The 72089-nt window shown below is 37.1% G+C and overlaps 3 protein-coding genes across 3 annotated transcripts; all 3 read right to left on the bottom strand.

The window, feature by feature from the left end:
- Positions 1–1085: 1085 nt before the first annotated feature.
- LOC141907873 (U-actitoxin-Bgr3a-like) lies at positions 1086–1808 on the bottom strand. Its single transcript, XM_074797626.1, has 3 exons — positions 1753–1808; positions 1573–1643; positions 1086–1242 (listed from the first exon to the last, which is right to left on the bottom strand). The coding sequence occupies exons 2-3, from the start codon at positions 1640–1642 to the stop codon at positions 1118–1120; spliced, it is 195 nt and encodes a 64-aa protein (XP_074653727.1). The 5' UTR covers position 1643; positions 1753–1808; the 3' UTR covers positions 1086–1117.
- Positions 1809–21060: 19252 nt separating this feature from the next.
- Positions 21061–23775, bottom strand: LOC141907805 (uncharacterized). Its single transcript, XM_074797546.1, has one exon. The coding sequence runs from the start codon at positions 23773–23775 to the stop codon at positions 21202–21204; it is 2574 nt and encodes an 857-aa protein (XP_074653647.1). The 3' UTR covers positions 21061–21201.
- Positions 23776–28817: 5042 nt separating this feature from the next.
- On the bottom strand, positions 28818–31984 carry LOC141907682 (allene oxide synthase-lipoxygenase protein-like). The gene is made up of 6 exons (XM_074797407.1): positions 31927–31984; positions 31676–31781; positions 30895–30986; positions 30303–30476; positions 29515–29678; positions 28818–28998 (listed from the first exon to the last, which is right to left on the bottom strand). Exons 4-6 carry the CDS (start codon positions 30405–30407, stop codon positions 28884–28886), a joined length of 384 nt encoding a protein of 127 aa, XP_074653508.1. The 5' UTR covers positions 30408–30476; positions 30895–30986; positions 31676–31781; positions 31927–31984; the 3' UTR covers positions 28818–28883.
- Positions 31985–72089: the final 40105 nt, after the last annotated feature.

Raw genomic sequence — 72089 nt, 5'->3', positions numbered from 1 at the left:
GGATCAATAAATACTATGAGAAATTAATTTACTGGGAAATTTAAAAAAAATTGTGGTTTTTCCAGTTATCGAAGAAATATCTTTAATACGAATCGCACAAATGATTTATGAGTTTTTTTTCTACTCCACTGGTACAGCGACGGTTCCGGAAACGATCTCAGTCTTAGATACCTTCGCCTGGATTCTAGGGATGATGAGTTGTGTGATTATCATATCTAATCAAAGAACTCATGAGTTCTATGATGTAATGCGTGTTGACATCGTTTCATTTGACGCATTTAAAAAAAAAATTTCCGGGATAATTTCTTGGTTCAAGTGGAGACAGGCTTCTAACTGCTTGAAGCACGGGTGACCACTCCGAGATTCCGCCAGAACACCACGTTGAAAAAGGTGTGTTTTCATCGTTCATCTATAATTTTGAAAAAAAGCAATCTCTGACTTGATATTTCCATTTAATTCGAGTTTCTGCAAAAAAGTCATGGGAATGATTTAAAAGCCTGCTCGTCGATCATCCGAAGTATGAAATTGATTGAAGCCCAGGTCTTTGAGATCTTTTATAATTTGTGAAGCAACCAGGTCAAGCCCCATGGGGCTCTCGTTTAAATCGAGTTTGATTATTTGGTAGTTTCGAAAATGACGCGCATGACTGATATATATTTCCGGGTGGATATTGCAAACATTCATGTTTTAGCAAATAGAGCCAGGTTTAATAATTTCGTTTGTTCGGGAGTTGTGATACGTCTCGTTGCAGATTCCATTGCGCCCTCTTGTTAAAAAATGATAATGGCATGATGATCAACATCCAGCATCGTTTGTTCCCGCTTATGCAAAACTCATACCGACTAGGATCAAACGCGCCGCAACTCAGGCCGTTTATCCTCCATTTGTCATTGGTACAACTCGGAAAATCAGAGGACTCGAACCCGAGACATCCTTTTGAATTCGTGTTTGCAATGACTGATACACCACTGCGTTGTTGGCAGAAAAACGCAAGAAAAAAAAAACACGCAGCATATGCAGTATTCAACCATGCAGGTTGACTGATTCTTTTCAACTCTTTGGATTTCACAAACATAACGTGTTTATTCAATATCTGCACATCTCCCCAGCTCCTGTGTTAATGGCAACATGCCCCATGCCACTGCCCACAACAATTTGACGGAGATGGGTTACCGAGCCAGTAATATACACCCTTTATTTTACCGCACCAACACGGGGTTCCTCTCTTCACCTTTCGCACACCTGTAAATAAGCTCGGATTTATTAGAAACATCCGGGCCCGAAACCAAGCAGGTTTCGAATCCAGCGAGTTTCGGCCTTATATACTGCATTCGTGAACATGACAGCGCGTCATCGTGCCCGACATAAGTGCAAGCAGCAATCCGCAAGTACAAAGTAACGGTCGACTGCTGTAAGACGGACGAAATATCGTTTGCGAACAACACGTGGACTGAATGGGTAAGATCTTAACTATTGTCCTGTGCCAATTCAGGCTTCATAGCATTAACCTAAGTTTTTGTGGAATTAGAAAAGCATATTTAGTAGCAATTAAATCGAGTTATTAAAGCCTACCTTCAGTTGCCGCGACAATTCCAATGACCATAAACAAGGCCAACGCGATGAAAAGAGTTTTAGTAAACATTCTGAAATAGATGATTCATTCAGATTGACTGAGCTGCATCTCTTCGAAGTTACATCTACATGTTACTATGCAATGAAATATTTGAGCACGTCGTCTATAGCTTCACTTACCTCGTTACCAGTGAGGATACACTCGAACAGAGTTCTTCGTTTGACGTGTGTTGACACGAAATTATACAATATCGTTCTCCTTTTATGGTCGTTTTGGAAACACATGTTAGCGACTTTTAGAAATAAATATCTATTAAATTTCGATCCTGGTTCGGTAACCGGCTTTTTCAATATCATCTGTGAATTAAATCTTTGATGTATCATTAATATTCAATGTACAATATAGACTAATATAGACTAATGACTTCTGTTAGGATGTGTCACGTGTCAAACCTTGGCCCTGTTCGGGAGGGGCTCATGTGGATTTCTGAATTTTTACAAACGGCCTTAAATGTCTTTTTTAAGATAGTAATATCTGCCGTAGACCTCGAGAAAATTTGCTTTTCGTCTGTTTTTGTTTGAAAAAGCGCTTGGCCTATGCAAACCATTTTCTAAAAAAAGAAATAGATTACATATTTAGCCTTTAGATTGTGGTGTTGATACTGGATATAGCGAAATTTAGCTCTGCTATATCGTGAAATATTGTTGATGCTTCTCATTATTTGAATGATATGTATGTTAATGTGTTGACAATGATTTATTCAATATCTAGGTTAAAGTTGATCTCGCGCAGTCAATTTATCACGCGAGCCTTACAGGTGTTTTAAGTACAGCTTACAACTTAATCATGGAATTAATTCATAAATCCTACAACAGCTTCAATCGATTCCAGACAGTCATATTTTAACCTGAGCAAAATGCTCACCCCGGGTTGAATCATCGTCCCACGGCAGGGATTCGAACCTGATGGCATCGCTAGACTCAGCTACGGCACTAACCCCTGCCACAGTAGACCGGGTGCGCAGGTACATGTGCAGCTTTTCCGCACGAAAACTTACGGCATCAATCAGATTGCTCGTTGTATACGCTGAGGTAGATTTCACGGAAGAACTATAAATGGGAAAACCCGGGCTAAAATATAACGGAATTTGATTGGCTGATGACGGTACCGAAAAACGCCTAATGAAAAACACCGAATCGGAAAACCGCATAACGCATAGTAACATCCAAGAGATTGACCTAAATCCCTACGTGAACTATGTACGCAACGTTACATAGTTCACGTAGGAGTGTGTGGAGCCCGCTTGTTCCATCTTCGTTTCTACTGTCGTTTCGACGCTCGTTTGGTTATACAACCAAAACACAGGCTTATCTATATTACTATTTCATATTAAGACACGGAGTATTATGATAATAAAAGACATTTATTTTCTGTATGGAACATATAGTTTATTATATTTTGTTCAAGGAAGTTCAGGGGCTGGACATTATTTAGTCTATCATTGGTTTGGTAGGCCTAATCTATAAGGTTCACATAAGCGTGATTGTGAACCGTCATTCGGGGATAATTTGAGAAAGGCTATTTTTTCAGTCTTTGTGTGCGTTGTACCTACGAGCGTAGGTTGTACTATATTTATGCATTCCGATTTCAAATTTATTAAAAGAACGCCGGTTTATAAGCGCGGCGTTTGTTTTCGCGTTATGTATTTGCTTGCACGGCGGACATTCTATCATCATCCTATCATGCAGTTTATAGAGTGGTGAAGCGTAAAACACATGTATTTTCAAACTGTTCCGTTGATGATTATAATTGAGTTGGATTGTGAGTCTCAGTAAATAGCACAGTAACGAAATTAGGTCATTTTCCAGGAATTAGGCGTTATGCGTTTTCCGATTCGGTGTTTTTCCGAGTACCGGGCCGATAATGGGGGGGGGGGTCGGATTGAATGAGGAAAATCATTGAGACATCTTCATGAACTTCCTCACTGGACTGCCAATGGTAGGCTATAGTTCACTAATTTCGTCACAGATGGAAATCTATTCATTTTACAAGCTGTACCTCCGGCGTTAGTTAGAGTGATGAATTATTGACTGGATGAGATAAAACTAAACCTCAATTTTCAAATTAATCAACATGTTTCTGTCTGCATCAAATTTATCCAAACTTTAAGAGGATTACTCATTAATTCACCAGTTCAGACGAGCATTGGGGCCACCATGACTGTACGAGATTAACTTAAAAACCTACGCAGATATGGAATACATATTAGTATGTTTCGGCAAATATGTCATCCAAATTATGAGGGCATATAAATATCAATAGCAAACTACGTACCAAATAGTGTCACTGTGGAGAAGAATTGGGCCTTGAAATTTAGTGTAAGTCAATCATTGTATAGATCAGTGCAACGCTTATAAACGGATTTGAAAAAAAAAATTATAGGGGGCAAAATAAGGCAAACAATATATAAGCGAATCAGTGGGCAGGAATTCGAATAATAAACTTATACTATATCCAAAAAAAATTTACATAACAGCGCTACTCATGAAGTCACGGTGGCCCTGTTAATAGAGCCTAGAATTCGTACCCGAGTGATCACGAGTTCGCGATGCTGCATATTTTGGTCGCCCCGGAAATTCCCCAGTCTCCACGGGTACCGGCTATCAACGTTCGTTTGGCCTCCACGGGTATACACCACATACTTTTCAAATTGTCCGAATAAATTCGAATGCGAATAGATCGAACAGTTTAAGTTCTTCGCCAAGGAAAATTACCCGTGACTCCCAAAAATGATATCGTCTATTTGCTTGTTCAGAGGAGCAACAGACTCTGCAGACTGTGTGATGAATTGACTGTACGAGATAAACCTAAACCCAAATATGGAATAAATCTACATGTTTTGGCCTACAAACATTTCATCCAAATTATAGATGCATCCTCATTATAATTCACTTGTTCAGCAGAGCAACATACGTTGAAACCCATAGGGCTCTATTTCATCATTATATTATGTATTAGAAATATTGTGCGGATTGGATTATGCAAACGGGGAAAAGGTACAGCGCTACTGTTCTATCGAGGATATTAACCATGGCAAACGAGGATCCGGCAGGGTTGCTAGTACAGTATACTCCGCATACCTCGGAGTCATACACCTCGGAATATTGCTTAGCTCAGAACAAATCTAAAATATTTTTCTTAATGCAATTATTTCTTAAATGAAAACCTCGGAGTTCGGAGTTGCATACGTCGGAATATCGCATACCTCAGAATGATTTTTTTCATAAATTGAGTCCTAAAATCATGTACCTCGGAAATTCTGAGCATCGTCCCGACAATATTTATTCAAAAACGCATCCCTAGCCTACTGCATAACAACTTGAAACAGCAATACCTGTTCTTGGACGCGACGTGAATCAACATCTGTACTATGTTACCACGTGTATTGCGATAGATATGTTGATGATCGTAAGAATTGGAAGCGTGCCAGTCGCGCTAGTTCTCGGCTGTCTTTAATACGAATAGTCAATTGAATGGATGTAGGCTTTACTTAGTGTACTACAGTACGATGTTTTTATATAAAAGATGACAAGTCAAATCTCCCGGGGGATATGAGGTTTTGATTGAAATAACAATAAAAACCTGTCAGATATGGTACGTATACAATGTTTATTCAACATAGATTAGTATAAGAAGGATAATTTGAGCCCACGTGTCAGCAACAATTTTTTTTATGACAAAATTTGCGGACCTTATATACCTCGGAAATCGCATACCTCAGAAAAATTTTTCCAGTCCCAAGAATTCCGAGGTAAGCGGCGTCTACTGTAGTAAGCCCGATTTCTTCTGCATTTCAATCTGAATGAGCTTTTCTCTTTAATGAAAGTACTGCTTGCGTGTTTGGGTGGTATTGTGATTATATACGGATTGGGAAGTCTAATAATTCATTCAAAGTTCATCGAAAAATCTACTCATCCACTGTGATACTACTGCACATGATTTTAGAATCATAGAATTCCTTTGCAAAAGTCGAGAATGTTTCCCTTATTGTATGCTGCAGGCATCCATTCGACGTGAGAAACCATCAGAAAACTACCGCTGTGAATTTGTGCCATTTGCCGAGACAATTAGAATAGAATTGGCAGGTTTACCTGAAGATACAACAACCCGATTCAAGTTGAAACAAATCCATCCTAATGTTAGATCAGATTTATTCAAATGATTTTTTGTCCACGGAAAAGAAATATTCAAAACAAGACACCAACCGACAAAACTGGGTATATCGCCGGTTAGCGGCAACTGGCGGCCTACGAGAGGCCGCCAGTTGCTCCTAAATCATTTCGACAAAAGCCGGCTTGCGACGGTAACCAACCCGACAGTTGCTTTCGATCGGAGGAATTCCAGCCAATCAGAGACCGAGTATTCATAGTGCAAATTTTGACCGCAAGTAACTTATGTCTAATTGTCTATAGGAAAATTATTTGAAATTCTACTTTTATCCCTAGCAATAATGTTAAGCTTTTGTTTTGTTTTCTATTGCTCCCTTTTGTTGAATCCACAATAATTTTTGATGGTTAAAAGAAGTTTTAGATATGTCTGACTATATTTGATCATCCATACCCAAAAGCGTCAGCTATCTTTACCGCAAAGGGAAGGGACAGATCCTGCGTATCAATATATATGGTTTCTTATTGTTATTCGGCGAACAGTTTGCGACTAGCTTGTCGTTGTCCGTTGATATAGAAATAGCTAGCAGGTTGGGCGTGGTTGGCTTTAGAAAAAAATCTTATCTCAAAGTTAAACAATCATATTTGAAGTCTTCTCAATTTTGCCTCATTTGACTCGTTGCATTCGTTAACTACGCATTGATTCGTTAGATGGACTGTTTTAGTTTACACTTAGAGTTGACTCTACTCATAATGTGTTTAGAATATCACTGGATGAAGGAGATTCGATACCCAGAAGTGAGTTAAATCGAACAAGGTAAGGGAGCTTTCAAATACTATGCGTTCCCGGTACGGTTTTTTGGCGGAAAGGGTAAACAAAATGTACAAATTTTCGGACGGGAGAGAGTTTAATAAAAACTAAACTTACCTTCCCGATAGTGGGTCTCTTACAAATTTACGCACTAAGTGGACGAGAGATGTCAAAAATTACGTGCGTGTGTGATGCAAAATATTAAATTAGAATATCCTAATATCAACCTACTCCTAAGATTTACACGATTTTATACAATAGACTCATCATCGCTATCAAAAGCGACTAGCGTTTTCAGTTAAAGATAGGTCAACAATTTAACCCGTTAGCACTCAGGAATTTCAATATGTAGTGTCAATAACTCCTCATAAAATTCAAGGTAAAATCCCAGATCATCACGATACTGAATAGCTCATTTGCCTACATATCTTACTCAATATAGCTTCAGTGCTCGATACTATCAGTGTATAGATAACCCATCTATCTGATTGCTTAAACATACCACGATACGTACGTCGTGTTGTAAAAGTATAATATATGGCATTCCACCACCAGCTCCGGGACAGAAATTGTTTTTAAAACATATTGACAAATGTCGGATGATAAGTATTCGTAATTCTTGAAAATTCTTATAGTCTGTAATACATTTTCTCATTTCAAATGGGTATTACTTTCAACTATTTTCACTGTTTAAATTTACTGTGTTTCTTTGACGACAAATTTTCCATGTCCTTACGAATTATTGGTTTGGAAACAAAGCAAGCTGTGACCTATACAATCCTTGATATGACTAGACAGAACAAAACAAGGGACCCAAGTGGGCTTGAAGCATTGGTAAATTATACTGTGGTACGTTATCAAATGTGAGTGATAGAACCACAGACTTTGTATTGTACAATTAACATTCACGCTTAAAAAAGAATTCTCGAATGTGCATTGAATATACTTCTCGCTTCAAGATTAAACCCTATGAGCCTGACAACCTGGAAAATGTGTTTTACAACCAGCATCCGCATATTTCTACGCACAAAACATTATATCATTTTTTGTCCTGTTGGATGTCAACAACTAACATTTTTTTCCGTTTTATTATTCTGTCAATCTATTACCTATTTTCCGTTTCATATTCTTCAGAATTGATCCTGAATTGATCATGGGGGGCCATTTGCACTTACCTACTTTTGAGATTGATAAAAACGACTAAAAGTACCCTTTCTTGTTTTTTTCGGTATTGATAGACGACTGAATGTGTCTTTTTCTTTGAAATTATCACCTCTAAAAATCCTTTTGTACGTTTGTGATTGATGGGAACGACTTCATGTGCCCTTTCTAATTTTCGAGAAATTTTTTTTGAAAATTTAGAAAATAGGCGTCATTTGAAAAGGGGAACTTTCACTAAAGAGGGGTTTGTCCGAGCCCGAATCAAATGACATGAACAACAAATCAGGAGAAAAAGAAAACAATGTATGCTTTATATACAATACCAGAATTTCAAAAATATTTATAGGAACAGTGCATTGGACAAGTACCGTACCTTCAAGCATCAATTGAATATAATATTCATATCCCGATCGAACGTACTTCCCAAATTTACCAATTCCGTTTGACTACGTACCTACATCATCAAAATTTCCATTCATATCATTTGCACCGACATTTACCAAATTAAATTTCGTCATGGGGTTGTTGAATTTGCTACACGTTAGTATGAAGTGCAGCTCATCTTCCACACAGTTACACGTATCACAAAGCCTGTTTTCTAACCAATCCCAGGTGCCAGATTTTTTCTATCATCAGTCTGTGAATGACATTTGCATATGTAGAGACGTTGCGGTGTATTTACACCAAAATGAGTTTAGTTAATGTTTTTTAATTGAATTATATAGAAGACTAGATTTCTTGGATACGTATTATTCACCCAGTCCTTCAACGTGGCCTGTCCGCGGAGCTTTCCGCGAGAACTCGGGAAGGGATCGACGGCATTACCGCAAAAATACATTCTTTACACTTTCGAAAAAAATATTCGTCAAATTTTTAAAGTCATTTTGCATCTGTCTTCGGAACTCAGTTAGTTGACGAAAATATGGTCTTTTCTTAACGAATTCGCAGTCTTTCGTTGTCAAAATTAGTTCATTTTCAAAGTTGCTCAAAAATTGGTAAAAGATAACCGGTGGATAAAATATCATAATAACAATGAATTTTAAATAATCACCAAGTCAACTATTCACTTGTTAACTCTAGCCAACTTTTGGTCAACTATCCCAAAGCTTTTTACTAATAACACTAAAACGACAGTACATTTAACTTAAAGGAAAGTTCTTCGATAAATTTCGATATGTACAAAATTATATAGTGCTGAGTAGATTTACAATCAATAATCGACGAAACACTTCCGTGTTTGGTAAAACAGATGTGAATTATGAAATATTTGCTCTCATCTAACAAACGTGTTAATATCTCTTCACTCCTGTTCAAGCCGAAGCCTGTTTAAATAATTCATGGATTCTTGCTTCAATATATTCACCGTTTATTTCTAGCAAACATTTCGCTAGAAGAGAGAGTACTCACCCGTTCATTGCAACGTAAGTATTAAGATTGGTGATTCGAACATGATAAGCAAGAACCCCGACATTCTTCAAATCCCTTATAGACATGACATAGACTCGTTATGTAAATTGGTTCGAATCCCTTCGAGGGACGAACATATGGTAAAGTCTGGCTATGTTATCAGGTTCGAATTCTTGCGAGGGGGAAATATGATAAAGTTTTTCGATGCTATCAGATCCAAATACCAGCGTGAGAGAAATTTGGCAGAGTCTCTCGATACCATTAGCTTCGAATCCATGCAAGAGTGGAACGTGGTAAGGTCTGAAAAAGGGGGTAGAAAAGTGACTGCGGAATTTATAGATATGAGTTAACATTTGATTCATATGAAAATATTCGCATTTCTAGGCATTATTATCGGATTCTCCAGATTGGCTATTAAAAATGCTGAGTAAGTATACTACTTAAATATTTGTACTCATCTGTTTGGAACCAACAAATTTAAGGATTTATCAAATATCAAATTAAACCAACATTATAATGAAAATTTTGAAAAATTTATAGTGCTGAGATGACATTTCATGGGTTTTGGAAGAGAAAAATCCTGTTTTAATATGGGTACTTTTTTCCAAGAAATCAGCTAAGTCAAGTCCATCCATGAAATAAATAAAATGTTGTTAGAGGAAAAATGTTGACTACCGCATTAGCGGCAAGTGAAGTAGGCTAAATCCGCCAGTTCCTATCGACGTCATTTTGTAGTTAAGCTCTGCATTCCGATGCAGAATAGGGATTTTTAAAATGTCGATACTTGTAGCAATTCAGATTTATGTCTTCATTAACCGAGAAAGCTTCCGAACGTCGTACATATACGAGATTGATTTATCATCTACACTAGCGACACCCGGCGGATATTTGCTTGCAACATGAGGAATCATCGATTGCCACAATAGCATTGGCGGCTTCCCATCGCACCCGCAGGCAAAACAATCCTCGGCACAGTTTCCCGCTGTATCAGATCACACTTCCCTGCTTCTACCGAACGTCCGGATAATCTTACCGTCGACCTGTGTCTGTCTGGGAAAAATGTAAATCAATGCTTCATGCATGATGAAAGTAATGATAAATGTATGTATATGTATATTTATTAATGTCGTTGCATTGTTTAGGTGACAATCACATTTGTATATGATAGTATTTATATATGGACAGAAAATACTGGCGAGGTCCATGTCTTGATTAACTCAGTTTCCCACTGAATTGCTTTATTTCCACAGTTCAAAATACGGCATTGTGAATGGTAAATCGGAACACTCAACGAAGTTCCACTCAGATGACCGCCTTAAGAAAATTTGAACCACGATTTCATAACTTTCATTCATTGGTAACACATTTTCATTTGCTTATGTTCAAAATATTCGTATGCTTCCAAACTTACTTGATTTCAGGCAAAATTTTTGGAGAAAGACATACAATTTTCACCCCAAATATTCTTGAAGGTGTGAGAATGCTTCTCTTTACATCTCATTTTCAAAAATCGTCCAGGCGGGTTCTCCTCAAGTCCCACGACCCGACCTATGTGGAACATCTTTCTTTAAAAAAATTTCCGCTTCCAATAAAAAGTTCCACTATCTTCAAAATCAAGACATGGTTGGCTACTAGCCCTAAGTAGATAATCAAAACGTATGTACATAAAAGTTTCAACTTGGACTCTGAAACGCATCATGTTATTTCTACCCTAAACGATGTTCATGTTTTCTGATAAATAACGTAATTTGTTTTTGTCACAAATCATTCAAAGACGATTCACTTTAAAGATTTTCAATCGAATTTTCAAAACTTGTGTGAATGTACATCTCGTTGAAACGAATAGATTTTCAATAACATATGAATGATCTTTTTTTTCTAATGTATTTCGTTGATGTAAACGATTCGATGAGGATATATAAACTGGAGTGGTGCATGGCTGCTTTGAGCAGAGCTATAGAGCCAGACTTGGTATCGAACTCGACGAAAACAATCTGAGGACATCGTAAACAGAAAAATCTATTTCGTAGGTACTATAGACGATTTACCATTAACAGTTGCGGACATGCTCATTCTTATCAATATACGATCAACCCCTGATATACCTCCCACATCGGTGCAGAACGATTTTGGCGGTATAGAGGGTATGGCGGTAAAGCGGGGTGCATGGACTAAACCTGGCGGTATATGGGAGTCTGGTATATCGAGGGTTGACTGTTTACTAGGGAACATCATCCTTATTTTCGGGATCAGATTTGTATATTTGCTACGAAGTATTGATACTTTATGTATCGCAAACACTGAAATTGCGACGCAGATTTTCTTAAAGATAGATTTATCCTCGGTAAATTCGTCACTGAATTAAATACACTTTCAACAAATACGCTCTATTTGAATATTTGTATCATCTCACGGTTGTACGTCGGATAGCAGTTTAATAGTTCAAAGGCGGAGAACGAGAGGAAATTTTTCGAAGTCGTCGGTGTATCTTTAATCAAATGTTCCGTATGATTAAAAAGTTAGAATAAGATTCATTTTTACTTAATTGGATAAATTAGAAACGAGGAAAGAAAGACGTAGAGTTAATGTTCTAATTTAGCGTATACGGATTTCTTGATTAATTGAATTAATTAGATAGAAGACATGGCCGGTGCTGATATAGATATTGTTTCCGCGATGGTGATCCGAGTGTCTTTAAACTAAGATTTGACGTACGTTGTGTTTCTTTCTGGAAATCATGTTCCACAATTCTTTTCTGATTTCTTTTCCCGTCATTAGATACACGTAGAGATTAAACGAATAGTTCATCATTAAAATATCAGTAAAGGCGGCGAAGATGTTTTTTAATTCTGGATTTTTCAGGACAAAAGGGGTGATGATATAAGTCGGGAATGTTGTAACCATGAAGAAGACGCATAGTAACAGAACCAACACGGTTACCTGGTTCGAGTATTTCGATGCTCGAGTTGTTTCCGATGTGCTGCCTTTTTTTCTGAATAACGTGATAGATGTTATCGCGGACATGATGGTTAACAGCATAAACGGACCTATCGAGGCAAGGGTGGACGCAAGCAGGGGCTGATTTTTATTGACACAACCGTTGTCACTTACATCGATAGTTACAAATGAATAGCTATAGCTCAGCGCCACGAAGCATATAACGGAGACACAGAGTTTAGAAGCGGTATCCGTGCTCCAGAAACGAGGACCTCTAAACGGAAAACAAACGACACACATTCGCTCGGTGGCTACGAGGACCAGCGTCCACGGACTGCACGAGAGTCCACCTGATATAAAATACCCAAAAAATATACATTGAATTCGTGTTGACGGTTTGACCAGTATCCTACCGTAAAATGCGTAAGATATAACGTTGATGTATTTCATGAAGTAACAGCCGAGAACCTGAGTGTCGCAGACGGCTAGTTGAACGAACATACGACTAAAAGAACGTCGCCATAATTTACGTCGCCGCATAACTATCACGATGAGGAGATTACCGACGAATCCGAGAATAAAACACAGACCGGCGAATACGAGGTAAAACCAGAGATTAGACGAGAAAATAAACAATATCAGTGTATGATGATGACGAGAGAAATCCCACAATAACGAAGCCAAGATTGAAAAATTCTATATCGGAATGAGTTGTTAGCCGAAACGTCGCTCCCCTAATACAATCATTCTTATATAGAATTTTTCAATCTTGGCTACGTTATTGCGGGATTTCTCTCGTCAAAACCATAGATAAGTTCCGTTTATCGTAGTTGGAGCCAGTACGATGGCTGTGTAAAGATTAGTGGGGTTTGTGCGGTTGCGGGGAACTGAAGGTGCAGCCATCGCGTCGACCAATCAAACTCTAACTCTAATTACGGTTGACAATTTATTGAAACTACTTGTATGTTGAGAGCAATATGAATATACATATTTTCACAAACGTCCACGCCTTCTTCTTTCTTTGGTATATCGGCGACCTTGGTGCTGAAATATAAATATATACTTCTGTTTCGGATTTTAGCGGAATTGTCAAATTGCCTGTTACACAATAAAACGAATATTCGAATTCCAATCTGGACTTGAGTCTCTTCTACGCGGAGCATTTTAGTAAACGCCACCTGTTTGAATGAATGGATTTGATTTCTAAGTGCGTACATGATTACCATATAGAACATTGACCACATTGAATTTATTGAGAGTGCACCCCGAATCTATTTGAAGACCGTACTAGGAGGACTTGTCCTCTTTGCAACAGTGCTATAGGGGACGAATTCCATTATATATTATGTTGTCCAACCCTTGATGATTTAAGGACCAAGTACATTGACAGAAAATTTTCAATTCATCCAAACCAGTATAAATTCTCCTCCCTTATGCAGACAAAAAAAACATCAGAACTCTTTATAATTTATGTATCTTTATAAGTAAAATTGCTAAAATATTTGTGTAAACACGGCATTTGCCGCTATGTTATTTTGTATAATGTTCTATTTTTCACTCATATTGTCTAATTTGTAGACCTTGAGTTTGTCAAATAAACTGTAAACTGTAAACTAAATGATGGGATGCCCAAATAGGTTAATAGATAACATAAACATGAATACTACTCAATAGTTGTAGTATATATAATCAATATACATATTATAATTAATATATATATATATATATATATATATATATATATATATATATATATATATATATATATGGATGGATGTATGGATCGAAAAAGCTAAAAATCAAGTTCAAAATTAATTGAAAAAAAACTAATTTCGGCAACGGGCATCGAATCACTGGAGTAGGATTAGGATAAGGTTTTTATTTACACTCCAACCACTTCTATTGCGCATGGAGGAAGAATATTAATATAAAATACTTAAAATCAACAGAAAATATAAACTTCTCTTGATAAAATATAACTGAATTATAAACAATGTATACGTAGCCTACACTATTTACAACATACTAATTATGAAGGGGTTTATTCTTCTAAGCCTCTTTTGATGAATTGTGCAGTTGATTGTAGGATTTTTCGGAATGTAAAGTTTACGGATTTCATTCAATAGGTTGCAATAAAAAATAAAATATAATTAATCGCCTTAAACATTACAAGTGGAACACAATATATCGTTCTATCCAACTGAAGGTCTAATTATTTATCTACAGGCAGGCAAATATAAGAGCCAATTCTAAATTTGAATTAATTCGTCAAGTTAACTAATATACCTACTAATATAACTCATACAATATGATCCACAAACTAAATTAATTCCACGCGACATCATTGGGGTATGCAGTTCTGTTATATATTTCAATTTTATCATTGGTTTTAAATGCTGAAACACAATTATTTGTATGTTCTATTAGTAATCTTAATTCTCCATTTTTCAAACATAATCATGATATCAGATTCACTGAACCTTTAAAACCGTGAGTTACACCAACATCGTATACATCATATTGATTTTCATATAATAATTCTTACAACATCGTCTATTTTTTCAATCATTTCATTACAATCTTCATCATATAAAGAAATTTTAAATACTGCATAAGACGTGTAATTCGAATACCTAAATTTTGATAAGTAGAATGCAACCTTTTGCGTATACTATTTTTAGGCTCTTCTGTTACATCACAGAAAACCCTATTGATATTCGCGTGTTCATTATTATTATTTGACAATTGACGTCAAAACTGCAAAGGTTTTCTTACCTTAGGGCGGTTTCCGATACAATCCGCTGTATTTCATTTAGCTCACTTCGATCTAAAGATATTGCATGGGAATTTTGATGAATCAACGTTACAAAAGCACTGTCGGGCCGTAAACATCGAAAATTGAGCCCTATTCAATGAGGCGACATGTTTTTTTAGAGTCGTCATCCCGAAATCATCCGCAGGCTGGCCCTCACTTCGATTATCAATTCGAGAGTAAATAAACAAATTTATTGCCGCAAGCTTTCACATTCAGTCGCGGTCTTCAAATAGTAATTTTAACAATTACCAATTTTCTTCATCGGTACACTTTACCGATCCACATGATATTTACTACTCTGAATATTATAAATATTATAAGCACTATTGAGCTGTAAAGATCGATAATCAATATGTGTCTTTACGTCGTTGTTCCGCGGATCCGCTGCGAGTTTTCCTCGCCCTAAGAATAAAATCAAGTACAAATAGATTTATTACTCCCAGTGATTTGCCCGCGTGTTTTAAACAGTTAGTTTTACAATATTCTTTTTTACGAATTTACCGGATATTTACTACGATAAATCATTTAAGTCCCGGTGAGTCGTGGGCCTTAACTAAACAGGCCGAACATATTCAGCAGAGAAAAGCTGTAGTGTTGACGAGGTATCAAAATAGATGAATTTATCACTACAGTGATTTGGCCCCGGGCTTCAACCATGCATCAGTATTCTATTTTTCCTGCAGTACATACCGAGCTTTTCCAAATCCACGGGATATTTACCAAATACCTGTATATGACATATTATTATCCGTCGGAGAAAAGCTGTTGTGTCGACGAGGTATCAAAATAAAAGAATATATTACTTTATTCGGCCGCGGGCTTCAACCTCTATATCAATACGATCAATACTCTATATTTCCTAAAGTACATACCGATCTTTACCAAATCCACAAGATATTTACTAAATACAAGTATATGACACACTCTCATCCGTGAGCTGGACTCACGCTTATATTTGGAGTAAGAGTTCGCCGCGGGGATACGAGATCGTTCCTCGGGTCGCTTGAAATGTTCATTGAGTTGTACGTGACCTTTAGGTCTACCGGTACTGAGCTTTACTGTCTCAAAGAAACACATTTAATTGTTGTGCTAGTTAACTGACTCATTGATTGAACTCCAAACCTTTGTTTAGGAGAGTTGAAATTCAATAGGCCTAAGACCAATTTAACAAAACTAATTGTTCTAATTCGTCTTTCGGGGAAGCTCCAGCTACGATTAAATCCTGGTTATGCAACAATGAGAAAGCTAGTAGTTTTCAGCACTAAACGTAGACGATTTTATTCTTTAGATTCTCAATCGAGTAGCTTGGGAATTTGCCTGCAAGATGTATCAGGCTCCAAGACTCGTGTCAAACTCAACTGCTTGTTCATGGATTTACATTCTTTTTATATAATACTACAAAAGTTGAGAGACATGTTTGAGCACACAATTAAAACAAACGGTTATCACAGGTGTCGAATTGACAGATGTCTAACTGATTGTGTGAGTAATGATTAATTAATGGTGAATTAAAACAACAGCGCGATTAAAAGTATACATGTATATTAATTTTGCTCAACCAATCCGTCCGGATGTTAGGCCTACGCAGATACATAGGCCTACGTAGCCTAGTAGCCTCTACTAGGTTAAAGCTAAGTTCACTATAAAGGAGGAATCAGATTTATTCAAATGCATGTATAAGTGATTAACTGGTTCTGACTTCCAATGATCAATCACAATTATTAACCATATTCTATTGGCAAAGATGAAGAATTAATTCCTAAAAACTTAAGTTACTGCGGATCCCGGGAAAGATCTTTTTTCGTTGAAACAAAAATTGTTTTCCTTCGAACCAATGATATTTCATTCGATTTAACCAATCTGAAAAAAACCGTTAGGACAAAGTTTTTTTCGTTCAAACAACCAACTGTTCGAACGAACAGAATCGTTATCATTCACTTGTCAGAATGTTAAGTTTTCCGTTCGAACAAGTACATTGTAAAAAGTTTTTCAATCGAACAGAAATATTTTCATTCAAACATTTGTTCGAAACAAAATTGTTTTCACTCGACAAAATTGTTTGTCGGGACAAAAAGTTTTTCACTTCAACAATAACATAGCTTTTTATTCGAACACATTTTTTTGTCAGAACGATGAAAGGTTTTCATTTGAACAAAAAGCATATTGTTCCATCAAACGGAATTGTTTTCATTCGAACAAGATTTTCTTCGGAACATTAAGTTTTTTGTTCGAACAGATATATTGTTCGATCGAAGCGTTTTTCTTTCCAAAGAGCAAAATTCTGATGGAGCGAAATAGTATTTTCGTGATAATAAGTATACTTTATTCGAACAAAATAATCTTCTTATTCGAACACAAAGGTATAATCTGAACCTGGGTTTCCTTTATCCAATATCCATATCATGCCTTTCAGGTTGAAGCCTATCTTCCATGTGTCTGACCATGACTGGAACACAGCTTGTTTATGTCGTTTTGGAAATATACTATGTCCGGTACATTTTGAATTAGGTCGTTTTGGAAATATACTCCGTCCGGTACATTTTGAATTACTCTGTGTATATCATCTATCAGGAGAGCGAAGAGAAGACGACTTAGGATACTACATCTTGCGTGACTCCACTAGTTAGACCGATTTATTCCAAGATGAGACAGTTTCGTTGATTTCGGCCACCTGTTTTCGTTCAGAGAAATCTGCTGAGCCATTTAAGCAACCCATCATTGATATCGTTTCCGAAAAGCCTATTTAGTAATCGCTGATGTTGGACCTTATCAAATGCTTTTTTGAAATCCATAAAGACTAATTGAGGCCTAAGAGTCGATTTTCCAGAGTAGAATAACCATCTGGTCCAGTCATCCATGGTTTCAAAGTAGGCCTCATTGACTGTTTGTCAACCGTCCTTTTATAAAACCGTTTTGACAGTTGAACAGGACTCTAACTTCCCTTCAATTTTTATGGCATGGTTTGGCTGCATCGGGTACACACGATCGTCGACACAGTATTCAGACGAGATCAAGAATACGAACGAGGATGTGCGGAAAACCCGTTATCGCTGCTTTGCAGCTATATTGTTCAGTTATTATTTTGCACAATATTATGTTATCGCAAAATATGTCCGTAGTATTAAATAATTCATTATTCTCTTATCGAAAATATATATTTACAGATAAATCAGCAAAATTCCCATTAATTGTTAAATAGTAAACCGGTAATGAAGAATCTATATATCTATTATTCATATGTTTTGATGGTACTTCTATCGTTCAGATATTAATATTATTTTCTATCGTTGAAACCTTTGTACTTTCTATACTCATCTATATTAAACAATTTTTATTTTTTCATTTTTTTCATTAAAGCTAGTGACAATCAATTAACGCAGTCTTTGCATCAGTCTAGTGACGACACCGCTCCTGGTCGTACTTTCATCCTAAGTACGCAATACTGTGTGTAGTGGCACCCGATAGTGTTCATAAATGATTGGAGACATTCGACACAATCGACAAGAAAAATAGTACAACAGTAAAAACGATATTTATTAATTCAGCAAGAAAACTGTAGATACACAATATATCGGTCTTTCAATTAAACGGTTTTTCAATACGCGCGCACAAAAATGTGGATGGGGTTAAGTTGAAATGTGAAGTACATATACAGTTTAAAGAGGGGGTGAGGCATGCGTACGTATGTGAATACAATACTACTAATTCTTTTATATTTGATTGACAGACTACTACCGGGGACTACTATATTTAATTACAACCTTATAATGATTATAAATATATCTAAATCAGGCTTTTTTACCTCGAGACAACTTTATCTATTTGACTTTGATCTATATGTCAATGTGGATTTTATGTATCTGACCACCTCATTATGTCAATATGGATTTATCTGTATTTAAATATTATTAGAATTCTAGATTACTAGCCCACGCAAAGAAAAACGTACCGTACCTTTGTTTCTCATTAAATTCTTTGGAAAATTGACGTGCGAGGCAGGTTTATGTTTTATTTCCCTTTTTAGAAAGAAAGTCTTATTCCAAATCCCAAAAGTGACGAGGGTGACTAGTTTTAATTTCTTTTTTTCAAATGAGGACTAAAGTGAAGCTAAATACATACATTCATTCATTCATTCATTCATTCATTCATTCCGAAAAGCCTATTTAGTAATCGCTGATGTTGGACCTTATCAAATGCTTTTTTGAAATCCATAAAGACTAATTGAGGCCTAAGAGTCGATTTTTCAGAGTAGAATAACCATCTGGTCCAGTCATCCATGGTTTCAAAGTAGGCCTCATTGACTGTTTGTCAACCGTCCTTTTATAAAACCGTTTTGACAGTTGAACAGGACTCTAACTTCCCTTCAATTTTTATGGCATGGTTTGGCTGCATCGGGTACACACGATCGTCGACACAGTATTCAGACGAGATCAAGAATACGAACGAGGATGTGCGGAAAACCCGTTATCGCTGCTTTGCAGCTATATTGTTCAGTTATTATTTTGCACAATATTATGTTATCGCAAAATATGTCCGTAGTATTAAATAATTCATTATTCTCTTATCGAAAATATATATTTACAGATAAATCAGCAAAATTCCCATTAATTGTTAAATAGTAAACCGGTAAAAAAGAATTTATATATCTATTATTCATATGTTTTGATGGTACTTCCATCGTTCAGATATTAATATTATTTTCTATCGTTGAAACCTTTGTACTTTCTATACTCATCTATATTAAACAATTTTAATTTTTTCATTTTTTTCATTAAAGCTAGTGACAATTAATTAACGCAGTCTTTGCATCAGTCTAGTGACGACACCGCTCCTGGTCGTACTTTCATCCTAAGTACGCAATCCTGTGTGTAGTGGCACCCGATAGCGTTCATAAATGATTGGAGACATTCGACACAATCGACAAGAAAAATAGTACAACAGTAAAAACGATATTTATTAATTCAGCAAGAAAACTGTAGATACACAATATATCGGTCTTTCAATTAAACGGTTTTTCAATACGCGCGCAAAAAAATGTGGATGGGGTTAAGTTGAAATGTGAAGTACATATACAGTTTAAAGAGGGGGGTGAGGCATGCGTACGTATGTGAATACAATACTACTAATTCTTTTATATTTGATTGACAGACTACTACCGGGGACTACTATATTTAATTACAACCTTATAATGATTATAAATATATCTAAATCAGGCTTTTTTACCTCGAGACAACTTTATCTATTTGACTTTGATCTATATGTCAATGTGGATTTTATGTATCTGACCACCTCATTATGTCAATATGGATTTATCGGTATTTGAATATTATTAGAATACTAGATTACTAGCCCACGCAAAGAAAAACGTACCGTACCTTTGTTTCTCATTAAATTCTTTGGAAAATTGACGTGCGAGGCAGGTTTATGTTTTATTTCCCTTTTTAGAAAGAAAGTCTTATTCCAAATCCCAAAAGTGACGAGGGTGACTAGTTTTAATTTCTTTTTTTCAAATGAGGACTAAAGTGAAGCTAAATACATTCATTCATTCATTCATTCATTCATTCATTCATTCATTCATTCATTCGGTTTAGCTAACAGGGTATAGAACTGCTTTGAGAGTCTGCTTGAATGAATCACAACACAAAGACATCGGGTCTGGTACGATCAGGTCTGGTACGATCAGGTCTGGTACGATCAGGTCTGGTATGATCGGATCTGGTACGATCGGGTCTGGTACGATCGGGTCTGGTACGATCGGGTCTGGTATGATCGGGTCTGGTACGATCGGGTCTGGTACGATCGGGTCTGGTACGATCGGGTCTGGTACGATCGGGTCTGGTACGATCGGGTCTGGTACGATCGGGTCTGGTACGATCGGGTCTGGTACGATCGGGTCTGGTACGATCGGGTCTGGTACGATCGGGTCTGGTACGATCGGATCTGGTACGATCGGGTCTGGTACGATCGGGTCTGGTACGATCGGGTCTGGTACGATCGGGTCTGGTACGATCGGGTCTGGTACGATCGGGTCTGGTACGATCGGGTCTGGTACGATCGGGTCTGGTACGATCGGGTCTGGTACGATCGGTATACAAGATAACTACCGGGGATTACACATGTACACCATCTATATTTGAATACATACGTATATAGATGTGAATGACCATATTTGACTAAATTAAGACTACTAAATAAATATTTTGCGAATCTCTGTCGAGTGATGCTGCTCAACTTCTGACCGCGACTTAACAAAACTTGATCTCGACGAAGAGTCATCGACCAAAGCACCAGTGGCGCCACCTTACCGTATCTCACACGTAGATATTTTCGTTTATTCGTTTGTCGTTTTGGTGGATTGGCTTAGTTTCGCTCGACACATATTTAATACCCGTGTGTTGACGATGAATGCCAAGAAAACTAGAAAACCTTGAGACGAATTCAACAAATTAAAGAAATACCAGAGATAATCGTTATTTACGAACGACGCTACGAACCCGACCAACCACGTGACCCCGGTCACCAAAGCCATCCGGTAGAAAATGAAAGCTGTCGCCCTGTTCCGGTTGGCGTTTGATGAAGAATTTGACATCGCAGAAAACGACCGTAGAATGTGATAAACTGTAACTACGAATAGAATTATACTGACCAGATCGATAATACCGATCGGTAGAACGAACGCCATCAATAGGGCGAAACTGGAACTAAACCAACAAGTAACGGGGCTACCGTAAACCGTACCGGAGTACTGAGTGGTATCGGTGCTGTGTAGGACGATACAGGGCCCGACAATGAGGAACGGAGCGAGCCAGACGGATAACAGATAATACAGTAACAACTTAGGAGAATCGACCAGTTTACGAATGGTAGAAAAGGTAACGAACATGTGAACAGAAACAGCGGCCATCGAAGCGAAAACGACCATCCAAATGTAGTGTTTAACAGCGGCCATTGAAACGCAAAGTAATCGATTATCAACGCCGACCAGGCTGGAAATATGAAGAGTTTGAGCCACGGCGAGAGTTACGCAGAGATTGATGATGAGTTTACCGGGAAGAGTTCGCATATCGGGAATACTCAAATAGATTACGACCGTTATTAGGAGACTTACGATAGACAGACAGCTACAGGTGAAGGTAATCAGGAAATCACGATCGGAAAATAACGAACTAGCCGTTATTTTGAATTTCAAATCGTTGTGTCGTCTGCAAACCATGACTCCTGTACTAGAATACACTCTCACGCAATCGTTGATTTTAGTGGAACATTTACTCGATTTAACTATTCGAGTTTTTCCGCGGTCACTGGAAATTTGAAAAATTCTGTAATATTTAAAATGCGGGTTCGACTGGGCTAGTACCGGGCTACTACTGGAAAGGCTCGTATCGTTTTCTACGGCGGGCTCAGGATCGATGACGTCACAGCGAGTATTCTTCGTCAAACTCGTGGTCGACAAATCGTACCCGGAAACGGTCACCCGGCTGCCATCTTTACCGAACTGACACGTGATCAACGACTCGTATTCGCGCGCGATTGATTCTATTGTGACGTCACCGAGGAATTCTTCGTGGTTGCTCAGCGTGAATTGGCGCCTGTACAACGATGAATCATTGAGTATAGATGAGATATTACCTATTTCTGTTATCTTCGATTTTTTCGTATCGCCGCAGCCACCGACGTTAAAGTACCACAATCCGTATAGAAATTTGTCCATACCTAATCGTTGCGTTTCGTTGAATGCGATAAAAAAAGAGAAGTGAACGCGAACTGATATCTTAGGCCATTCGTTCTCGTCAAGCCGACAGACGGCGTTGTCTTCGTCGTTACCCTGTAGTCGATATCCCCGTAAACAGCCGTATCGGCGACATCTACGCGTCTCCTGGTCGAATATTTCGTTCGTTTCCGAGCAGAAAAATTCTTTCGGCGCCCACGAGATTACCGGCATTCCGGCGGTTCGAAATTCAACGCCGTTCGTCAGACTGAAATCGAGTAAAATGTTCAAACCGAATGTCTTCTGCCCGGTTAAGTCGTAGTTACAAACGACGTTCGATTCGTTTAAAACGCTGTCACTCAGTTCACATTTCATACAGTAATAATTACGATATGTTTTCACTCGTCCGCCGACTACAGCTGATATCGGGTTAAAAACCCGTCCGCATTTAGACCTCAAGTCCCGATCGGCTGACTCGTCGCACCGTGACGTCATGGCTACGCTACTGCGCGTGCACGGTAGCAGTTCCATCCGACCTCCCCCGCGATGTTCGAAGGACAAACGACAATCTTCGGGCAGCCGAACTTTCGCGGCATCGTCGCTTAGAGACGAGTTGCGCATGCTCATGATGACGTCATCAATTCTTGTGGTGTTTATGCACTGCAGTAGGAGTCTAGCCGGTTTGTATTGAGTATCGTTGAACCCGTGACACATTGCGCAATACATATTCTTAAACGGAAGCCAGTCTTCGATGTAGACAGGGATCGTGGTGGCAAGATTACTGGACGGCGATTCGCAATAGCGACGCGCGTCTGAATTCAAGTCGAAATCGATCGGGCACCGACTGATCGCTATGAAACCTCTTGACCGATACGTCTCGTCTCCGATTCCATATGTACAGTCGGTCCATCGAGTTTGTCGCCTCATCCTGTTTAGTCTCGATTCGTCCGCATCGCTTCTGACAACGCACTTTCCAATCAGGTTGCAACAGTTGTTGAACAGTTCGCAAATACATAAATCAGCCGAACAACCTATGACTGGACAAACACGAACTAAATCGCCATCTTTATCCGTATCCGCTGATGCTGGTTTGTAATCGGCGATCAGTTGGTCGTTTTTGGTGACGCCTTTTCCGGGAATATTACGTTCAGGCATCCCGCGTGAGTGACCCGATTCTGGAAACCGGCTATTCGGCATTTTAGTTTCGGGAAATCGTTGGGACACGATGAAATTATCTGAAATAATCGATTTACATTTAGTTTTGTTTCGATAAAACACAAAGCGCATTGAGAATCAATTTACAACACAGCGTTTCATTAAAGAAACCGACACTCAGAAAATGGCCTAAAACTTCGGTAGAAGTCAAAACAGGAAGCCACATTTGTATGGAGTCTGCATAAAATGAAGCTATGCTAAAAAACATCGATCCAAGTCGATCTAGCAGTGATATAACAGAGCGTGAGATATTTCAGTCAAATTCCTGCTCGCCCATCGCCGACCACACGCCACAAAAAAAAAGAATCAAAAGTCATTGGTATGAAGTAAAACCATTCGCGCAGCGTTTTCCTTACAGAAGGATATGATACCTGGAAGGAAATAATATCGGAGAGTGACCAACTGATATATATATATATATATATATATATATATATATATATATATATATATATATATATATATATATATATATATATATATATATATATATATATATATAATGAGAAATGCACACAAGTTTGAAATTACGCCGTAGAATTTAGTCTTTCATGTTGTCTCGGTCTACAACAAACGCTGCTGTACTAAGATTTCAGTTGGTCACTCTCCGATATTATTTCCTTCCAGGTATCATATCCTTCTGTAAGGAGAACGTTTACGAAATCGCATCGGAGTTCATCGAATTGCAAGAATTACAAAACGCCTCGCGTCATCTGTTAAGACAGACGAGTGTGACAATCTATCTATTACCGATATGCTGAAGTGTGACGTGTGTTTGGTGGAAATTTATCGAAATCGTAATCGTGGTCAGGTAATGGATGTAATGAAATATTCTTAGAACCTATCGCAGTTGTTCTTTGAAATTGAATTAATTAGGCATGTTTCCTGACGACGATTATTCTTTCCAATCACACCAGCACCAGCATAGCGTAAGACCGTAGACATTTGTTAGTGTTAAGTCGCGCTTTTTTGTCCCGTTTCAAAAAAAAAAAAATTGACGCTTGCTGTTAAAAAGCGGTGCAAATTACGGGGCTGTTTACCCTTGGAATTTGATTATCGTATGAATTTGCAGGAACTTGGTCTTGTTCTGAATGATGGTTTTAAGAATTGTTTTCAGACGAATTTTTTTAAATACAACTCAAATTCAATAAAGTTGCAATTTTCCCTAGCCCTTCGCTCCAAACGGTGACGTCACACATGACTTGAACCGTACGTTACTATTTTACTGTTTAGTTACTTGGATTGTTTAAATATCCCAAACAAATACTGAGAGAATATTGAAATTTGTTTTTCTGTCCCCCTTCGCGTCTTTATGATAATTGAGCGCAAAAATTTCTCGATGTTTCCGGCTTATTTTTCGATGAAGAAATTTGAAAAAAAACCTGTATTTCTTTCTCTGTTCCCGGCCATTATCAAACGCCTGTTCCATAAAATCTTGTTTGAAATATTTCATCTTCAATACTTCAATTTTTTTCCAAGAAAATAAAAATGCGTACTCCAGTAATCAAATAGGGCCTAATCGTACCATGTGAAATAACAAAATGCAATTTCACTGGCGTTTGAATTGACTTTTTTACGCCGTAAAAACCGTTACAATATTGTTTAATATTATACATTGATACCTAGAACGCGTTAAATGAGGGGTTCTGTGTGAGTCGATGTGCAATACGTCATCAATATTAGGGTTTCAAAATAACAGTTGCAATTATGAATTATGGCATTTATTTTGCGATTGAATGAACTTCGTGACTCTTATTTCATTTTGATAAATTTCAATAATTATCATCAAAATGATACCTCGTTTCCCCGCAACCTCCGGGTAACTGCCCAATCTGTTTTTGTAAGCTTAATCGTGATGTAAAAAAAAGTTATGTACAGAGTATATAGGCGGCCGGCCGGGTCAACTTTTAGGCTCATCGGACGGAGAAACAAAGTATGACTATTTTAGCCTTAACAAATTTTTCGCTATAGCGAACGCTCGGTCCAGTCTGCCAGTGCAGTAGCAAAAATACATAAAGAGCCATGTGGTATATTCTGGACTTATGCCAAGAATAAGCCATATTTGGAACAAAACTATAGTGCTGACATCTAGCAGCGCTGCCACGGAATTGAGAGCCCGGTGAAATGCTTGTGAATCTTACAAGTAAAAAGTCTAAAAGAACACTTTTTCATTTAAGCTCTATACAAAAATTGCTGTTTCAATTAATACAAAACAAAAGTCAACGCTTAGTTCAGAATCTTCTGGTTCAATTGATACCAATATTACGCATGTAGCTATTCGGACAATTAAATGATAGCCTATTGAAAAACCCCAGGGGCCGGTCGCATAGTCATGACTTAGATTTAAGACCAGTCTAAGACCAACTTAGCTCTATAGCCAATCTAACAATTTAAGACCAGTTATAAGATTTAAATCTTAAGACCACTTTTGGACTTAAGTCACGACTGTGCAACTGGGCCCAGTTTTTCAGGAAATAAGTTGTACATTTTTCCTCGTATTTTTGGTAGTAGACAGACATAGTATAACGTGAACGTGGTAAATATCTAGGCCTACACATTTCTAAATCTAATCTTTTCCCTGTAAGAGTCTAACGATATACAGTCGAATTCGACTTACCAGTAGTACAAATCATCAGAAGAACTAATCGATTTACGAAGGATTGGAACAACATCTCAACCGGATGAAAATGACGCACAACTCGATCGCGACTCGTAAATGAAAACCGGTAGTTAAGATACCTGTTATTTATGCGTCGGATATCGTGACCGTTCGTTGTCTATACAATAAGATACCATGTTCGCATGAAACGAGAAACCGACACGAAAAGACAATGAACGAAAAGATAATGAAAATTGAAATGAATCGAACGCGTTTGAAATTAGCGGAGACAGTCACGCGGGTGATGATTACAATGACGCCGCATTCAAACAAACTCCTGTGAAATATTACTACCATCTGATGAATGCGTTAATCACGTAGCGCGAACCGAGACGGTCAGACGATTAAATCCGTGTTGTCAGCAAAATTATCCGAAATATGAATACGTAAATACGATGTGAAAAGTTCATCTCAGACGTGATTTTATACTTATTTTTCCTGCAATTTTGCCTCGAATCATTTGAGTTCGGAAGCGCGTGTAAATTTTGAACGAGAACTAACGACCGGCGGCTAAGACCGGCGGCTTAAACCACGCGGCCACCGCGTCTCTCAAATGCACAAAAACGAACTTTTACCGCGCAAAAACAAACTTTTTAAACGCGCAAGAACAAAATATTTCGTTTTTGCGCAGTTTGAATTGTTTTTGCCCGTTTTCGTGGAGGATGATGAAAAAAATATTGACATGTCGCCAATCAGCCACCGTGTTTATGCGTCACCGACGGGTGATTTTTTTCGATCGATGCTCAAAATGATTTTAAGCCGGGATCGGCATTTTTGCTAAAACCCGTAAAGATGTGCCTGACTAGCACTTGGAATTAGTCGGTTTTTATTGCTATAGCCATACGAATTTATTTTTACGAATATTCAAACTTCTTAAGCAGTACCGTTAGTTCTTATTTCATGTTTTCATTTAAAGAAAAGGCCTTTTTTGAGTGCAGCAATCACCAGTTGTATTCTAGCTCTGAACGGAACGCGGATTGGTAAAAGCTCCTCGTACTCGATATTGAACCTAGTTCGAAATCTAATCAGAATGATCGTAGCCTCTCGTAATTTCATCATCTATTGCACTTCGAGGCGTCGATTTCGGAATCAACTGAAAGCGATGTTTTCTACCGAAGAAAAAGCGCGAACACTAGTATTGTCACCCTGATATAAGTTGCATATTCAATAATCATATATATCTACAATTTCATATCGAATGGTTCATAATATTTCATATCTCTCACTACATGGAAATGCTTAACAATAATAATAATAATATTAATAATGTAAATAACTTATGAATATTGTATTAATATGTGCTTAATCGTAATAAACATGTGACATTATTCAATATGTTTTCATAGTAATTAGCTATAGTCAGTGCTCATCAATAATTAATTAATGTCTCTCATACATGTGTCACTACGGGTTAGTTTGTGAGTCCTGATGTCTACAACTTGTCTGACACCTAGTTTTCACATTATACTAATGATTCTGTATATAAAGACTGTGTAAAGTTATTATAATCATTCTCATTCCGGGATGCAATAGAGATTGTACATATAAGGTTTAAGTGCCTTGTTGTTCGTGATGGATGGAATCCTGTACCGCTGGTGTAAATGCTAGTTCCCCAGCCAGCCTGCCGATACAACAACAACCAGCCGGTTACAGTAAACGACATGCTATTTATTTTCTTTAACTTAAATCAACGAGGACATCGAATATTCACGATGACTCAATGAGTGATACGATATTGACGACATGCATTGAATCGAAACTAGAAGTGAATTCAATTCAATCGTTATTCAACAACACTAAAAAAAAATTGTTTGCAACTGATACAGTTTCGGTAAAATCAAGTATTGAAACTTTAAACGAATTACGCAATGGCATTATATTCATTCATGAGGATATTTCTATCTATGAATCAAAATATTGCGAGATCTTTCGTCCCCTAGCACTATACATTCTCGTTAATCCACCACCAGCATGAATAGGGAAGTTTCCAGTTTCCAGGCGCCATTTTGAGGCGGTCCCACGGTTCCCGCATTGTTGGAAAGATTTTCACATTTTTTAAAAAAGACCTTTAGTGCGATTCATTGTAGTCCATCCCTCTTTTGCCTCAAAAATTTAAGTCATGTATCGATAGAAAGGTGACAATTTATATTTTCTGATGGTGTTTATTTTTTTTTTCTCGGCTGCAACAATCGGATACAGTTACAGTTTAGAAAATATGTGCGTCACTTAAAGGAAGGCGCCTAGAAAAGATAAATTAAGTTTTTGAAGGAAAAGAGGGATGGACTACATTGAATCGCGCTAAAGGTTTTAGTTTAAAAAATCTTTCCAACAATGCGGCACCCGCGGGACCGCCTCAAAATGGCGCCTGGAAACTGGAAACTTCCCTATTGTAGCGCTTTCAAAGAACATTGTTTAACAGTTATGGATGTGATTAAATACTGATAGAATTGGGAATTTCTGCTGGATCTAAAATCGTGTATTCCATTTCGCGAGTTGAGTTCTTGTTTTTGATTGTTGCGCTGATCGATTTAAGGTTCTCCTTGAATCTGAAAAAATAGAATACACAATATAATTGAAATACGTGCAGAAATCCGTGTCTGACATTTCGCAATATTTCACTAACGCAATAACTTGATACAGGACGTCAAACATATTTCAAGCGATTTCAATTACAGAACCTAGACAATTTCTAAATCAGCATACTAGTTTTGATATTTGCATGCTTAAGATTGTTTCTAAATATCGATCATTTTTTATGATGATATCTATTTTGATGGGGGCAGAGAGAAACCCAAAAAGGACAGTTTTATATCAGTAATAATATATGCAGTGAGCACTTTCTGAAAATTGCCCCCTCCCTGCTAAATAAGGCAGACCCAGCCGACCGGTTCAGCTCTTAAGAATCGAGGTATAATTTTTTAGCCTTATTTGGCATATTTACGTCTATGTCATTCTAATAGATTATATCGGTTTAGACCGTGAGAACATGTGAGGAGACCGGCGGCCCCAATTTTAAGATGAAATGGAAATGGAGAGTTTGGCGAACAGAAACTAGTACTTGCCTTGTGATTGCGTCCAGTGCTTTCGGATCGTGGGCGTAGGTGACTTCGAATTCCCCCAGCGCCTGCGTAGCGCGGTTGCTGAGAATCTTCGTCACGACCATCGTATCGAGAGTTTGTTCTTTGGTCGGTATAATCTTAACGATATCCAGCTCGGTCAACTCGTCCTATTTTTAGCGGAGAGAGAGAGGGGAAATTAAACTTACACGAAGAAAACGAAACGTGAGTGATTTTAATATAAGTAAAAGTGAAATGTTCATATCTGGAACCAGTTCCACAGTTGTGAGTTAAGATTTGATTCAAAACAATTTCAATTCAAAACAAGATTCAGAGTCAAAACATTGAAATTGAACTAATTCTAACTCAGAGTTAACTTTAACTAACAACTGTGGAACTGAGTCCTGAAAGACAACTCCTTAGCATTATAACAAAATGAATGTTAATCTTTTCATTTTCACGGAATAGACTTGAACTCAAGGAACAATTTTGTCTGGTATCTTTTTCGGTTAATCTACTACTTCAGAAAATGTTTATTTTAGAAAGAGTGCCTTTCATTCTGCTGAAGAAGCACAACGACTGGGACAAGCGACGTTTGAAATATTGAAAATACAGAAACGTGACAACGGAGTCATTCAGATGAGAAAACAGCTGTATTTTAGATAAATCTGCCATTATAACTCAAAATGACCGTTTCATTAGAAGTATTCAAACAACATATTTGAACATAAATAGTTTTATCGGTTGGTAAGCCAATACGTCTACAAACTACCATTAGATTTGCTATATATTACCTTATTGTTAGGTGGTTTACCGTGAAGGCAAGCCGGATAGTTCGGGGGAAACGCATAATCTTCATACTGATTAAAATTCGCCGCGGCGTGGCCCACGCTTGACATGTATATTATCGATGTGCATATCGATATCAGGTCGGTTTTGTTTTCAAGACGACCATCACCCGGCACACCCTGTAAATGAAGAATAAAATAAATATGTTCGATTAAAAAAATGGTTAAGCTGCCTAGCGCACACGGAAAGCGGTTTTTTAAAGTGCTCTTGAGATTTGGATCTAACGCCGGAAATTCTGCCCAAAAACAGCATTAAAATTCTATATCGTCGTCAATCTACAGAGCCTCGGAGGTGACAAGGTGAAAAATATTTTTCTTTCTCGAAATAATTTTCTTCTTAGAACGCTAAACAAACTGAATCACCGAAACTCATAAACGCATTTTACCGTTTCGTATTTCGGCACTTTTTTTCACCGTGTGCATCGGTCATGTATCTAGATATTACATTGCTGTTTGCACGAAGCGACGTATCGTTGGCCAATTGCCAAAATAGTCGCCCATCGTAAAGTATACATTATCACATGAATTACAAACAAACCTTAATCCCGCAGCCTCCAGCCGCCACCGATTTACACAACTCACACGCCCAGTTCTGTATCTCTTCATCTTGTTTCAACGTATCGTCTCAATCTGATGAAATTTAAACAATTATAAACACATTATGTTAAAATATTTCATATTTGTATATTCTCGCATATCTCTATATGACAAGTTGTTATTTATTGTGGAGATAAAATTATTATTGCTATTGTTATTGTTATTGTTATTGTTATTATTATTGCTATTGCTATTGCTATTGCTATTGCTATTGCTATTGCTATTGCTATTGCTATTATCATTATCATCATCATTATAAATCGTTATCGTTATCGTTATAATTATCATTATCATTATCATTAATTCAACGGGAAATCAATAATCTTTGCTGCTTTTACACTCGAACTCGTATTACGGGATTTTGAGAGAAAACACAGCATTTCCAGAAAACACACAAATAGAAATTCAATCAATAGGGGGAGATATGAAGACAGAAGTTACTAATGTGATATTACATATTTGTAGAAATAAATACGCGTATTATGTCAATGTGGAGAACGAGCTTTTCTAACTACCATTTCATCTCACTGATATTTTTTATGCACAGCGCCTACGCGCATGCGCAGTTTGAGACACGGAATTGGTAGTTAGAAAACTAGATCGCTCAATAATATGAACTGCCGATAAGAGTTATTTGAGGTACTTAACACCTCGACTCAATCTACCGGAGAACTCGGTACCGTACTTGGTATCATCGTTTCGCATTATATCGTTTTACGTACCGTAGTAAATATCGATGATTTCTGTAACGTATGATTCGATGGCGTCGTAGCACAACAGCGCATCGTCACGATAATGATAGTTAGGGAGATACTTCGCATCGTTGACCTGGTTAGTAAGAAAAAACAATCAGGTGATTAGATGTGGGTACGGGCCTCGCTGCGTATTCCAATCGGTTTCAGATATGCACTTATTTCGACCGCGTGGTGATCGTAAGCGACGGTGTGCGACTAGTCAGTGTCGGTGTACTTACTTGGCGATTTTTCAGTTCATTCGGTAACGTTCCGTCTAAGTCGAGTCTCCAATCCTTCCAACTTAAAAAGTGGTAAAAAGAAAAAACCTTAAGATATTATCAATTGTGAATTTGATTGAACAGTTCGATCGAATATCGCTCCATACCGTTCTTGAAGTCTATATGTTTATACAACTAAGAACTTAGTTTTACGCTAGGAAGGGCTCTAAGCTATGTATAGGATTAAGTTTAAGTTTTCGATTAAGTTTAGGGGCTTTTAAATGAATCTTAACCAGTCTCTCTCCATCATTCGGTCTAGTACCACTGGAGGACTACTGACACCACGTTCTAGCGCATCTAATTCTATCTTATACTGGTCTTGTTCCGAAGAGCATGGGAAACACTTGAAGGAAGAGTTCACGAAGTGACGCAAGAAATCCGAAGTCATCAGCTCTATAATTCGAGGCTGGTTTCTAAGTCGATAAACTTACGCTTTGACTACGATATCAAATAAACCGCTAGCTCCAGACGTCATAGTTTTGTCAATCCAACCTCCAGGACTGACCAATCTCTCCAACGCCAAACTGTGTGAGATAAACCAAGCAAAATATTACTCAATACAAATTGAAATACAGATTGAAACAAAAAATTAATGGCGGACCTTTCATGTTACACATGGTTGCATTTGGCGAGGTCCCAGAAAGAGCAGTTCTATAGGATATAACAATAATATTTGCAAAAAGGGCACTTTTCCATAAATTTCTCGAAGGTTGACCCTTATTGATACGGCCCTGATGATGATAAAAAACTGATTGATTCATGTCCAAAAGTTGTTAGTTCAAGTCAACTCTGAGTTAAAACACGTTCATTTTCGATGATGATTTAAGTTAACTCTGTATCAAATCTATACTCAGAACTGTGGACCTGGGCTCTTGTTATTTGTTTAACGATTTCGGTTTATATTGATGATAACATGGCGTTGAATGTAGGCTGATACTGGTTATTTTACCTGTTGATGGCCATGATGTTTAGAAAATGTGGAGCCAATAGTTTGAATACAGGATGTGACGGTGATATATTCCTGTGACTACAAATAGCCGCACCCTCCATCAGCAAATGGGTGAAACCTAAAGTAAAAAGAATTAATATGTATATATCAATTAATAAGGAATGAATTTCATGCTGCCTGATGTTACATATATCAGTTTTCAAAAACTATAAAACAATATATACTCCAACACAAACCCTGGCTACAAACCCTTTATTGGTCTATTACATCACCCACGATTTCTTGGGCGGACAGGTTCCCGCTCAACGCCCACCAGTCTATATATCTAGCCTATCAGATGTTTTAAGGCACATGACGTTTTCTCTATGAATACCACGCATCTGATTGGCTAGATATATAGACTGTTGGGCGCTGACCTGGAACCTGTCCGCCCAGGATTTCGTGGTCGGTGTAATAGGTCAGTGAATTTTGGCCAGGGTTTGTATTGAGTGAGCTTCAACAGGCGGTAATCAAACCATGGCAAGTGAGGATGGTCCACATTCCACACTATGGTGAAACTCTGGAGACGGTGAATACAGAGCTACCTAAGCCGATTCGTTGAGACTATTCTAAAATCAGCCAACGAAAATCAAGTTATACGGCTGAACTCGTTGATGCTTTAATCAATTGTTAATTTGGCCGTATCAATCGCGGTTTAAAGACGAATTTGAATGCAATGAATTATGAATTGCAATACGAAAATAACTTTTATTAATAAGAGGGGGCAAGCCCAGTCAATATGATAAACTTGATACACAACAAAAATGTCGGCTGTCATTGATCGATCAATGAATTATTCGGCATGACCAACATCTTCAAATGATCGTTTTCTTGACGTTCTGCGAATGAAATAAATTCATATGTCATTAGTTCATATTATTTCCAGAGTTCGTTAAGATCAGTATTTTTCAAATTGCTTACTCATTTGTAAGACTTTCGAAGTATTCTTTGATGGGTATACTATGAGTACCAAGCTTTTCTAAAGCGATTTCATCGTCGAGGCTCATCATTTTTTTTCGAATGTGATCTGCAAGAATAGGAAGACTTAATGAGAGCGAAATAGTTTGTCATGCATTCGTGATGAAATATGTATTTAGGATTTATATCTTGTAATTTCTGGACTTAACTGCCAAAGGTTGAATGAGAAAAATCATTAAAGAAGGCATCGTCATGAACTTTCTCACTGAGCTGCCAATGGTAGGCTATAGTTCACTAATTTAATTTCCTCACAGAAGGAAATCCATCCAATAAAATGACTGATGATGTTTTATCTTCAGAGCCGTCGGAAGGAATTTTTCAGTGGCGAGGCTTATTTCTGAAGGATGGTCTGGGGGCCCTCCCCTAGAAAAATTTTGAAAATTCAATCGCCGGAGATGCGTTTTGGGGCCATTTCACGGTCTCATTCACAGAAGCATGAGAAGTCTTGAGCCAACCACATAGTGCTGAGAACGACGAGCTGCTACGCGGTACAGCGTGCTTTTGAAACAATTTTTGTTAAGCAAAAAAGTGGGGCGGCTTTGGCCGCCCCTGCCGCCCCTGTTCCGACGGACCTGATCTTTCATTTAGTTATGATTTGTTTTTACTCAATTTTATGCCTTTTCGTAATCATTGAAATTTTAAACTAAATGCTCAAAACCTTCCCACAGTTATTTTGTTCATAATAATTTTCACAACGACATTGAACGCCCCGCCAAATAACCGCAGCGTGTCATCCAAAAATAACACTGGTGTTACTGGTTACTCTGCCAATCTTATTCCTGTAGGAGTTTTCGAGAATTCGGGTACTTTCCTGATTATGGCGAGTCGTAGATCTGAGCGTTTTGTTTCTCGGTGATTTCCTTTACTGTTTAGATTATTACACTGATTGCAGTTTTATACATTGTGCTCTTGAATCTAAACACTAGTTCTATATTAATGATTAATCCATCGATCATTTGTAAATCTTATGAGTTATTAAAAATTACCGTGATGCAATAAATTCCAATTCAAAAGAATTCAACGTAATTACGAAAACCACATAAAATTCGAATCGAAGCTGTGGTAGGATTTATTTTGCAAGCTTTACCTCCAGTGTTAGTGTAATGAATCATTGACTGGCTGAGATAAACCTCTAAACAAATTATTCATTGATTCAACAGTTCAGAAAAGAAAGGCGCCACCTCTACTGATAGTGTGATGAATTGACTGTACGAGATTAACTTAAACCTACGTAAATATGTAATAATTAACATGTTTCGGCAAATATTTCATCTAAATTATGAGCGCATATGCGGTACATATCAATAGGAAACTTCGTACCAACTGGGCCTTGAAATTTAGTATTGTGGTCAATCATGGTGTATTCTGATGATGGAGGCTAAACATCTGGATGAAAGTTCTTTAAAAATGAAGTATTCAAAAACAAAATCATCCGACATGGCATTCTTAACAGAATTATCTATTCCCACCAATCAAGGAATCGCGAATCAATTGATCCGTAGAAATACCGTTTGGGTTACGATATCAATATGTCCCAAATATAAAAAATAACGGATATAAAAGAATATTTTCAAAATGCATTTTAAAGTATTGTGTCATTCGTATTTTGAATATTACAACCTCCTTCGTGATACGTGAATCAATATCTGAGATCCATTCACATTCAATGATTGAAATCGATATTTCAAAACAAGCGACCTACCGACAAAACTGGGTATATCGCCGGTTACCGGCAAATGGCAGCCTACGAGAGGCCGCCAGTTACTCCTAAATCATTTCGACAAAAGCCGGCTTGCGACGGTAACCAACCCGATTAGGCCGACAGTTGCTTCCGATCGCAGGAATTCCAGCCAATCAGAGACCGAGTATTCATAGTGCAAATTTTGACCGCAAGTAACTTATGTCTAATTATCTATAGGGAAATTATTTGAAATTCTACTTTTATCTCTAGCAATAATGTTAAGCTTTTGTTTTTTTTTCTATTGTTCCCTTTTGTTGAATCCACAATAATTTTTGATGGTTAAAAAAAGTTTTAGATATGTCTGACTATATTTGATCATCCATACCCAAAAGCGTCAGCTATCTTTACCGCAAAGGGAAGGGACAGAGCCTGCGTATCAATATATATATGGTTTCTTATTGTTATTCGGCGAACAGTTTGCGACTAGCTTGTCGTTGTCCGTTGATATAGAAATAGCTAGCAGGTTGGGCGTGGTTGGCTTTAGAAAAAAATCTTATCTCAAAGATAAACAATTATATTTGAAGTCTTCTCAATTTTGCCTCATTTGACTCGTTGCATTCGTTCACTACGCATTGATTCGTTAGATGGACTGTTTTAGTTCACACTTAGAGTTGACTCTACTCATAATGTGTTTAGAATATCACTGGATGAAGGAGATTCGATATCCAGAAGTGAGTTAAATCGAACAAGGTAAGGGAGCTTTCAAATACTATGCGTTCCCGGTACGGTTTTTTGGCGGAAAGGGTAAACAAAATGTACACATTTTCGGACGGGAGAGAGGTTAATAAAAACTAAACTTACCTTCCCGATAGTGGGTCTCTTACAAATTTACGCACTAAGTGGACGAGAGATGTCAAAAATTACGTGCGTGTGTGATGCAAAATATTAAATTAGAATATCCTAATATCAACCTACTCCTAAGATTTACACGATTTTATACAATAGACTCATCATCGCTATCAAAAGCGACTAGCGTTTTCAGTTAAAGATAGGTCAACAATTTAACCCGTTAGCACTCAGGAATTTCAATATGTAGTGTCAATAACTCCTCATAAAATTCAAGGTAAAATCCCAGATCATCACGATACTGAATAGCTCATTTGCCTACATATCTTACTCAATATAGCTTCAGTGCTCGATACTATCAGTGTATAGATAACCCATCTATCTGATTGCTTAAACATACCACGATACGTACGTCGTGTTGTAAAAGTATAATATATGGCATTCCACCAGCTCCGGGACAGAAATTGTTTTTAAAACATATTGACAAATGTCGGATGATAAGTATTCGTAATTCTTGAAAATTCTTATAGTCTGTAATACATTTTCTCATTTCAAATGGGTATTACTTTCAACTATTTTCACTGTTTAAATTTACTGTGTTTCTTTGACGACAAATTTTCCATGTCCTTACGAATTATTGGTTTGGAAACAAAGCAAGCTGTGACCTATACAATCCTTGATATGACTAGACAGAACAAAACAAGGGACCCAAGTGGGCTTGAAGCATTGGTAAATTATACTGTGGTACGTTATCAAATGTGAGTGATAGAACCACAGACTTTGTATTGTACAATTAACATTCACGCTTAAAAAAGAATTCTCGAATGTGCATTGAATATACTTCTCGCTTCAAGATTAAACCCTATGAGCCTGACAACCTGGAAAATGTGTTTTACAACCAGCATCCGCATATTTCTACGCACAAAACATTATATCATTTTTTGTCCTGTTGGATGTCAACAACTAACATTTTTTTCCGTTTTATTATTCTGTCAATCTATTACCTATTTTCCGTTTCATATTCTTCAGAATTGATCCTGAATTGATCATGGGGGCCATTTGCACTTACCTACTTTTGAGATTGATAAAAACGACTAAAAGTACCCTTTCTTGTTTTTTTCGGTATTGATAGACGACTGAATGTGTCTTTTTCTTTGAAATTATCACCTCTAAAAATCCTTTTGTACGTTTGTGATTGATGGGAACGACTTCATGTGCCCTTTCTAATTTTCGAGAAATTTTTTTTGAAAATTTAGAAAATAGGCGTCATTTGAAAAGGGGAACTTTCACTAAAGAAGGGTTTGTCCGAGCCCGAATCAAATGACATGAACAACAAATCAGGAGAAAAAGAAAACAATGTATGCTTTATATACAATACCAGAATTTCAAAAATATTTATAGGAACAGTGCATTGGACAAGTACCGTACCTTCAAGCATCAATTGAATATAATATTCATATCCCGATCGAACGTACTTCCCAAATTTACCAATTCCGTTTGACTACGTACCTACATCATCAAAATTTCCATTCATATCATTTGCACCGACATTTACCAAATTAAATTTCGTCATGGGGTTGTTGAATTTGCTACACGTTAGTATGAAGTGCAGCTCATCTTCCACACAGTTACACGTATCACAAAGCCTGTTTTCTAACCAATCCCAGGTGCCAGATTTTTTCTATCATCAGTCTGTGAATGACATTTGCATATGTAGAGACGTTGCGGTGTATTTACACCAAAATGAGTTTAGTTAATGTTTTTTAATTGAATTATATAGAAGACTAGATTTCTTGGATACGTATTATTCACCCAGTCCTTCAACGTGGCCTGTCCGCGGAGCTTTCCGCGAGAACTCGGAAAGGGATCGACGGCATTACCGCAAAAATACATTCTTTACACTTTCGAAAAAAATATTCGTCAAATTTTTAAAGTCATTTTGCATCTGTCTTCGGAACTCAGTTAGTTGACGAAAATATGGTCTTTTCTTAACGAATTCGCAGTCTTTCGTTGTCAAAATTAGTTCATTTTCAAAGTTGCTCAAAAATTGGTAAAAGATAACCGGTGGATAAAATATCATAATAACAATGAATTTTAAATAATCACCAAGTCAACTATTCACTTGTTAACTCTAGCCAACTTTTGGTCAACTATCCCAAAGCTTTTTACTAATAACACTAAAACGACAGTACATTTAACTTAAAGGAAAGTTCTTCGATAAATTTCGATATGTACAAAATTATATAGTGCTGAGTAGATTTACAATCAATAATCGACGAAACACTTCCGTGTTTGGTAAAACAGATGTGAATTATGAAATATTTGCTCTCATCTAACAAACGTGTTAATATCTCTTCACTCCTGTTCAAGCCGAAGCCTGTTTAAATAATTCATGGATTCTTGCTTCAATATATTCACCGTTTATTTCTAGCAAACATTTCGCTAGAAGAGAGAGTACTCACCCGTTCATTGCAACGTAAGTATTAAGATTGGTGATTCGAACATGATAAGCAAGAACCCCGACATTCTTCAAATCCCTTATAGACATGACATAGACTCGTTATGTAAATTGGTTCGAATCCCTTCGAGGGACGAACATATGGTAAAGTCTGGCTATGTTATCAGGTTCGAATTCTTGCGAGGGGGAAATATGATAAAGTTTTTCGATGCTATCAGATCCAAATACCAGCGTGAGAGAAATTTGGCAGAGTCTCTCGATACCATTAGCTTCGAATCCATGCAAGAGTGGAACGTGGTAAGGTCTGAAAAAGGGGGTAGAAAAGTGACTGCGGAATTGATAGATATGAGTTAACATTTGATTCATATGAAAATATTCGCATTTCTAGGCATTATTATCGGATTCTCCAGATTGGCTATTAAAAATGCTGAGTAAGTATACTACTTAAATATTTGTACTCATCTGTTTGGAACCAACAAATTTAAGGATTTATCAAATATCAAATTAAACCAACATTATAATGAAAATTTTGAAAAATTTATAGTGCTGAGATGACATTTCATGGGTTTTGGAAGAGAAAAATCCTGTTTTAATATGGGTACTTTTTTCCAAGAAATCAGCTAAGTCAAGTCCATCCATGAAATAAATAAAATGTTGTTAGAGGAAAAATGTTGACTACCGCATTAGCGGCAAGTGAAGTAGGCTAAATCCGCCACTGTATATGGGGTCAGGATAAAACGTGGGGTAGTTTATTGGGTCACTGTACGGTACGTACATCTCACGTACGTGCCTTTTTAGAATAGTTTCCGCCCATAAGGGAAGTTGATATTAAAAAACATAAATTATATTCTTAAACTGATTCAAAGGTGTTTAAGTGCACATTGAAAGTTTGAATGGCACGCAATGCTTTACGAAACCAGTTTAAAACTACGTTGAGGTTGTTTTGTATTCAGTGACTCAGCTATAACTAAAGTAGGTTTGAGTCCCGCCATTCAATCATTGCAACGTACGCGAGGAATAACACTTTTATGAAAAGGTCCTTGCACGACATGGTTAAAAGATATTGTATAAAATGCATTAAATATGGAGTTCCCTATCCACTACCCCGGTTCTTGCCCCGCGCTGTGTACGTATATGTATGATAGTAATAAAATCGTGGAGGCACAACACAGACATTGCCAAATGATTGAATTAAACATATACAACGTAGGTACTAGGCGCACAGTCAACATAAAACCGCGTTACAATGGAAATAGGTTCCAGAGTAATCAACCAGTTCAAAAACACGCGTTGCTTTCCGTTGCAGGTTTGATTAAACTGGCTGTTCCGGTATGCACGATGTTTGCTGCCGCCTGGGCCGTCGCTATAGCAGACGACGAAAATCGGAAAGAAGAATTGGCCGAAGCTGAATTGTTTAGAGTAGCCCGGCGATTCCAGAGAAGTGGATAATCGCTTTATTCACCGAAAACGCATGTAGACAAGACGTAAACTTCTTGATCAATAAATGTGTTTGAGCATCGTTTAGGTGAATCTGAATTCTCTGAATTATATCGGGGGGGGGGGGGGATGATGGTCGCCTCTGATTGTCTCGTGGTCGTGGGTTTAATAGTTACATGAATGATGTTTATTATCAATGATTTGTGTATACGAAGTATGTCAGATGTATTTTGTGGTGCGTGAAAGGAGAGGATTTGAGTGTGTGTGGTGTGATTTTCAGTATAGAGTTACGGTGTGTTAATTTTGAGGTGGCCTGGTTCTGTTACTGTTTGTGAAAATGAGTTTAAAAAAGCCATTTGAACCTTGTGTAATTCCGTAATTCGGAAACTTACAAATGTGGAGAAACCTTTCGACAATTTGCTACTCGGGTGCTAATTTAACAGATGGGTGAATTCTGTCAGATTAAATTGTCGTATGATGAATTGTTTGATCTGTAGTTGACGAGAATACTAATATCGGTGTTCCTCTCACCGACATGATACGGAAGAATCAACCGAACTGTAAATTGTTGTGGAGCGTCGATCATTTTACGTGTTAAAAGAGGAAATTGCTTCACGCCCAATATTGAAATTTCCGGATTCTAACAAACCTTTCATAATTTTTCATTATTTGTTCGGATGTATTTTCGATATGGCAGCAGAGAATGAACTTCGTTTATCGTTCCAATTGAAACGCATCGTACACGCGATTGGAACGTTTTAAAGCCGATACAACATGGTTACAATGGCCGGTACGCGTTTAATGTCTTTCCCAAACGCCAACCATTTTCCAATTTAAACGTAAACAAAACGGAAAATACACGTTGACGATGTTAAGTTCATTCCTAGCTGTAAGGTACCGCAGGTATAGGCGGTGCAGGAATACGAGGGGCAGAGGTTTCCATTGATATAAGCCTTACGTCGGTAGAGAAACTACGGGCAGCTGAAACTCTGTTTTTCGACACTCGAGAAAGAATGCTGTTATAGAATTTAAAATCCCTGGAGAGTCGTTAAAAGAAGCGGCCTGATGTAATAGCAATATGGATCGAATACTATTTGGTGTGACTCGATGACTGAATGATAAAAAAAATAGAATTGATATATGATAATAAAAACAAAATATGAATTGAATACTATTGGTACTGACTCGATGACTGAATGATTGAAGAAATATGACATCATATCTTAACAATTTATTACATTTGATGAAGTGTTGAAATGTTATCTTCTGATTGTGTCCAGTTGTTGTAGTTCGGTTGAAAGTAAGGCTGCTGTTGATTTTGCGGAAAATGGCTGTAATTTTGTGTTTCCATTAAAGTTCCACATTGAGCGTGAAAAAGTATTTCATTCATTCTATTTTGAGCTAGAAAACTTAGTTTTGGATCCAAATCTGACAATGTGGTTGATACATATTGGCCATACAGTAGACTGCATTCTTTTCGTGCAAAGGGCTTTGTTCGCGTTTCAGGGCCCTCGCTTTTTGTTTTTCTTGCATTGACAGGGTGAGGGTTTGGAGAGGATTGAATTTTTAATCAGCTTTTCACTTCCTTGATAATGTGACTTTCTTATTTTGTGTCGGCTTTTTTGTCGAGCGTATCTGCTGAGTCTGGTCATTTTGATCATCGTCGTTGTCGTCGACCTCATTTACAAATCTCATTTACAATCCAGATGTCTACATCTTCTGAAGAATTGTTAGCAATTGCTGAAGGATTCGAGGAAAAAATGAAATTACCCATGCTGCATTGGGACAATAGATGGCAAGCATATTACCATAAAACAACCTGCAAGCAGTGGATCCGAATTTTTCAATTACAAACATTTCTTTAGTGTTTTACTTCTAGCTACAGCCGATAGCAATACAGATTTGTTTAGGTTGATGTTGGGGCGGGGAGGGCTGGTGATGCTGGTGATGCTGGTGTATTCAATGATTCAACAATAAAGAACGCACTGGGTGAAAATTCATTAAACCTTCCCGATGCAAAATGTATTGGAGAATCGGAATCAAAAATTAACTATCATCTAGTCGGCGACGATGCATTTGCATTAAAAATACGATGGTGAAGCCCTTCCCACATAGAAACCTTTACAAAAGGAAAAGATTTTTAATCATCGGCTTTCAAGGGCACGTCGAGTTATTGAAAATGCTTTTGGCATCCAACCGCTTTAGAGTATTTTTGATGACAATTAATCTCTCCCCCGACAAAGTAACCAGCCTGATATTGGCCGCATGCTGCTAACACAACTTATTTAGTCAATAAAAAAACATTCTTATGCAAGTGTCGGTAACATTGAAAAAGACAATCATTCGATGTCAGCTGGTAAGTGGCGAAGTGACCCTGCTCTGCAAAGCATAGTACATAAAATGATCGAAATCCAACTAAAGATGCAAAAGCACAACCACAATTTTTGGCCACCTATTTTTCAAAATCAGGAGATGTACCGTAGCAGGATTCGATGGTTTAAAATCGGTAGCAATTTTGTTCATGTTATGACTATATTGATATTGTTACAAACAATAATAAAACGCAAATTGAAATGTTCTTATACTTACTTGATTTAAATTTGAGACTGAAGGTCTGCTGGCTATATTCGGTGCAAGGAACTGCAGCTTATCTAGGAGCCATTTGGTTTTGGTTTTAATTTTTCTGGCTGCACTCCCACTTGGCGGTTTAGAATTTTGACGCCTTATAAAACGTTACCATTATGAAACTAAACAATGTTAACCATTCAGCGTCATTTTACAAACGACAGCCGTGAATCGATGTGCAAAACGTCACAGGTCTATGTGTACACATACAAGCTATTTGGCAAAATATTATCGACATAGACTTAAAATGGCCATTGCCATATAAAAATACAAGACGTATTGTAATAGTAAAGGATGTATGATTATATCAGAAGCGGCAGGCATTTTGAACATTTTGAACAATAACACCGTACTCGTAATTACAATTTACTGATACTCTATATATATTTTGGTGGAAATTGTTCGAACGGATTTTAACCTAAAATGCGTATTACTTTGCTTTGTTCTTTTGACGAAATATTTATGATTTAGGGAGTTTAAATGAAATTTCCTGCTTGTAGCAATTGCGTTAATCACTTGAATATCATGTCTGACGCACAGCCGTATTAGAAATAGATCAAAAACCAAAATACGTTAACTATCGAGTCCCATATTTGCTAAGTCGGAATTTTTATCAGCTACAACGTTTCAGTTGCACCGCTCACCGCTTGAAATGGCCTGCTATCGCCCATGTATTGACGACGGGCTTTTGAATCAGATCATGGACATTAACTAATTTATACGTCTATGATCAGGTCTCGTACTGAGATATTTCATCATTCTTCTAACTACATCATATGAAAGTCTGGGGATGTTTGCAGTTTGGATGAAATAAGATGTTTGATTCATTATCAAAAAATTCTTGAAAACAGATTCAGAGAAGAAATGTGTCAAACGAAAGTGGATAAACCGTAGAGACATAACGATGTACAAATAATTATATGTATCATAACATCATCGGGGAAGGGAACTGTTCCACCTTGGATTAATCAGACTGAACTCATCCAGTCTGAATACTCCGAGGTTCCATCAATTTGTTTCACTGATGTCGAATACTATAGATTGACTGATGTATTTAGTATAACAAACCTATTCCAATTTGGATAGGGCTCACATCCACAGGAACCCGCGAGTAAGATTTTTATAGTTATATGCTTGCTATATATGAGAAGTTACTTGCTAGAAAAGGTCTTGCCAACCCCCAAAAAGTAGAATGGAAGGTCTCGACTACAGATATGGCCGCGGGAAACAGGGTCGGATACACTGCACGAGGGGGTCTATGGTTCAAAAGCATCGTATATTTAGATTAGATCTATCTGCATGTGAAGTTTCAGGGCCCGGTCCGTAATATAATGGTCGCTTTTAGTACAGTATTTTCGCATATACTTTTTTCGATCGCTATATTAAAATATTGTCCATAATGAAACGTTTTGCCTCCATCACTAGGATTCACGGAGCGCTAATTATAAAAATAATGAAATATATAGCGAAAGTAAGCAGTTTTTGCTTTTGAGTATATCGTCAAATTTAAAATGTGTGTATGATTTAGTAATTTGTCAAATTTGTCACACTTTCATTAATATATATTGAATATGAACGATATACATAATTCATATTTTAACAGATTTCGAATAAAAATATAAGTAAAATAAATGGATAATTAAAACAATATAAAAGTGTGGGTAAAGTGTGAGTGAAATATTTTATATTTTAAACATATATATTTATATGAATTATTCATTATAAATTATTTATATAAATTATATAAATTATTTATATAAACATTTATATTAGTATGAGTTAGATTTTTAAACATTAAAAGTGTCAGTAAAGTGTGAGTGAAATAATTCATATTTAAAACAGTGAATATTTATATGCGTTAGATCAATTTTAATAAAAGTTTTGGTATAGAAATGAAGAAAGAAGAAGAAGAACCCAAATTCAAAATCGAAATCAATGAAACCAATAAATTATTTTCACAGTTAAACATTAAAAATTATATCTCAGCAACAATTTTAGTGTATGAGAGACATTATAAAATTGATAATATTACTGTAATTAATCAAATATTATCAAATGAAAAATATTTAATTACTGAACTAATTACTGAACTAATTGATACTTTTGATAATGACGTTAAAAATCCTTAAATATCTAATACAGTTTTAAATTTTAAAGGAACTTTAGATGAAAACATAGTTAATATTCTTAAAACTCCTTTCATTGAAAGAAAAAGTGATATAATACTTTCTAAAGATTACAATGATTTGATTAACTTAAGAATTGAAAAAAGACAATTATATTATTTCAATTTTGATAATAAACAAATTATCTATAATGAAAATTCATCAAATATTGGAATTCAATGTGAATCAGTTAATGATAATTCGTATAAAGATATTGCAGTTCAATGTAATTTCGATGATGAATTTAGAAAGTTTAATCCTAATGAAAAAGTGGGTTGTTATTGTGGAGGAAAATATTTAAGATCACATAAATCAAAACATTATCAAACAGTTAAACATATCGAATATGAAAAGAATAATAAATATGTATTGAAATATGATCAGCTGTTTGTTTCAAATATATAGTAGTTAAAGCAGTAGTTGAGAAATTAGTTAATGAATAACTGTTAGGTAGTAAGTTTAATTGTTATTTGATTTGAAACATATAAAAGTTTAATATTTCTAAAATATTAAATATTTATCAATTTATTAATTTTTTTTCTTAAATAAATGTATAATTTCAACATACCAACTGGAAGTAGTGATTTGAAACATTATTTAGTTGCTGGAGGTTTAATATTGGCTGCACTTTACTTTTACTATAAGAATATTAGTAAGGGTCTTATGAATGAAAATATGAAATTGAGTAAAAAGTTAAATAAGTTAAAATGGAAACAATCACAGAAAAAATAACAATAAAAAAGTGAATGATTTAAAAGAATTAGAGGATTAAGACAGAATCTTTTAATTCAATTTATTTTATATATTTTAACTATAAAAATGAGTGAAAGTAAGCTATTAGAAATATTACACCTTATTTATAAAAATCAATATATTTTTCAATCAATTTTATTTTTCAACTACTAATAAAATAAAAGATTAAGAATAAAAGACATAAAGGCATAAGGGGGTATTACATTAATATTCATATTAATATTCATATATATTTTATATGAATATGTCTCTCATTTCTTTTTTATATAAAGTAAATATTAATATTGATATGAATATGAATATGTGTCTCTTGTATTTGATATGAAAATAAATATGAATATTAACATGAATATTAATATAATACCCCCTTATGTCTTTATGTCTTTAGTACTTTTAGTACATAAAAAATTAATCTTTATGTACTAAAAGTACTAAAGACAATAAAGACACAACAAACACACATAGATTCATCATATATATTTGATTCAGTAATAAATATCATTTATTTATTTATCTCACAGATCCATCATATATTACCGTTTCAGTAATGAAAATCACAGATTTATCATATAATATTTATCAAATATATATGATAAATATTATATTTGATTCAGTAATAATATTTATTCATCTCACAGATTTATTGTATATGTTTTTATTTTTTTCAACTACTAATAAAATAAAGATTCATTCTTTATGTACTTAAAAGTACTTTGACGGGTAAGAATGATGAGAAAAATCAATCCTTCGCATGAAAGAGTCACTATAATCCCAGCGAGTCGACACAATGAACTATCCGTCCAACTTTCAGAATATAGAAAATAAACTCCTCTATAGACGTAATCGGTTCCTGCGATCAGAAACAGATAAATCGACATCAGAAAATTGCAGGTGGCAATATTAATGATGATGATATCAGAGGATGTGTTACGTGATTCAGAGGATGAAATTCGAAACGCTTGAACGCGAACTAAAATGACAATAATGTTTGCAAAAAAGCTGAATGAAGCGATCGCCCAAATGATTGCTCTAAGAACAGTGTTACCCATCAGGTCAGAACAAGATGAAAATTGGTCGGCTTCCGGGAGACACTGGTCAACACTTGAAACCATGCAACAAAATTTGTACGCATCAGAAGCCAAAGAACTAAATAATGTAAGACCGTCCAAAACGTTTCTTTCTACGGATATGACTTTAGATTTCTGGTTAGATCCAGACTTCTTAGCTTTGTTATTCCAGCAAATGCGTGTGTTGAAATATGTCTGATCATGTAACTGCAGATATTTAACGACTCTAAAGCGGATAAACCACGGAACACATTTCCACCGAGTAACGACAAGGAAAGTCCGTGGAGATCTAGATTGCTCAGTGATTTAAAACCTTGAAAAACTGTTTTCTTCCAAATTTGTTAAAGGATTTCCAAAAATGAAGAGAATTTTTAAACTATACAAACCGGCGAATGTATTCGCGGAAAATGATATTAAGCGGTTATATGTAAGATCTAATGTATGTAGATTATGCAGGTTTGAGAACGCGTTTGGAACAATATAAGATAAATTGTTACGTGAAATTTTAAGGACATGTAGATAGAGGAAAACGTGGACTCATTGAATACAACTCGGTTTTCTGATAAAATCAGAACTCGAGTTGATGCCGAGACTATATCTGTTATTTCTACTAAACCAGCATCATCGCAATCGATTAAATAACCTTGGAATTTACAGTACTCAGGACACGTGACGTCACAGTAAGATTCGTCATCAGTGGTATGTTTACAATTTACGACACCATCGCTAACCTCAGATTGAGGTATACATAGGTTTTCCTGGCCACATTTGAACATGCCGGGACATGACAAAGTCTCGCAGTTTTGCTCGTCTTCTGAATTGGGACAATCGGACCGACCATCGCACACCTGTCCCATCGGTATACAGTAAGATGCTGGACACTTTACAGTACCAGCTGGACATATGAAATCAGAGCAACCTTGTACATGTTCGAGCCTTCTACATACCGGGTAACCAATCGGCATTCTTTCAAAAATACACCTATGACGTCTAGAATAACAATGAGGAGAATCGAAAGAACATCTTTGTTCATCAGATTCTGTACAGAGATTTATGAAGTAAGTCGTAAAGTAGTTCTCAACATTACAGTGAACTGTAGGATTCACTGTAACATTCGATGTTAAAAGTTCATCTTCTTCGAGGCTTCCGCTACAATCTACAAAACCATCCTGATACAATAGAGAACTGATACATTCACCGTAGTTACACAGAAACCCGATGCAAAGTTGCGGATCACATCCCCACTCGTCGGAGTCGTCCTTACAGTTAACGATTCCACCTCATCCGTACGATCTATCCACACATTGACCACTAGTACAACGGTATTGTTGGGGCAAACACAGTGGATGAAAACACGAGTTTTCATCCGAGCCATCGACACAATCCGTTTCAAAATCGCAGAAACCACTAATTGATATAACCTGACCATCTAAACAACCCGAACAATCGAGTTCATCTTCACCGTGTTGGCAGTCATTTCTGGAATCACATACGCGATGGTCGTTGATACATCTTTGATCGTTACATTTAAACTGCCACGATTTACAACCGCTTATAGAAGCCTGCTATTCGCCAGTTACATTATAGGAACATAGCACGGAATGAACGTTGTTCGTCTGATTATTCCACGGGTTTTATCGACCATTTTAATGACTCAATAAAAGTGATTTCATCCCGTGTCAAAACTGGTTCCATCACTTGAAACATTTTCCTAGCATCCATAGTCAGTATAGCGCCATACTGGTGTTTAAAACTGAATGCGTCAATTAATGCTTTTATTTCATTTTCCTCGTGATTAGCTACAATACATATTTCAGCGTGAGGGTCATGACACATTTTCGTAGCACTTCGAACATCCAAACTTCGATTGTTGTTCCAATCTGTGAGCATTTGACAACATTTGCCGTCCACATTTTGCCAACCTTTTTTACTGGTCGAGTTGTTGGTTGTATTGGGATTTCGTGCACTTTTATATCCAGTTAGAAATATGATATCGTTATGAGTATCAGTTATTTCTATGATGCTCGTTGTACTTTGATTTCTAATTGTCGAATTATCCACGCGTTCTGAATCGACGTCAATTCTATCCGATTTACAAATGAAAGTTGTTCGAGTCTCCTCTATTTGACACGGGAATCGAACCCAGTTCGCTGATCCTCGTGGATTATTCAGAATCATCGCCATACACGGCATATTGACGCCATTTATCAGTTGTTTTCGTAGAGGAGATATGAATCCCTGAATAACTTCTGGTATCGTTTCGTTTATCATAGCAGGTTTAAACTACTCTGTGTAGCTCAATGGTTTCCCATCAGTCCATGAGTGATACCCATCATTCTGTTTAAAATATAAATCATTTTCATTCATCGACAGCAAAACTGGTTTTACCATTTTCATAATTAATGAATTGAAGTTAATCCGTTCATAATTGATTTATTGAGGTTAATCAGTTCAATTTATGATATTTGACTTGTAAGAATTCGAGAATTTTCAATTTTCTCACCACCATAAAAAGTGTAAGTATAAGTCCTGTATAGAAGTTATATATACATCATATTTTGGTGCCATAAAAATGACACATAAATTTGGAGTCTTTTACTTCAAAGTCGGTGTTTATTTTTTTTTTCTCATTTGTCGAGAGTGGAAGTTACCTTGAATTTTAGCCCGATCATCATTATAAGGGCCTCCTGTGAATATCTCTTTCTAAGCAGTTTCGTGGCATATAATATTTTGACAGAAATCATTTCATCTTGTGAGTTGATACTGAGAAGATGTCCTCCGTATTTCTGTAGACAGTACATTTCAGCGTTCTCCCAATTCAGACGTTAATGTTTGATGTATTTAATGCAGGAAATTCTCGAATTAAGAAATCCTGATTTACAGCGGAATTTATCGAACTGTTTTATTTGGTAACGACTTTTCTAAATTATATTGTATTTGAAATGTTGGAAGGAAGTTTTTCTACTCAAAATACAATTCATTGTCCCTTAAACTATCAAAATATGCTTCCACGTTCCGCATAGTTCCGCATATTTTAGTCTGATGCTGGGTTTCACTATGCGGAATAACAAATCCATTATCGTAATAGTCTTTTATCAGTTGCCTGAAAAGAATTGGGTCTTTTTCTGATGTAAATAATTCACTGCACGTTGAAGTCTGAATAAATTTTATTATAAATCTGTAATATTGAAATCGATTATTTTCTATCGGATTTTCGTTTTATTTTAGCCCGGATTCTCCCATGTATAGTTCTTCCTTGAAATTTACCTCAGCGATGATACAACGAGCAATCTGATAGGTGCTGCAAGTTTTCGTGGGTCGCCATTAGTCCGAGACGAGTTTGTAAGATGACTTACAAACTTTTATTTTAAAAATATACAATATTTTAATCACTCACTCTGTTTCTATTGTTTTGGTCTTGTATAAATATCTTGTAATCTTGTATAAATATCTTGTAATATTCTCCTGTTCTCAGTACGCCTGATGATGGCTAATAGTCTTTAGGCGAAACGTTGCGTAAATATATATATACTCTTCTATTCAAGTTTCTCGTTTTGGCTGAACTTATTGTGGGATTTCTCTCGCTATCTCTAGGATATTGTGTACCTTCTCGTCTTGTCGATGACGTCATGAATAAATAATAACACAACCACGTGCGTATACTCCGTAGACCGGTACTCGCTTTTCGGTTAGAACGGTTGTGTAATGTATATTTCAACTTGACATGAGTGTCACACGGAGAGTGACCAGATGACTGAAATCCTTATTCGGAATAAAGGAATTGACAACTCCGAAGACTTGGTTTAAACTGAGATTTTATTCTATACACAAAACTGACATAGTATTATACAGAAAACTGATGAAGTATGAAGTTCGGCGGGAAATGAAGAAGCGATGAAATGTATGATATGAAATGCACATGAAGTGATATGAGTATGACTATTTACAATGTCACGTTTGGCCGGTTATAAGCTCACGATATGCGTGACGTTGAGGAGCACATCAGACGGTGTGGTTAGCTCAGTCAGTTTTGGTGGTACATACCTGATAAAAGTCTTACTAGGACTAGAAAGGACTGGCAGTTGACCTAAAACATCGTTTTTTAATCCATTCACTACTGACACTGGATTGCAAAACTCGGTGCGCCAACTGCATCACGATAGCTTAGACCGCGGCAACGAGTCCTAGATGCGTTTTCCTGTAAAGAACACTGAGCAATCAACCCAAGGACACAATCGTTATGATCACCGCTATAATCTAAATCTTAGACCAAGAGCTGGCTAAGAGTCACTTTATTGACACATTACCTTATTAGAAACTCAATGGTAGGTGAACTATAGCCTACCATTGGCAGCTCAGTGAGAAAGTTCATGACGATGCCTTAATGATTTTTCTCATTCAAACTTTGGTGGATACTTTGTGCGATATATGTGTGGAATCGTGTTGAAGCTGTTGTACGATTTATGAATTAATTCCATGATTAAAATACCCGCAAAGCTCGCGTGATAAATGGGGTACCCGCGAAACCAGCTATCCCACCAGATGGCGCAACAAGCAGTAGGTCGTTCGTTACCAAAATTAGTTCATTGGATTTTTGAACTCCTCAATCTATATACTATCACAGCACCTACCAATATACAATACTTTCATTCTTCTAATCGGATGTCTGTAAAGTTTCCAAAAATGATTCATTCATTTAAGAGAAAAGTTAATTTAGGTTTAATTGAAATGTAGACGAAATCGAACGTGGACGACCAACTATCTACTAGCGACACCTGGCGGATCCTCGCCTGCCATACGTGGAATCCTCGATTGCCACAGTAGCACTGCGGGTACCCCATTGACTGCTCGAGATAAACTTTAACCTAGATATTGAATAAATCGTTGTCAACATATTTTCATACATATCATTGAAATAATGAAAAAGCGTCATCTCAAAATGCAGCAAAGCTAAAATTCACTCGTAATACTTTTACATATTGAGGCTTTTCTGACTTTCGTGGAGAACACTTTTGTTATTCTGTTGATTAATATTATCATTACAGATTTTCCACAAGAATTCATATTCTATCAGATTTGACAACTAACAGCTTCTTAACGAAATGTTGAACTCTGATAGTAATATAAAACGTCTTTCTGTCTGCGTAGATTCTATGTATGTACTGTCCACCCTATTTTAAACTTAAAATCACTTTTTGTCAGTATAGAACTATAAGCGAACAGGAAGGCTGACTCCTCAAACTTCAACAAGGCGCCGCTAGTAATCGTGTGTTTAGTTCATAATTTGGATGAAATATTTGCGAAACATGTTAATTATTCCATATTTCCGTAGGTTTAAGTTAATCTCGTACAGTCAATTCATCACACTATCAGTAGAGGTGGCCATTGCTTTTCTGAACTGTTGAATCAATGATTAATTTGTTTAGAGGTTTATCTCAGCCAGTCAATGATTCATCACACTAACACTGGAGGTAAAGCTTGCAAAATAAATCCTACCCAGGGCCGTCGGAACAGGGGCGGCAGGGGCGGCCGAAGCCACCCCAATTTTTTTCGAAGGCACGCTGTACCGCGTAGCAGCTCGTCGTTCTCTGTACTAGGTGGTTGGCTCACGGCTTCTCATGCTTCTGTGAATGAGACCGTGAGATGGCCCCAAAACGCATCTCCGGCGATTGAATTTTCAAAATTTTTCTAGGGGAGGGCCCCAGACTCCGTTCAGAAATAAGCCTCGGCACTGAAAAATTCCTTCCGACGGCTCTGTACCACAGCTTCGATTCGATCTTTAATTTCTATGTGTTTGTCGTAATTACGTTGAATTCTTTTGATTTGGAATTTATTGCATCATGGCGATGCCTTAATGATTTTTCTCATTCAACCTTTGGTGGGTATTTTACTTAGTGCGATATATGTGTGGAATCGGATTGAAGCTGTTGTAGGATTTATGAATTAATTCCATGATTTAATTTAAAATACCTGCAAAGCTCGCGTGATAAATTGACTGCTCGAGATAAACTTTAACCTTGATATTGAATAAATCGTTGTCAACATATTAACATTTATATCATTCAAATAAATGTGAAAGCGTCATCTCAATAGTTCAGCAAAGCTAAAATTCACTCGTAATACTTTTACATATTGAAGGTTTTCTGACTTTCGTGGAGAACACTTTTGTTATTCTGTTGATTAATATTATCATTACAGATTTTCCACTCGAATTCATATTCTATCAGATTCGACAACTAACTATGGGTGGCCATCCATTGATAAAATAAAATTAATTGAAATTGAATCAAGGTCGTGTGGATAAACATTCTTATGAATAAAATCAGATACAGATACAGATACTACTATATTCGGCGAGCACGATACTGAGGACTAGAATAGATTCGGCGAACACAATATTCGATACAGGTACACTGCTGCACGAACTTCCACGCGACCTTGATTCAATTTCATCCATTAAAAGTAATTAATTTCCGGTTAACAACTATACCCTAGTATCGCCACCTACAGATATTTTTATGCATCGATGTCTTTTTTACGAAAACACGAGTTTATCTTTCTGATAAACAGCGCCACCTACTGACATTTTCACGCATTGATGTCATTTTCACGAACACAGGAAGTTTGTCTTTTTGGCGGGGATGGCCGCCCATAACTAACAGCTTCTAAACGAAATGTTGAACTCTTATGGTAATATAAAACGTTTTTTCTGTCCGTGTAGATTCTTTGTATGTTACTGTCCACCCTATTTTAAACTTAAAATCACTTACTGTCAGCATAGAACTATAAGCGAACAGGAAGGCTGACTCCTCAAAAATCAACTTGGCATCACTAGTAATCTTGTGCTTTGTTCAGCGCCCTCACCGGTGGCGATAAACAATAGATGTTGTGGACTGGTTGCCGGTCTCTATTCTTAATTTAGCGTTTTTCATTGATTTGTTTGAGTCTTAATACCAAATCTTGAAAAACGGCAATGTTCAAAACACGCAGAGAAAATGTAATCGAACATATTTCCGAGAACCTATGTTTATTGCCGCCGGTGAGTGCACTGATTAATTTCGAAGAGCAAAGGAAAATGTATAGTGGCGTCACGATGTTGGCCTTTCCTTTCGCTTATAGTTCTATGCCAAACAGACGAAAAACAAATTTGCTTATTTTGCAGATACCACTAACCTCAAAATAGATATTCAAGGCCTTTTTCAAAGAATTCAGAAATCCTAATGACCCATTCCGATCAGGGCCAAGGTTTGGCAAGTGACAGGCCCTAACAGTAGTCATTAGTCTATATTGGGCATGGAACGGGTAAATTAAGTAAAAATAATACATCAAAGATTTAATTCAGTTGATATTGAAAGCCGGTTACTGAACCAGGATCAAAATTTAATAGATATTTATGGGCCGCTAAAATGTGTTTCCAAAACGACCATAAAAGGAGAACGATTTTTGTGTAATATCGTGTCAACACACGTCAAACGAAGAACTCTGTTCGAGTGTATCCTCACTGGTAACGAGGTAAGTGAAGCTAATGACGACGAGCTCAAATATTTCATTGCATAGTTACATGTAGATGTAACTTCGTGGAGATGCAACTCAGTAAATCTGATTGAATCATTTATTTCAGAATGTTTACTAAAACTCTTTTCATCGCGTTGGCCTTGTTTATGGTCATTGGAGCCGTCGCGGCAACTGATGGTAGGTTTTAATAGTAAATCGATTCAATTGGTTTAAATATGCATTTCTAACTCGGCAAGCTTAAACGTAAGTTCATTCTACGAAGCCTAAATTGACGTAGGAATAATAGTAAAGATCTTGTTCACCCATTTCACATGCACTTTTCGCATACCATATTTTGTCCGTAAAACGGCGGTCAACCGGCAGTCAACTTTTTACTTGAGGCCAATACTCGGGATTCGAACCTGCTTGTTTCGGGCCGTCCGGTTAATGATTGTAATAAGTCCAAGCTTATTTACAGATGTGCGAAAGGTGAAGAGAGGAACCTCGTGTAAGTGCAAGTCAAAAAAGGGTAACGGTACATTTTACTGGCTCGGTAACCATAAGCCGGCGAATTGTTGTTTTAAGAACTGGGGGGCATGTTGTTATTAACACAGGAGCTGAAGAGATGTGCAGATATTGAATAAACACGATATATATTTGACATTCAATGAATTAAATACAACACATGCTCTGTGTTTGTTTCTTGTTTTCTTTTTGTCAACAATTGAGGATGTGTGTCAGTCATTGCAAGCACTCTTTTAAAAGGGTGCCCCGGGTTCGAAACCACTCATTTTAAGAGGTTGTTCAAATGGCAAATGGAGGATAAACGGTCCGAGATGCTACGGGTTGAAACCCAGTCGGAGTGGTACTGCTGAATGACTCGGATGCTGAATATTTAAAGTGACCCGGGCTCGAATCAAGAGTTCGGACACCAAGTTCAAATGATCTACACCTAGTGCACCTCAATCAAGACAATTTGTATCTAATGAGTTTGACACAAGCAAACAAACAAATGATGCTACAAATATCAGGCGCACTTAGCAGGTGACAATGGTCGAACTGGATGTTCCGAGAACTGGAATGGCGCAAACCATACGCAATCGCTCACATTCTGTATTACGTCACAAATATATTTATAAATAATGATACAAGTACTAATATCTATTCATAGTCCGTTACATATAATAACTCAACTGATTTTAGAAATTGAAGATGATACAACAATTAGACAAATATTTTAAGATGATAGCTTAAAACATAAAACAGTTGGCGGATATATATAACAACCCAATAAAGAATAAGCAATAAAATCTAATTTAAAAAGTTCCGGTTTAAATCTCGGAGGGAGGGAGGGAGGAGGGAGGAGGGAGGAGGGAAATAAAAGAATAGTGGCTAATACACCCTGGACTATATAGCCTATGGGGTGGGCCTAGTTTAAAAGCACTGAGGAACAGCACTTTGTAAATAAATACTGAAATTAAACTCACAAAACACCCAGTAATTGAGATGATGTACTTGACAAGAAGTGTGTCCAGCTAAGCAAATCAGCTTAGTCTATGACTCCTCCTTTATAGATACACTAGTAGTCTAAAAATAAGAATCGGTACATTTTTCTAACAGTCTGTATGTCATTTCTTTAAAAAAAACTAATTATTATCACACCACCCACAGCAAATAAATTATTCACAGTTGTTGGATGGTTTGCCTGATTTAGATTAATTGGTTGACGCTAATTAGTATGACCCATACGTAGGGGCCTACTGCGTGCCATTGGCGTCAATCCATTCCAATCCACGGTGAATTAAAAAGAAATTTAATTTACCTCCTTCAGAGAATACCATAGTCCGTCGCCCATCGACGTGTTGACAAAAGATTTAGAAAAGTTGCTCGTAATCATGTTTTATACATGGACGGTCAGATTTTTTGCGTCTTGCAGAAGTAAACCATATTCTTGGAATATTGAGCATAGTGTTTCAGTTGGCTTGCACGGCTTTTGAATGGCTTTTCCCCATTATGCTGCCTGTATGCATTAAATACGAGATTTTGAAATCTCCGATTTAAATCATTTCACAGATCATGCCACGGTTTTTGTTTCTATCGGTAAAAGCTTAGAACCACGGCACACTGACCACAGTTCTTTACATAGTAATCCAGAGTATAATGCCTTACCGGAGCGTATAAACTGGAAAAAACTAACAGAGAACAGATTCTTAGAAACCGTCCAAAGCGTTGATTTCATAAATCAACTAACCCACTGCATGGATAATTTAATCTATAATGAATCTCCCAATGCAAATGACGTCAACGAAGCTACTAATAATATAACCGATCTCTTATTGTCCTGGTATGACGGAAATACTCGCCATGCGGCGGGACCAATCAGACGCCGGGTAAGACGTCGTTGGTTTAATAGAAATTGCTCCATAGCCAGGAATAAATTCAGCAAAGCGAATCGCCTCTACCACAACCAACCCAATCTAAACAATCTACGAGACTTACAAACCAAACGTAAGCGTTATAGAAAGACAATATCTAAAGCAAAACTCCGCTACGAGAAAAAGATAGCTAAAAAACTTACAAATGCTTTATCTCAGAATGACACTAAGTCTTTTTGGAAGATTTTAAAGTCATTTGAAACTCGAAACGCAGAAAAAAATGAGAACTGCCCAAACTTAGCTGAATTCGAAACTTTTTTTCGCGGAATAATTCAATCTGAATCAAACGATGATATTGATCCTGATCTTTTGCTTAATGAAAATGATACGGAAGCTATTAATATGCCTCACGATCTAGACATCCCCATAACTAGAGATGAAGTTATAAGAGCGATAAGAAATCTAAAAAAAGGCAAATCACCGGGTCTTGATAATATCCTACCAGAAATGCTTATAACTGCCTCTGAAACCCTAACACCTGTGCTGACCATTTTTTTCAATGTCATCCTTCAATCAGGTATTTACCCACAAAATTGGAGCAGTGGCTGCATTACACCCATTCATAAGAAAGGGATGACTTCCGACCCAAACAATTATAGAGGTATCACCGTCTTGAGCTGCTTCGGAAAAATATTTTCAATTATTCTGAATACACGCATTATACAATGGTTAGAGGCACACCAAGTATTAAATAATGCACAGGCCGGTTTTAGGCCAAATAATGGTACTATAAATCAATCCTTTGTATTATCTTCAATCATCGACCACTGTATAACGAAGAAAATGAAAAATGCGTGTATGGCATTCGTAGATTTTTCTAAGGCCTTCGATTATTTGAACCACGACATTCTCCGGAAAAAGATCCTGGAAGCTGGTATCACTGGCAAAGTTTATAACATAATTAAATCTATGTATGCTAACAGTGAATCATGTGTCAAAAACAATGGGTTCATATCTAGCTTTTTTTGACTGCACCGTCGGCGTAAGGCAAGGCGACTGTATCTCGCCTGTACTTTTCAATATCTATATTAATGACATGGAAGAATTTTTTATAAACAATGGCCATCCAGGCATTGACTTTAATTTATTCAAACTATATGTCTTGCTTTACGCCAATGATACCGTCATTCTAGCCCAATCGCCCGGAGAATTGCAGGGTGCGCTTGATATTCTGCATGATTATTGTAAAAAGATGAAACTATCTGTGAATTCTGATAAGACAAAGACAATGAAAATTGGGTACCGTAGAAATAACCGTAACCCCCTTTTATGTTTTTATAACAATGTCCTACTGGAAGAGGTGTCAACCTTTCAGTACCTTGGCATTACTATGTCAAATAACGGCAAAATGTCTGCTGTAATCAAGTCGCAGGCCGATCAAGGTACAAGAGCTTGCTTTGGACTCAAGAAGTATTTGCTAAACGCGAGACTCATTTCACCTAAAACCAAGCTTGATATCTTTGATTCATTAGTGAAATCAGTATTAACGTATGGTAGCCCAATCTGGGCATTTGAAAATGTTAGAAATATAGAATCCGTTCATGTCAAATTCTGTAAATACCTACTCAATGTGCGCGCCACGACACCGAATGTAATGGTCTACGGTGAACTAGGCTGTTTCCCTCTGTCTATAGATATACAAATCTCGGCAGCAAAGTTTTGGTTAAAAATTCTGCGGTCAGAGGAGAACACACTTTTACGCCAAACTTACAATCTGCTTTATGGTGATATTCAGAACAGCCCGCGCACCTGTAACTGGGCCTCAAAAATGCGTGACTTCCTTAACGGCCTAGGTGTCGGCAATTATTGGCTAGCGCAAGAAGTTCAAAATGATCGGTTCTTTTTAAAACTCGTCGAACAAAGGTTGAAAGACCAGTACATTCAGTCGTGGAGGGCGGCTTTAGAATGTAGCCCTAAGTGCAATCTTTATAGACATTTCAAAGGAAGTTTCGTAAACGAACGATACCTTGACATTAATGACACAAAAATAGTTAACTTAATCTCTAAATTTAGATGCGGCAGTCACGATCTTAGGATTGAAACAGGTAGATGGACCAGGCCCTTAACGCCGAGAGAAAACCGCACTTGTACAACTTGCTCCACTGACGAAATTGAGGACGAACATCACGTTCTCATGTCCTGCCCCTCATACAACTCGCTTCGAAGTAATCTCTTACCTCGTTATTTTAGAACGCATCCTAGCATGGCAAAATTTATTCAACTTCTAACTACTAATTCAATCGGAAAACTTAGATCTGTTGGAAGATATTTGATTTCAATGTTCAGTAGACGGAGAATGCTTCGAGGCGACGAAACTGAGTAAATATAGCTACCCCATCAACTAAATATTTCTGTTTTTTCAAGATGTAATTTTGACTAAATTATTTTGTTAAGATTTGTAATTTTGATTATCTGTCATACAAGTGTAGTACACACTTTGATTAAGAACAAACTACTACTTATTAAAAATCCGGATTTCAAGCGAATTAATTTGTCCAACAAGTGACCCTCTGCAATTTGGTTGATGTTTGCCTGTGAACGGAATCTGTTGACGGACTAATGTCATACAGTGTGAGTAGGTTCAAATCCCATATTATGCTCCGGGCGCAATTTATACCTACTTTGTGGTCTGTTCATAGTGTACAATCAGAGCTTCTAACTGTAATTTCCACCCATGCTACGTTATTGCCTTTGTTTAATTAAACCAAAAGTTTGAGCTTTGGTTCTGGCCGTGGAGAATAGAATACACGGAATTTAGAGAATTGGACCATCTACCCACGACTGAACCCCTAAGTGAAGATCGAAACAATACAGTAAACTTTTTCACGTTTGAAATTTATTTTATCAATAAGCAAAATGTGTAGCAAAATACATAAAAACAACAACTGGAAAATAATCAAAATAAAAACGAATTACGTTGCTGAAAAGATTAGAAAATTCGCTAAATTCGGATCACCAGAAGGGGATGGGAAATTTGTCAATTGAACGAAATGCGAATAATGTGTTTTCATTTGAAGAGAAATAACCTAGTTAAGGGACTTGAATTTTAGTCCGAAATATGTGAAAATATTTAGTAGTGACAACGCCCTTTTGATTCTCACCTGGCCCAATTTTCAATTATCAAAATCATCGTACGATATCAGATGTTAGTGAACTGTTGTCCATTTCTTTGATTAAATGTTATTAATTTACAGTAGGCCTACCGGCCCTACACCAAGACGAAATCATTTTAGAAAGCACCGTTCTAAAGCCTCACGGAAAATTATCGTAATAAATGGATTTCGTATCCTATATCTAAAGTGAATCAAGGGGTTTTAAACCTACTCCTAATGCACATTTGCTCAAAAGTTGGTTAAAGATAATCGGCGGATAAATACCATAGCAACAATGATATTTCAATTGTTACTATGTCAACTATCCACTGGCTAACTGTAACCAACTTTTGAGCAACTGGCCCCTCAGAAATTGGTGGTACATGTACATTGGTAGTGGAGTTGATCATTCCGTGAAAGTGAACACGGGCACGTAGCACGACAAACCTAAACTGAAATATCACAAAACAACCTTTTTAAGAAACATTTAAACTCGCCTGAATTATCATTTAGATGATTTATCAACATAATGACAGTTTTAAATTACCAGAAATGCTAGTTAGCCTAATATTAAATTTCGTTTATCGTACCGAAGGTACGCTCGGCAAATCTTTCCAGATTCGTTCTAACTTATGATAGCTGAAATCACAGGAAGAAGATATTTCCTGCAAGTTAATATTTTTGTGCCCAAAAAGGTCAAATAAATTCTGAAAGACATCGCTACTTTTCAGCTGCACCAAAGTATACGGTGCCAACTTGACTTACTCCTGCGCTGCATCAATGAACCCTGCATAGATTTCGAATGACGCGCTCGTGGTACCGGGATTAGATCTGTAGAAGTAACATTAGCAATAAATGGTGAATGTTAAACCTGGTACTATTATTCACGGTACCGCTTCATTCCGTTCACAGGCAAACATCAACCAAATTGCTGACCCTCTAGAAGTATACTCCACAGATACTGTCCATGCATGTCGCTGTAACCGAAGGTAGTGACTAAAACACGGTTCAGGGCTCGGCAGCGGATACCGGCCCGGAAAATATTTCAAAACGTGTATTGTCGGTACCTAGCACGATTTCAGTGTTTTTCGGGAATTCCCTGAAATTTCTGCGTTTTTCGGAAATTCCCTGCAATTTCAGCGTTTTTATTTCAGCGGTTCAGCTTTTTCAGCGAAGTTCAGGAACCGGTAGTACGATAGCGATATACATGTGTAAAAGGTATATACGTGTTGACTAGCTCCAACCTCTAAATCAGTGTTGAAAAAACTGACTGTTGATTAGATGAAAAGCTGAGAGCATTCCACTGCCCGCTATTGTCTACAGGCTATTTAGTCTATTAATTCATCACCGCTCACAATTCTACCTAATGATACGCCGGTCACAATCCTCTCCTTAGTCGTATAATAATAAAAGCGATGATCGGTCCCTGGCGAAGGAACGTGTCCGCGCACAAACCCAAGTAAAACTAGAATACCGGAAATTTGAATGAATAAAACAATAACAAGACGAATTTATTTACCATAATATTTAAACTCAGCTCTCGAGTTAAAATACAGTCCAGTTCCTAGCTCCTATTGCACTCTGCTGCTGGTAACCCGTCCTGAATCAAGTCCCAAACAAGCTTTTAACAAGTATCTAACGAATCTCTATCGAGTGTCTTTTGAGTGTCTACTCTCTCAAGATGCGGGTCCCTTTTATAGAAAACATCGGCATTCTTAAAATACCGACTCTCCCACTTGACTTTTGGCAAGGAGCAGCAACGTAACGGTCATTACTGTTTTGGTCGTATAGAATTTAGCCTTATGATTCGCTGATCTAAAATTATTTGAGAAACTAATTTGCTAAACTAACTTCCAACCCTCCTGTCATGACGCGCAATGATTTACTCACCCCTTGCTTATCATCGTTGAGAGCTATTCTCTGCGAGGTACCAACAGACGTATACAACAAGAGAAACTTTAGAGACCTAGTATTATCATTTAACACAAATTAATTTCCTTAAAACTTCAGCGATTAGAGAGACTTTGTTCTCACTTAACATCCAGGATATTCGAATAAAATATATTTTCGAAACTTTAGTATTTGTCTCAAATTACGGTACCACTGAATATTTGCTTTTGAATTATTATAAATACTTTTGATTCGGAACTTCATTATAATCCATTATCTTTCTTAAAATCATTCTATTACTGTTATACTAAATAAATTTGATTACAATACGGGATAAAGCAAAACAACAATGCCTCCCCATACTTCCGTTTTTCTTTTTATAGGAAGTAGTCGGGATTATCATGAAGTAACAGCGTGATCCTTCCACCAGCCACATTATTAATGCAATCCATTGTTCCGACCCAACCATATACGGTTCCGTCTATTCTTAAGTTTATAAAAAGATTTCTGAATGTTTGTCAGATAACGCAGCAGAAGAACCGAGAAAGAATTATTTTTATACCAGGCTGATTTATGGTCAGCGTTGATAGATCAAAGCATCAAACAACAACCTGCTTACTACATCTTACTACGTTTATTGTCTGAAACCATTAATAACAACCAACGCATACAGGAAATCAACATTACAAATATTTTCTAGCTACTAAGAAATCTCGCTGCGGATCACTAAGAACGTACTAAAATTGAATAGAGTTAAGCAGTTACACGGTTCACAAAATAAATTGCCCATGGGCAAAGTGTGGTTTACCTTGAAAGCTAGAGGTTGTTTGGAGTAAGGGCATTGCTTGAAAAAATCTTTTTAATTCGTGACTTCAAAGTTCTGGAAGTTTATATTGTATTTTATCTTTCTGAAAGAATTATGTTGAAGTCAAATGTGACCAAAGATAAACATTTGTTTATGGTCTACGTCCAAAATTTCGTAGGGTACAGGTAGGCGCGGCATTGGAAACTATTTTATATTTAAAAAAGAATAATTTCACAATATGAAAAAAAATATGATGTCACTTATCAGAGGGTGGCTGAATATTGAGTCTTGGAAACGAAATTTCTTCCAATGTATGGCCGCGGAAGCTAAAACACCGGGGCGTAGTATTAGATCGTTTTAAATCCTGGACTTTACCACTACGATATTCAGACCTCGACTTATACCTATAGTTCGCTGCTAAGTATTTTCAGGTCACAAGAAATAACAATTTATTACAAATTCTATCAAACAGAAAACACAGCGCTCATCTTCTGCTACGACGATTATTCAGCCTGTTATCATACCAAACGTGCACGCGCCAAGCAGCGTTACAGCATCTCCATATGTCTGCATGAGCGTGCGTTTGTGTGTGCAACAGTCTAATGTTTAGCACTCCCGTCCCGCGCACGTGGAGGCCTTGTGTAGTGAACGCTCGCTTCACTTCAATCTCAATCAACACAATCATCGGGTATTAAAACGAAACAATACCCAAGGCGATATGTGAAATAATTATATTCTCATCAGCAATGAGCATTTAAAATTCGTACCTAGTACAATGAAACGTTCGCTGGAATTCCCCGTATATCCCAAAAACAGACAATCACATTCGCTTGTAGAGACGATGCCCCCAATCGAGGTCATTGCAATTTTATACGCGAGAGCTAAGAATTTTCCCGCCAAAAACAGTTTTTCGTCGAATTCAAACAGAGTTGACCATGTCATCGACGGAGGTTCGTCATGTCTTCAATCGCATCGATTATACGTCGTTTAACCCGAGAACCAATGAAAAAAATGCTCACATAAAAAAACGAACCGCAATTTTACATGAATTGGCTCAATGCCAACCTTATACTGCTGACAAAGGTAAACCAAAAAGCCGACCGACGGCCGCGGTTAAACCGTACGGGTAAGCAGGTCTTTAAGGCATTGACAGGATATATCTAAGCCAAAACTCGATTGGTATCATCGTATTTGCAAGTTTGGATAATGAATGGAATAGCCTACTCGGCTATAATCGTAACACCGAACAAATTATAAGCCAACATACGATACCTAGTCGAATGGAATGCTCGCCATTTTGCTTCAGCGAGTTCCACATGGGGCTTTCCCAATTACATCAGAAGCACCGAAATTCCCGGCATTTCCCGTATATCCCACAAACAGACAATCACATTCATTCTAGCTCAGGTAACAAGGTCATTTCAGATAAATAGAAGCGAGAAAGTTTGGGGGGTTTATAAAGTGAAGGCCTGTAGGTCGAAAAGTACATTGAGATGAGTCGCACAAAAAAGGCAAAACGTCCAGGGAGGATTAACTTTTATATATTTCATTTCCAAGTATGCAAATTGTCATTTGCAAAAACGTGCCATTACTTAGTGCTAAAAAGCAGGGTTTTTGCGTGTTTTTCAAGAATAAGTCCCTTAAAAATAACCCGATCATTATGAAATTTCTGTGGGCTCAAGAACTCACTATGCCAAACCATGACACCAAAAATCAACACTATTTGTTCAACAGCCAATGTTTGTGCTATGTTGACACACCGGTACTCTATTCATTTTCAGTGAAAACTGCTTCAACCGTTTGCATAGGTAAACCAAAGTTTAGATGGAGCTATTATTTACTCACCCAAGTTGGACCGCATCGTTTAGATATAGCTTTCACTTCAAATTCGAATTTTACGTTCGATTGTAAATCACATGGTTTTATTAAAACGCACAGTATGACGAGAAAGTCGTCAGATTTAACACTCAGTGATTCCAGGTAGTTGTAACCGAGTAAAATATCAGTACCTACAGCGCGTAACCATTCTAGTTTATATACACCAATGGCGTCACCGGATGTGCTGAGATCACGTGTCCAGTTGAAGGCGAGGTACTGTAACAACTGCACTCTGTGATAGACCATGGACGTATAAACTAGAAACTATAATCTAGTTTATACGTCCATGGATAGATCAGAAGTGTAAGTGTTTTGATCGAGTTATTACGTGTAAACTGTTGTCATCAGGAATGAGCGCTACTGACCCGTTATTAGAGATTTGAATTAACGGATTAGAGACGTTCCAATCAGATATTTTATATACCTGAACTGATAGTTCTGAGCTAACTATTAGTTTTTGTAGCAAACTGATGATGCCTATGTTTGTTTTAGTATAAAATGATGCCCGGTTTGTTCTGGTATAACAGAGGTTCACAGTGGTGTTCCATCCGTCATAAATGTGAACAGTTGTCACTGAATGAGCGCCAGGAGATAATCTGAAATCTATCTCTAGTCGTCGGTCAACCTGTACATGAACTGTTCCTTTGCCGCGCATTAATACCCAATTATCAATGTATTCATGCGCCAATTTATTAACGTGCTGATACATTAACCGCACAACTTTTTAACTCTACGCCAAGGCACTATACTATATTATATCCGACTTGGGCCTCTACTTCAGTGCACATTTGACTGTGTGCTGTAAGGTGGTCAAACATTCTTTGATTTTAATACATATAGTGTCGGAAATTAAGCATCTGTTACGGACATATTTATTCGTGTGTTTTATCGCCATTATTTGACATTCAGTAATCGCCCGACAGCCACGCGCTGTTACTGGAAATGACTTCTGAAATGAACAATGTTATGAATTGCATGTATTCATGAACAACGTTCGAATATTTCTTTCAAGTATCAGTGATCTTATGACATTATTACTAGCTATAGACAGATATATCGTTGTTGTTTGGCCGCTGAAAGCAATGCGGATTATAAGTATGAATAAAAGTTACACATAAAAGTTAAATATATATATATATATATAAGTTTTTCAAGTCTTATACTCGTCGTTCCATTAACCAGTGAACTGGACACGAAAGGTGGACTCAAAAATTTAATCCATTCGGTAAAAACAGATATCTGAAATACTTTCATTATTTTATCCGCGCTCCTATATTTACTATAATCTCGACATTGATAGTGGTTCTAATAACAATCGATTGATTTTCACGTTAAGAAGCGCAAGAGCAGCGAGAAAATCCATATCTACAAATAATCGAACTTCTAGCGGCAGCGGTGACCGTAGTTTATCGCTAACTTTAGTTCTCATTTCAAGTTTCTATCTGCTGCAAAAAGCATTTAGTCACAGAACAGAAATAATAAATCTTATTCTGACTCTAAACGTAAAAATTGGAAAAGGCTTAACCAAATTCAATATATCATACGAATGATCATAGTGTCCAATAATTTCGTCATTTAATGCGCTTCGAGGCGTTGCTTTCGAAATCAGTTGAAAGCGATGTTTCCTTTTTGAAATTTCCCCGAATAAGAAAACTCAATCAAAATATCAATGTTCCTAAAAACCATTCACACTGCTCTTGAAACGCAATAACTCTAAATGTTCTGGTCACCTGTTCTCAGTGCGTTTTGGCCTATCATATCTTCCGAGGATATCTCGCGATTTTTCAGCCAAACTTTTCCCAAAATTTGTTTCAACTACCATGTAGTCTTATCACTACAGTTTCATCTGTCATTGATATCAATGCCTCTTATCAATTACGTAATACTTCTTATGTTCATTTTGCTTTCAACAAAGCTCGTCGTTTTCCATTTCTTACCGTGCGGGGATATCGCAGATTGTACAGTATGTAATAGTGCCGCAAGTTCATATACGATAAAATCGCAACAATCGCTGGGTTGTTTCATCAATACTTTCCTATATACATGCATACGTACGCCCGTTAATGTTCTACATCTGAATAGTAACGGAAGCGCTGCGTTAACGTCAATCACAAGCAGGTGGATTTTCACCGTGTTTGCTATACTGATCTACCAGTATAGGCCTACTGATCTATACGCTCAAGCATATCATCTAATTGACGAATTAGTTAAAAGTTTTGAAATTTCAAAAATAATTTGTAGAATTTGCTTTTATCAATGAAGAACATCTCATGTTTATTCTGTTTCTAACAAAGCTCGATGGTTTTCTACATTCGTACTACCTTCATGAGCCGAGTTGACGTCAAACACAAACGAATGGTTCCCCACTGTGTTTGATATTGCTATACTGATCTACCTTTACCAGTATAGGCATACTGCATATCATTCTACGATATTGTTACATTCTTGTGCATTTTGAAAATAGAGCGTTTTACTGCGGTAAGAGAAAAATTCTACTGCATTCTGAAACCCTACTCAGTTTATAGGTATTTTACCAGATCCAAATTTCAGAAAATTATCACTTGGTGGTATTTGAAAACCAACATTTTACCAGTCTCAATTTACCGCAGTAGGAGCCAGTCTTATCATTCACAAACTGTTACTCATTTTTGCCACCGACTCGGGGCAGAATTTTACCAATCTCAAATAAACAGCACTATGAGACTACCGAGGCGCATTCCTGCCACTAGACCCTGCCACCCAAGAGCCCTGAGAGATGATCTCCAAGTCGTATTAATTCCTGGGATTATGCTTCATTAATTACAACGGCTGTTCTTTACCGAGCATACGTGTATATCGAATGCAGCAAGCAGATTCGATATTGTGTTTCAAAAATAAATCCGGAATAAAAATTTCGCCGAAGCCACTTGCAAACAGGTGGATTTCTGCGCAGGAGCATGTGCTTTCCCGCTCGAGAGAAATACGGGTAAAATTCCCATCAGTTATAGCTGTGATTTCTGATAGCTACAACATAAGTCGAGAAATTGTTGCTTCATAATTTATCAACGCGTAAGTAAAATTAACTTTCATTTCGGTAAATTTTGATTTAGTTTTTCAATTTGATTAATCATCATCAATCAGTTTTCTCGTGGCTGTTGAAAAATTGTAAATTTCACTTTTTTGTTAGTTTTAATTTAGTTTTGATTTTCTCTTTCACTTTTAATCTTTGTATAATTATAGCCTTTTTTGCGATCCCTGTAATAAATTTAAACAAAAACTTCAACCACCGCTCCGCAATGATCATAAAATGATCATCGAGCTCACAAAAGGTTTACTGGTTCGATGGTGAACACCAAAATCGGTTTTTCACATCAAACATAGATTTAAATGCGATGTCTCAGCGACCCTATGAATTACGTAACTCTAACCACCGACTACAAATCAAACTGCTCTCTCCCAAAATCTCAACTGTTTCCTTTTTTTCTTTTCAAATAATACTCTTGAGTTGATGTCGAGTCTACACTTTACATAACGCACAGTCTACACTATACCCACAACGTATATCACAGTTTTTGCGTGATCGGGTTGTTGGTATTCACTGCTTTGGTCAGTCATTGCTATTGTCTATATTGCGATGTTGAATGCAAGTGGGCAAAGAAGAGATCGTTAAATGCTGGCATCCATCCTGATTATAGTTATACTTGTGAAGACAGTTGCCCTGAACGTTCGCGCCTATTCCCGAGCGGATACGCCTATTGCGCCAACGATAAAATGCGGCGAACGGTGGTAACAAAATATGCTGCCAATGTGACTGGGGGATACTGCGTGCCAGTAAGTTGGTTGACTTTTTCATATTAATTATATTATACATTATATAATAATGACATCATTTTGTTTACTTCCAGGGATATCATGGACTTAACGCGGATTCCACCCCGTGCAGATCCGTCTTTTCCATAATATGAATTGAATCTTTGAAAACGATATTTAGAAAACGATTTCGACGAATTATATTATCCATTCTGTTGCAACCGTAATCCAAGTTTTGGTTATAATCGATGAATAAAAGTTATAAAGTTTAAACAGGAACAAATAAATCGCTCGCACCCATTCGGTCGAGGTGGCCATCTGTTTGGTCACAAAGACCTGTCGGTATAAAACGTCTGTTACAAACATGAACGCAAACTGGGCTTGGATCACACGCTGGACGACAAGGGTAGTTTATGTGGAGTGGTGTGCTATTCCACGGTTATCGATACGTCTGAAAATATCGGCGGGGTTGGCGAAACGGTGGAAATCGACGAATCAAAATTTGAAAAGAGAAATTATAAACGCGGCGAACGTCGGAAAAGTAAATGGTTTGTTGGAGGGTTTCCGGTGCTATTGAACGCTGTCCCCATCGACTGGTTGTTACTGTTCCATATGAAAAACATTAAAACCAAGCCCGTAGCCAGGATTTTGAAAGGGGTGATCTAGAATTTTTAAAAAAGGCACTTTTGCATGTTTTTTTTTTCAGGAAAGCGAGCGGCTTAATACAGAATTATGTAGCTATTCCACAAACAATACGAACACAACAAATGAATTTCAGTATAATCATTTGAAAAGTAAGAATATAATTTATTCACAACTAACTTATGTAGTAACAGGCCCGTACGCAGCCTCTCTTTTGGTTGGAATCGAATTTAGAGAGTTGGGTGGAACTTATTTGATTGCGTTGGATGGCGACTGCGAACGCCGCAGACGCGAAGCCCCACGAGGGGGATTTGGGGTTCCACCCCCAAAAAAATCTTGAAAAGGGAAATGTTTTAGATGCATTTCTGGCCAAATTTTAGTGAATATTTCAAATAAAAACGTTACTGAAAAAATGTCACTGAATTAATCCTCGAAACATTTTCAGAATAAGTTTTTATTAGGTCTATTAATCCAACAACATGTACTGGATTCTCATCCTTCGTTTATTGAGACACGCAAATTTTTTGATAACAGTCTATATCTATATCATAGTTATATGAATGTGAGCAAGTGCGAGACGTGATGTCAAGTCTAAGAAATTTTCTTTGACAGATTTTATGGGAGAGGGTGGTGCGTTCGCACCCAACGCTTCCACGGGTACGGGCCTCTCTGGATGTTTAATAGTTCAATTTAAATGTTTGCAAACTATTCGTCTTGGGTGTTAACCCGCGAATATTTTCCTCACAGTATCCTTAACGTAATGTATGCGCATTGAGGGCCAAGAAGGTTAATCTTTCCTGCCTCATTGAACATTGCATGTACGTTAGTTGTTACGCCGACGTTAGGTTACTCAGTGAATTTGAAAATAATTGTTTGTATAAATGTGTAATTATTGGAGCAATTTTCATTAAAAAAACATCTATAGAATCTCAGAAATGTAATTTAAAAGAATACTATGATGAAAATGTTATCAAAGAAATGAAAAATGTTTTTTTTTTATTTGTCAACTGTGTTACTGTGTGAGCCTAGTGTCAGCCACGTGTGTTTATGTAAACATTGTAAACAACGGACTGCCAGCTGAGTCGCTGGTAGCATATGTGGCCTACACTGAACATAACAAGTGATGCCTCTGAACCTTTTACATAGGCTTAAATCATAAAGGGAACTTTCTAAAAAGGGGCGTTCGTTCGAAACGACCCCCCCCCCCCCCCCCACACTGGCTACGGGCTTGAAAACCTACTAAATGTGCTGCAAATGTGGGTTGAAGTGGCACTTTCTGAATTTCCGATTGTTGATGTGTTTATGACACGATAGGTAGCGAAGGTTTTGGGCATTTTACTGCGAACCAAAAAGTCAATTTTTAAGGACCGAGTCATACGGGGCTCACACAAACACTGTAGAATGAATGCAGCACCTTATCAAAATAATCATTGCCAAAATTTGGGTTACGAAAAATATCGACGGACTGGTATTTTGCAGGCGATTGTCCGCAGATAGTAATGTGTTGGTTTTGTTTCTAAGGGGTACTTAAAAAAAGTATGATGTTTACGATAAATGAGCTAAATGCATTTGTGGAAAACTGTTAAACTGCTGTGAACTTTACAGTTTGTTGACCACTGGTCACACCGATTGTTCATGGGTCACATCAGTTGGTCACGGTAAAATCTGCATTAGTGCATTGTATATTTAAATTCTCTGAAATTTAGTATATTCCACTGCGTTAGCTCGTTGTAGGTGGACGTGTTTCCATGGTACTTGTCATGGATAAATAAAAGTTAAGATATTAAAGAAAAATGGTTCCCCATTAAATGAGTTCAGGAGAGGAAATTCTACGAATGTAGAGGATAATTCCACAGAATTTCGTCTATCGGTCGTTTAACTGACAGATTCATCCACAAAAAAATTAAGATTATGATAGAGCGCGACGAACAAACACAGTCGTATTCAGTTGACTGTGCGATATGGAGGGGCACAAGTTCAAAATTGAATGGTCCATACTATGCCTTGACCTAACCCTTGATCTCAGATATCATAATACACTCAGATTTAATTTTTGTTTTATGCGTGATCAAGTTAGCGATGACTCTATAGGTTTAACTCAAATGAATAGAGTAGCATGAGAAACCGGTGAGCCCATGTGTCTGATGACGGGCAAAGGAATCAGAAAATAATATCAAAATTTGATTTTCGAAAAAGAATCGTCTTAAACGGCCACAAGAATATTGCTGTATATCAGATCTTAAAATTGTTCATCTCTGACAATCGAGCTCAACCGGTGAATGCAAAAGCAGTGAATTAGTACTGAATGAAATCACGCAATGTAACATCACTCTCAAACAAGATATGAATGGAAGTGTAAGACCTCTGCAAACTTTCGACGGTTAAAGAAATATTCTTAGATCATCAATGAATAGAAGTTTAACAGTTCCAGGGCGATGAACGAATGGAATTTTTTCGAAGTCGTCAGCATAATTGAATTGAATGTTCCGTACGATCAAACATTTAGAAATGATACTTTTTTACTAATCAGAAACGAAGAAAGAAAGACGAAGGGTTAATAGTCTAATTTAGCGGATAAAGATTCCTTAATTGATTCGATTAATTAACAAGAGGACAGGGTACGGTACTGATAATTAATTTTTCTAAACGACCGTCTAGCTACCGGTTGAGCGGAATTATTCCGACAAAAGGGAAGCAGCCGGGAATGTTGTAACCATGAAGAAGATGCACAGTAGAATAACCAACACGGTTACCTGGTTTGAGTACATGCATTTCGATGCTCGGGTTGTTTTGATTTACCTTTTTTGGAATAAAGCGGTAGAAGTTATTGTGGATATGATGGTTAACGAAATAAACGGGCCTCTTGAGTTGATAATAGACGACAGCAAAGGCTTGTTAATTATGGGCCCATTTTCAATACAACCGTAGTCACTAACGTCGATAGTTAAGAATTATACAAGAAAATTAAGTTTAATAGATTATTTGACGCCTCTGAAAAAGATGTAGAATTTTTGGGATAAGCTTATGTGGAATTGCAAATTTGAAATCGAATTTTTAAGAAATTCGGGGAATTGTGAGATTTGGCGATTGGGTGAGGTAAC

This window comes from Tubulanus polymorphus, chromosome 6 (assembly GCF_964204645.1).
Source record: "Tubulanus polymorphus chromosome 6, tnTubPoly1.2, whole genome shotgun sequence".
NCBI lineage: Eukaryota > Metazoa > Nemertea > Palaeonemertea > Tubulaniformes > Tubulanidae > Tubulanus > Tubulanus polymorphus.
The sequence above is the reverse complement of the archived record's forward strand: the minus strand, read 5'-3'. Positions and strand labels throughout refer to the sequence as shown.

Coding starts and splice junctions, on each gene's coding strand:
- LOC141907873 (XM_074797626.1), bottom strand. CDS start 1,642: ATGTTTACTAAAACTCTTTTCATCGCGTTGGCCTTGTTTATGGTCATT. Junction 1,243..1,572: donor AATTGTCGCGGCAACTGAAG/GTAGGCTTTAAT, acceptor GCTTATTTACAG/GTGTGCGAAAGGTGAAGAGA.
- LOC141907805 (XM_074797546.1), bottom strand. CDS start 23,775: ATGCCGAATAGCCGGTTTCCAGAATCGGGTCACTCACGCGGGATGCCT.
- LOC141907682 (XM_074797407.1), bottom strand. CDS start 30,407: ATGTCAAGCGTGGGCCACGCCGCGGCGAATTTTAATCAGTATGAAGAT. Junction 29,679..30,302: donor GTAAACCACCTAACAATAAG/GTAATATATAGC, acceptor CGCTAAAAATAG/GACGAGTTGACCGAGCTGGA. Junction 28,999..29,514: donor GCACTGGACGCAATCACAAG/GCAAGTACTAGT, acceptor CTATTTTTTCAG/ATTCAAGGAGAACCTTAAAT.